Source organism: Dama dama, chromosome 23 (assembly GCF_033118175.1).
Source record: "Dama dama isolate Ldn47 chromosome 23, ASM3311817v1, whole genome shotgun sequence".
NCBI classification, from domain to species: Eukaryota; Metazoa; Chordata; class Mammalia; order Artiodactyla; family Cervidae; genus Dama; species Dama dama.
Genome location: NC_083703.1, coordinates 44,316,319 through 44,387,016, shown reverse-complemented (window position 1 = coordinate 44,387,016; position 70,698 = coordinate 44,316,319). Strand labels below are relative to the sequence as shown.

The following is a 70,698-nucleotide window of genomic DNA, read 5'->3' as shown; positions in this document are numbered from 1 at the left end:
TCACACCCAGGAGTGGGATTGCTGGGTCATATGGTAGTTCTCTTTTCAGTCTGTTAAAGAACCGTCACATTGTTCTCCAAAGTCATCGTATATCAATTGACATTCCCACCAGTAGTGCAAGAGGGTTCCCTTTTTTCCACATCCTCTCAAACATTTATTGTTTGGAGATTTTTTGAGATGCCTGGATTGAATTTGTTGATATAAATAAGTGGACCATTTGAACTCTACTTACCTAGGGTTCCAAATGAAGTCCCATCCTCATTTCTGAACTCTCTTCAGGAAGCTAAAGGCTATAAAATAAAGTGGGTTCCGTGGCTACACAACATAACTTTTGCCACGGACAGAGTAAGAGGCCATTCCTAGAATGACACTATGAGTGTTACACATGTGTGTGCCTCCACTGGGCCAAGGAAACTGAGGGAACACGGACAGCTCTGCAAGAGGAGTGACTGGATTCCAAGTCATGATGGATAAAGATTTGTTAATGAACAAAGAACAAAGAAAATATCTTCTGGGGGGGAAATGCACTTTGGGTAGAATTAATCAAAGGAATAAATAAAGGAAACCTCTATTATTCACTACTTGAAAGCTCCTAAAATTGTGTCTCTTTCAGGATCTTTGAAGATGTTCTAATTAAGTTTCTAGAGAGGGCAGAATATTTGTCCCTTTTAATGTAAACAAAAAGGCAATTTCATGTCAGTGACATTTTTATGGTTCTTGTACTCACAAAATTAACTGTATTCTTCCATCACTCTTCATGGAAGGCAGGGTGAAGGAACCTTTTCTAGAAAAGTCCCCCATTTAGGTGAATTTATAGAAACCACACAAGGACCTGTCCATTACACACACCAAAGATGATATGATACACAAGAAGGCGTCTTTAAATCCTGAAGTCTCACTTTGAGTGGAGGACAGGATGGGTTCCAAATTTTATAAATGTTGTATAATCATATTGCAATGCTTGGAAGTGAGCAGGCAGCTAATTACTGGAACCACTGATAGATAAGATGGGACTAAAAGAGCATGACGTGCAAAACAAGACTGTTTTATTTTTTTTATTATTATTATTTTTTTAAGACTGTTTTAAAATGAAGTCCACATTTAGTTTAGTTCATAAGGAGCTGGTGCCATGACCGACATCCATGGCAGAGCTCTGCTGAAAGACTCAGGGGCTTCCACTGAACACCAGCCTCACTGCCCTGAACTCTCAGATCCATGACAGTCTGTGATTTAATCACAACACAGATGAGGTAGGACCTACTCAGGAAATGCAGGCTTATTGTTTCATATGCCTGTAAAACAGTGAGTATCTGTCGGGTTATGCAATTTGGATTGGCTGCACGATTGGGCCCTGTGATCCGCTTTATTTTTTCCTTCATTCTCCCACTAGCCCCCTGCCTGGGCACAGTGGGCACATTGCAGGAAGTCTATGTCAACCGAAAAAAAAAAAAAAAATACATGGCCTAAAAGTTGAGATACCTGTTTTATTTAGCAAGCAAAGCTGAGGACTTAAGCCCCAGAAGCAGCCTTTCAGATAGCTCTAAGGCAGGGGTCCTCAACATCTGGGATCTAATGCCTGATGATCTGAGATGGAGCTGATGTGATAACAGAAATTAAGTGCATGATACATGTAGGCTTTCCAGGTGGCGCTAGTGGTAAAGAATTGCCTACAGTGAAGGAGATGCGGGTTCAATCCCTGGGTCGGGAAAATCCCCTGGAGGAGGGCATGACAACCCACTCCAGGAGCCTTGCCTTAGAATCCCATGGACAGAGGAGCCTGGTGGGCTACAGTCCATGGGGTTGCAAAGAGTTGGACACAACTAAATCAACGTAGCACACTCGCACACATAATATAATGCACCTGAATCATCCTGAAACCACCCCCCCCAGCCCCCAGGCCATGGAAAAATTGTCTTCCACACAATCAGTCGCTGGGACCCAAAAGGCTGGGGACAACTACCCTAAGGAACAGCGCCAAAGAGGTAAGGGAGGAGCCAGGACACATAAGAGTTTTTGCAACAAATTTCAGGTAGTTAGAACATCAAGGGATTACTGTTAAGTAAAGAAAACCGGAAATCCCAAGATAAGGAATTTTGTGCTTTTCTGTGTACAGGAAGATGCAAGAGTCTGGGCTCACAGAAGTCACTCCTTTGATGTGCCCCTCAGCCATCTGGGGCAGGTGTCTGGAGCTTTCTCCTCCTGAGTCCCCTCAGGGTGCCCCGCTGGAGTGTGCAGTGGCTTGATGGCTGTAACATCCGTTGTTTACTGTTGTAGCAGGTGACAGTTTTCCGTTGACAGCTATAGAACCTAGATGAAGAGAAGAGAGAAATGCATCTAGGGGCCCCTTAGGATCAAGGTGGCTTCCTTGCTAGAACTGCCTTCCATGCTTCCTGAATGAATAAAAGACGCTTTTCTAACTGAACCATTTACAGATGAGTCAGTAGGTTTGAACATGTGCCTTTCTTAATTATTTGGGGGCTTTCACAAATTTTACGGGTAAGAGGGACTTCCCTGGTGGTCCAGTGGTTGGGACTTGGCCTTCCAGTGCAAGAGGTGCTGGTTCTATCCCCAGTCAGGAAGCTAAGCTCCCGCATGCCTCATAGCCAAAAACCCAAAACATTAAACAAAACAAAACAAAACAATATCATAGCAAATTCAATTAAGACTTTTAAAATGGCCCATATCAAGAAACCTTTTAAAAAAATTTTCTGGGAGAATACTTGGTTGACTTAGATATGGCCAAGGTGGTAGGATTGGTAGCAGGAGAGGGGGGAAGCAAACATTTAAATCTGATCAGCACTGATGCTTTCAAAGGGAAATAGTCCTGGCCCCAGACCTTGTCTTCCCTGACATATTAGGTCTGGGCAATCAAATGAATGAAAATGTCAGGAAGAGACATAATTGAATCCAACTAGTGACTGCACAAGCCAAACCTTATTAAATAAGGTAACAGGCAAGACGACCCTGGAAACCCATTACCCTAACTCAGTTATTACCCTTTGCTTACAGAGGGCCTTAAGCCAGGGGAGAACTGGAAACAACAGACTTGAACATGACCAACTGGAAAACACCTAACCTGTGAGAAAGTATATATTCAAATTATTCTTCTCTTTTTCCAGCTTTAAGGAGATATAATTGAGCTATAACACTGTACAAGTCTAAGGTGTACAATGTGATGACTTGATACACTTGAATGTTGTCGCAAAATGACCACCTTATCAACAAGGAACACCTCCATCACATCACATAGTTACCATTGTGTATGTGTGAGAGGAGAACATTTAAAATTTACTCTCTTAGCAACTTTCAAGTACACCACACAGTATAAGTAACTACAATCACCATGCTGTATACTGGATCCAGAACTCACCCATCTTTTAACTGGAATTTTTTTACCCTTTGACCAGTATCTCCCCATTTCTTCCACCACCCTCCACCCCTAGTTTCTGGCACCCATTTTAAAATGTAAATATACTATTGCTACCTATGCAAAGATAACATGTTCAATTATCTTTACAAATCTCTGTCAGTTGGCATGCTTTCAATGTTTCAGAATCTAGTATAATGTTTACCTGTGAAGAATCTTTCCATAAACTTTATGGCACATAAAATCAACTTAAATTTCTTTATCCTATGGAATTCAGTTCCACAGTGGGTTGACAGTGTTCTCACAGGGAAAAATAGAACTAGAGTTGCTGGCAGTTTGTTTTCTTTTTAATCTAGAAAGCAATAATACAACTCAAAGTTAACATCTTTTTTAATTAGTAAATTATATACTAACTCATACACAAGCCTGAGTCAACAGACAAGCCTTTATTTTCTGCACCATACAATTCTCTCTCACCATTACAGAAACTGCTTATTCCTGGATGTCTCAAAAGCTTCCTAAACACAGGGAATTTGGACAATTACAAAAGGTTTTTGTAATGGAGTCCCTTCTGCAAATCAATATTAAACCAGTATCTGACTTGGAAAGTGGCACAGACCGGAAAGCCATTTGTTTTAATGGAGTCTTAAGAAAACTGCATAAAAAAGAAAATGCCTTTAATATCCTCCTAATAAATCAAAACAAGAGATAGCTTGTATAATAGTAAATGTAACTTTGAGAAAAGTTATATCATTTTTTAAAGAAATAAACCTGGATATTGTTTTGAGAACCACTAATTTTGAAATTCACCTCTTTAGTATCATTTCTTCTCTGTAATCCTCTAAACCCTGAAAACTATAGTAAATGATACTTCTGAATGCTAACAAATATATGAAATTGAGTAAGCCAGTATTTTGAGAATTATTTGAGACATAAATTTTAAACTCAGATAATTAGTGAAATTAACCCAACCTGCAAATTCACATATTAATCTCCTAAAGAAAATATGTTTGATTATTGAAAATGTCCTAGCTTCAGAGAATTAAAAGGTACACAAGAGTGGTAAAGTCTTTAACAGGTAGCTTTAAAATGTGGAGCATGAAATTTACCTTGCTACATGTTAAAAACCTTACCATTCTTGTGTAGCTTTTAATTTTCTGTCAGCATTTTCCTGAAATTCAAAATAATTACAATGTCTTAAGTTCAAGATAGCATTTTAGGTTACAATTAAAAGCATTGGTTCATTTTTTATTCTGCCTCTGACTTAGCCTAGCTACAAATCTGGGCACTAAAAGGAAAAAAGTACTAAAACATCTCTCAAACTTTTCGAAGGGTTCTTTTTTCTTATTTCAAGAAATAAACTGTACTCAATGACCTGTTGGGTAAATTAAAAAACATCCAAGACATGGGAAAATGCATTTAATCACAAAGTTTTCTATCTTAATAATGATATTTAAAATCCTTTAAATATTATGCAGGTTTTTCTTTTCCTTTTAAGGTATAAAGTTTCTCTTCCTGGTTTTGGAATCAATGAACAAATACAGGGCTGTGAACTTGGTATGGACACAATCAGATCCTTTAAAACATTTTTTTCTGTTTCCTTTTTAAAGTTTCCTGTTGGTCTGACACATTGTATTCTCACATCCTTTTGAAACCATGTGAGAAAGTAATCAAGTACATCTCTCTGTCCCCAGATATGCAATGTTTATTAACTGATTGAAATACTAAGAGGTCACCATAACTTGTTATATATGGTCATTCAACCACACAGAGCAAGTGAGGCGACCAGGACACAGGAAACACCCGTAGGAAAGGACAATGCATAATGGGCAGTTTAATTTTTCACAAAACACAGAAATATAAAACAGTAGCAACAAGCTACTATAATGATGGGGGAAAAAATGAAAACTGTGACAGATTTTATTTTGGGAGGCTCCAAAATCACTGCCGACGGTGACTGCAGCCATAAAATTAAAAGACACTTGCTCCTTGGAGGGAAAGGTCTGGCCATTGCTATTTAAGACAGGCTCCCTGCAAAGAGGAAGGAGGCACAGGGCTTGTGTTTCAAAAATGCGTTTTTTTTTTTGTTTGTTTGTTTTTTGGTTTTTTTTAGCACTGAATTTGCACATTGTAGCACTACTTCCAGTAAAAGCGATGAAGAATCTTCAGACAACATTGTCTTCCAAAGACTTCCTTCCCAGGAATTTAGATGTGCAAACACAGAACACATACTTGAGGATTTAGCTCCATCTACAGGAAGCGGGAAGTAAAACAAATTCTTTGTAAACAAAGTTCTCGCGGCCCGCTCCCAAATGTTAAGATTTTTGCTTTTGATAAAGGATGTTTTTCCACTGAGAACGTTCAAGAGCACAAAAGAAAGTGAGAAGAGGAGCTACGTGCGTTACAGGGGCATTGGATGCACTTTCAGTTCAGTTCAGTAGCTCAGTCGTGTCCGACTCCTCGCGACCCCAGGGACTGAATCACGCCAGGCCTCTCTGTCCATCACCAACTCCTGGAGCTTACTCAAACTCATGTCCATCGAGTCGGTGACGCCTGAGTGGACTTTAATTTTGTTTTGTCTTTCCTTAGTACATTAAAAAAAGAAAAGTAGGTTCATCCTTGGTTTTAAAAGAAGTAAAATGAAAAGGACGATTACAGCAGCAGCGATGTTGATGGTGGGGTCTATGCATTTGTGGGGCTGAGGGTATATGGGAAATCTCTATCTTCTTCTCAATTTAGTTGCAAAACTGAAACTACTCTTAAATATATTATCTTTTAAAACAAAAAGAACCTCAGGTAGAGTCCATTTGAAGCAAGAAGTATCCATCCTTACACCAGGCTTAGGAAAATATGGTTCTTTTTGATGTTCTCTGTCTTCAATTATGGAAGGACGTATTGACCATATGGATCAAATTCTGTATCATCAGGTGGCAAGTAAATTACCATTTAGTCAAACATTAACGTGTTTTTCAGGACTACAAATAGTTTATCTTCAGTTGGCTTTGACATTAGTAGGGAGTCTCTGGGCAGTTTAATTTTTAGTACCAAAGAAAGTTTTAAAATAACAGCAAATAAAAATAAACTAAAATAAAATAACAGCAAATACTCATTAACCACTTATTTAGTCACTTTGGGAGTGACTTGTGTGTAGTAATGCCTTTACTCACATGAGACCTAAACAAGGGAGGTATTTTAATCTCAATTTTGCATATTTAAATACTGAGGAATATAGTGGCTGTTATATCCCCAAAGTCACAGAGCCTCTACGACATAGAGACAGGATGGATCTCAACCTAGGAAATTTATTCCAGAATTGATGACCGCAAACCCTACAGTATATTTTGCCCCTCAGCAAAGGCCATCTAGTATTTCAGTGTTTCAACTAAACCAAACATTATTTGATATAAAATGATAGTCACACATCTATTTTTTATAGATTTGTATTTATACCCTGATTGATTTAGGATCACCCAAATATCATCAACGCTAAGAAAGAGCTGCCAACTGTTCCATTTAGAAATTCAATAATTGTGGAACTGGATTCATGACTCTTCAAGTAAGCTTCGTCATCAAGTACCAAATGCAATTTCATCAGGAAGTATTATGGAAAAATATAAGGCATTAATTTATGTAAATCAAAACCTGAGCTTGAAAACTATCATATTTATTTTTAGAAACACAGGCAACTTTGAAAGCATTGTACACTTCCCATCTATAAAGTCCATAGTTGAATGAGGTTTTATCTAAAAATCTATAAAGACACTGTAATACTGAAATGTAGAAAAATGGGTCTGAGAACAATTTTCAGCCTGCTTTTAGTTGTGTCAGATGCACAGGCAGTAATGTGGTTGTTATAATTACTGGAGCACTGCTTGGCCATCTCGCATGCACGGATTCAAAGTTGGGATGCCAGTGCCAGGAAACAGAGAAGCCCAAGGAGTACTGCACCTCATGCTTGCTAGCACCTAATGTTCCCACCAAGGCCCGCAGGACAGGATTGAGACGGTGTGCAGGGAAGATGTGGCATTGGGAGAGCGCAATGTCTGATGGAAACTTCAGTTAAAATATGCCTCTTTGGAGATGCTGTATACCAAGGAGGCCAGCCCAGCATTCTGTGAAGACCTAGAGGGGTGGGATGGAGAGGAGGGAGGCCCGAGAGAGAGGATATATATATATATATATATATATATATATATATTTACGGCTGATTCACATCACTGTAAAGCAGAAACCAGCACAACTTTGTAAAGAAGTTATCCTCTAATTTAAAATCAATAAAAATATTTTTAAAAAACATTTTAAAAATGCCTCTCTGAGCTGGACTTAAATTACCCGGATCCTAGCTTCTGTGGTCCTTTTGTTGTAGCCACGCTTTCCAGGAAACGAACTCACTCAGAAGGACAATGCAGATAGTGGAGTGCAGTTTATTACACGGACAGGCCCTAGGCAGAGTTTCCTCTTACCCAAGGACACTGACCAGCTTTTTGTGAAATCCTTATAAACCCTAAGTGTACGTGCCCAAACCCACCTCCCCAAATTCCCTGAAACTAATCTAAACAAAGGAAAAAGAACGATACAATCAAAGTTAACCCTCGATTCATATGCCTTAAGCCTAGGTAGTTAGTGCACAGTTATCAATAGGCCTGTGGTCATACCCCAATAAGCATAATAGCATGTATGATTCTATTTGGTTCCACAGATAATTAGGGTATTCTTTTAGGGGATGGAGCCCTGGGGCTCTTCCTTCCAGGCCGGTTTTCCAGTAGGTAGGTCGTTTCCATAGATACTGGGCATATAGCTCAAAGTCCACAGTCCAGCCCAAGATGGAGTCCTGCTTTCAAGACAGAGCCTGTTTTGTTTCCTCCTTCACTTCCTCCTTCCCGCCCATCCTTATTTTTTTCTTTTTTCCTCTTTGCATTTTAATTCAGAACGTTTCAGCTGACATACCTTCAAGCTCAGTGATTCTTTCCCTGTCTGTGTCTAATCTAATCACGAGCCCATCAGATAGTTCCACCTCTCTGCTTGCATCATTCATTCCTTCTTGTGTGCTGTCTACCTTTTCCATTAGAGCTTAATCATAGTGATTTCAAAGCATTCCAGAATCTGTCCCATAGCTAAGTATATCTCTGATGCTCATTTTGTCTTTCCAGACTGTAATTTTCCTTCCTTTTAGCACACAGTGTTTGTTTTTTTTTTAATTGAAAGCCAGACATGATGTGCTGTGTAATAGGAATCAAGCTAAAGAGATCTTCCCCACGGGGTGCGGGTCATTTGTTGTAGTGAAGAAGGAATTCATAGGGCCTGGACTCCACCTTAGGCCTTGTTCATGCTGATCATGCTCGACCACCTCTCCAATGGACTCTGAACTCTGTGTTTAGTGTCTATGGAAACGACAACAGAAGGATAAGACCCCCTCTGGACAGGGGAACCTTGAAGATCATTGAAAGGTCGGGGCATGCCCCGGAAAAGTGCCGCAAGGCAAATTCCAGAGGCTGGCTAAACTTCCGGGGACCGACCCCCTGCAGCCTGGTCCAATCAGGTACCAACCCGGAGCCCTCGGACACTGACCGCGCTGTAGCCCGCGCTTTCTTCCTTATATGAAAAGACCTGGCTCGGACGCTGGCCCTGGCTATAATACCCCTCCCCACCCCTCATACCTCGCAGACTCCCTTTGTTTCCTCACTCACCCGCCCCCGGGAGTTCTGCCTGGGAGCGACCGCTCAATAAAGGCCTTTACCACCGGTCCTTAGAGGCGGCTTTTTTCCTCCCGCGGCGTTTTTCTAACAATCATATCCAGGTTACTCCTCGCCTAAAAGAATACATACACTAATCACCCCTTCCTCCAGGCAGGCCATAAATTTTTCTGTACCTGTCGGAGTGTAACCTCATGCTTATTGATTATTGGCTAATTGTTTAACTGTTTGAGCACCTGGCACATGAGTGATTGGGGTTATTGGGATTGTATTTACCCTTCCTTAGTTTATGTAAGTCTCAGGGAATTTGGGGTGGTGGGTTCAGACACGTACACATGGGGTATAAAAGATTTTCACAAATGCCGGTTGGGGTCCTTGGCTAAGAGGAGACTCTGCCTTGGGCCCGCCGATTTAATAAGCTGCACTCCACTATCTGCATTGTCCTTCTGAGTGAGTTTGTTTCCCGGAACGCGTGGCTACAACAGCAGCTGTACATGCCGGGGACTTCAAAGTCCTCTACTTCTGTCGGTTTCGTTTCCCCTGCTGTCTTTGTGGCTCCCCTAGAATTCTTCCTTAGATAGAGTCTGAGCTCCCTACAATCTACTGCTACCATTTGGGAACCCCCTTATGGGAGTGTGGGGGCAGGGATGTGCTCTGTTACATTCTGGTTAAACCCTAGTCTCTTGCTGGGCTTGTGTCCATGGGCTGTGACCTTTACACGTGCTGCTCAGCTTCTGGAAGTCTAGAGGGGGCTGGAGTCAGGGCAGCTGGCTTCCCCCAAGGGGGAAAAGGCCCTGGAACAATCTGCTCCCCACAGAACAGGATTCTGTTTTTGAGAACACTTGAGTGTCTTTCTCAAACATCCTTCCCCCCACCAGAGCCACAAGGGGTTCTTCCTTGGCTCTTCACAGAGCTCCTGGAGGAAAAGCCCTTTTCCGTGGTCTCTGTCAACTTCTCATTCTCAAGCTAGTCCACCCTCTGCTTCCAGAAATTCAACAAAAATAAAATTTAAGTACTGCTACCAGTTTACGGTTCCAGAGAATTCTATTCCAGATAAGCAGGTCTGGGCTCTCGTTCTTCAAGTTCACCTTTTTCTCCAGAGTTTGGAGTGGTACCTACACCTGAGACTTCATCATTTTTTTTTTTTTTTTTTCAGTTAGTTCATTTTTTTTCCTGATCTGGGAATGCTAATGACAACTTTCAAGCTCTTCACATATCAGAGTTGAAGCTATATGTCTCTGCTTGTTTCCCAGTGTCTTTCTACCAACGTCTCCCCATCTTGACAACTGCATCTCCAGATTTGGACAGCTAGCGGGAATCTGCCCCTGTAATTGGTCTCTGATTTCTTCATGTCTGTCAACTACAAATTGGCACTTGCCAAGAGCATCTGTCACTGAGTGAATAACAACAAGGGCGTTTTTTATCCATCTCTGGAGATTGAACCCTGTGTTGCTGCAGCTGCCAACTTTCAACACCCCCAGAAGGGATTTCAGGGTGGAGAGTGAGGTACTTTGTGCTCGAGGGAAACTGGTGGAACAGGTCTTCAGTTAGATATTTTGAGGGACTGCTTTCATGATCCCAATCTTTGTATCTATTCATATCTAGAAAATCACTAAATCCCTTAATGGTGACATCAGCTCCTTGTGACTAGCAGAAAACCTCTTGTAAAGTAAGGGCTTGCTTGCATTGAGCTCCCTCTTCACCAAAATCTTACATATCGATGTCCCTCCACTGCTTCTTCGGATCAGTCTCTCTGAGCTACCTGAGGTACTGTCTCCCAGACTGTAGTCCTCATTTTGCCCCAAATAAAACGTCTCACAACTTTCAAGTTGTGCATTTTTTTTTCAGTTGATATGTGAAATCACAGCCCTGAGAGAATACTGCTGTTGAGGAAAGCTAAGAGGTAGAAAGACTCATATCATTGATATTTTTATCATTTAACTAAATAGTTAATAAATAATTTTATGTGATTAAAAAGATCATTATCCAGCAGCTCTGGTAAAATTTCCAAAACATTTATTTTGTAGGCAAGTTAAAAGCATTCAAGGGTATATATACATTGAAACCACCAGACAAAGAGATCTGGAAGATGTTCTTTAAAACTCACCATTTGAAAAGGGGAAAAAAAAACAAACAAAGAAAAACACTCTGTATTCCGACACTGCCCTCCAATAAAAGAGATTAGTCATGTATATATGCATGTGCATTTCAGAAACCCTTATTAAGATTTTAATTTGCTATCAAGGACAACTTGTCATATGAAGAGGAGACTATTTTATGATTCATTTGCCAAGTGTGACTGTGACAGCCAAGATTAATTTAATTGGGGCTTTTATACATTAGTATTCAAAAGGAACCTAAAGCAGAGAGAAGTGCCTGGTTTTTATTTTAATAATGAAGGAAATGTGTGCTGTTCTCTGTTTTGATGATTACAATGAGCTGGTGGAGTAAATAGTTTTGTAGTTAAACACAAATTTGTGTGTGTGGATTGTGTTTAGGAATGAAAGCTACTTCAAGCTGTATTTCAACCCTTTTAGACAAGTGCTCAAATGACACGGGGTCATAAAAAGCAGGGGCTGTAACATTTACTCTGGAAAATAAATGTTTACTTCGAGCAGCAATTGACATTTCTAGCTCATTATGTGAATGTCAAGCACAGTTTCAAGTCCCTCTCCCAGCACCAGTGAGGGTACCTTGGCTTCGGGCCTTGGGCCAATGTCAGACTGGTTCACCTTGACTTTAAAGTGGCTTACCTTTACTTCCAAGAATTCACATTCATGTCAGGAACGTGATCTCCACATTCATAACGAGCGAGGCGTGTTCAGAGAGGAAATAAACCCGCAGGAACCATGGAAACAGGAAGAGCTGCACATGTGGGGCCCCGTTGCACAGCACCCCATCAAGACGGGTGTGCTATGAGGTTTAACCCACCCGGCTGAAACCAGGAGGCCTCTGGGACCACAAGGTGCTGCTCAAAGCCTCCATCCTCAACCTGACCTCTGACCCACACTGCGGCACTATGGTTACTGTTGCTAGTGGTGACGCAGCCACAGAGACCTCAGCTAACACAGGAGCCCCGTCCTTTCCATATCCTCCTTCCTCTTCTCGTGTTCCTTTTTTTTTTTTTTTGCCAAATACACATAATCCACAGCCATTGTAAACAAAATCCTTGAATCCTCTGCCTTTGTTTCCATTTTACTAATGGGAAGTTTTCCTATTCTCTTGTCTTAATTGCAGCAACAATAGCACCAGAAAAATCTTCTTTCTGATGTTTCTACCTATTGTTTCTTTCTCGCAGTGTAAGTCTACCGAGAAAATTACACACACTTCATAATCTTTTTTTACTTGTTCAGTCACTGAGTCATATATGACTCTCTGTGACCCCATGAATGGCAGCACACCAGGCCCCCCGTCCTTCATTATCTTCTGGAGTTTGCTCAAACTTATGTCTATTGAGCCAGTGATGCTATCTAACCATCTCATCCTCTGTCGCCCCTTTCTCCTCTTGCCCTCAGTCTTTCCCAGCATCAGGGTCTTTTCCAGTGAGTCAGCTCTTCACATCAGGTGGCCAAAGTATTGGAGCTTCAGCTTCGGCATCAGTCCTTTCAATAAATATTTTAGGGTTGGTTTCCTTTAGGATTAACTGGTTTGTTTTCCTTGCTGTCCAAGGAACTCTCAAGAGTCTTCTCCAATACAATTTGAAAGCATCAATTCTTTGGCGCTCAGCCTTCTTTATGGTCCAACTCTCACATCCATACATGATTACTGCAAAAACCATAGCTTTAACTATATTAGTAACTTTAATGATTACTACTGAGAGTTTATCATATGCCAAGAATTCCACAAGCTTCCTGAATTTTTAATTATAGACAGCCCCAGTTACTCTCGGTTAACATCTGTGCCATGCATTTAGCATTTTCATAACATTTCAGTATTATTATTGGATGTAAGTACATACAGTCTGACTTCTTAACTACATGTAAGCCTCTTATAGTTAACTATTATGTCTTACTATCTATAACAAAGGTCTATATGGTCAAAGCTATGGTTTTCCCAATAGTCATGTATGGATGCGAGAGTTGGACCATAAAGAAGGCTGAGCACTGAAGAATTGATGCTTTTGAACTGCAGTGTTGGAGAAGATTCTTGAGAGTCCCTTGGACTGCAAGGAGATCAAACCAGGAAATTCTAAAGGAAATCAACCCTGAATTTTCAATGGAAGGACTGATGCTGAAGCTGAAGCTCCAATTCTTTGGCCACCTGATGTGAAGAGGCAACACACTGGAAAAGACCGTGATGCTGAGAAAGATTGAGGGCAGGAGAAAGAGGTGACAGGATGAGATAGTTGGATGGCATCATCAACTCAATGGACATGAGTTTGAGCAAGCTCTGGGAGATAGTGTAAGACAGGGAAGCCTGGCTTGCTGCAGTCCGTGGGGTTGCAAAGAATCAGAAATGACTTAATGACTGAACAATAACAACAACGTTGTGTATGATTATACTAACAAAAGTGACAGAAGAATAAGTTTTAAACTCAAAGAAACAGATCCAGCATGGAGTCAAAATAGACTCTCCTCTGTTCCAATATTATTACCTTGCTTGAAATATTTGTTTTAAATGAAAAGACATGATGTGTGTAGCGTGGTGGAAGACTGGAGGAGTGGGGAAGGGTCCTTTCCTGTGTAAACTCTCTGGACAAGAAATATCCAGTATGCAGCCCTTAATTAAAACAGCATTTTATAATGTTAAAAATAGCTAACTCTTAGAGTTCAGGCTGTAGGTCTAAAAGGAAGGACTATATATTTTTTTAAGTTACGAGAAATATCAAGGTTTTCTCCATTATTACTGATAATTGGATTGTGTATTAAAATTGAGGAATGAGTTTCATAAAAGTGTTTTTTTGTCAATAGTTTATTATTACATTATAATATTCTAATAGAATAAACTATTCTAAAGTTTATATAAACTTCATAAAGTTTATTTATACTAAAGACCCATTTTACTATAAGTTCACACTTTAGATTTTTTGCATATTGTATATCACATATTTCTTAACTTTTAGGTATTCAAACTAATACCTAAACTTTTAGGTATACATGAACATATATAATCTATCCCTGAACTACAGGTTGAAGAGAAAAATCCTACACCTCACATTTTATTCTTTTTTGGTGTTTCTTTTTCTTTTCTTTTTTTGTTGGGGGGTGGGTTTCTTTTAAAGCTAAATTTCTGCACTAATTTTATCTTATCTGAATTACAATACCCATTTTCGGGGGGCCACACCACACAACATATGGAATCTTAGTTCCCCAACCAGGGTTTGAACCCATGCCCTCTGCAATGGAAGTGCAGAGTCTTAACCACTGGACTACCAGGGAAGTCTCTATAATAAAGTGTTTTTTAAGATGTTTCCCTAAGATGTTATGGAAAATTCGGATAAACTTTGGGGCCAACCCAATAATTTCACTGTAAAAAACCCTGTTTTATGCAGCTTTGTCATCCTAACACGCACAGCATTGTGTTTTTGCTAGTAGATGACAACCGATAAAGCTCTTATTTGATTCCCTGCGGTCTTAGTGATAAAATGGCAAAATGAAATGTACAGACATGATGTTCTCTTAAGATTTCAGAAGATACGGCTTTAGGTGAAGAGAAGAATAAAAGAGAATCTAATAGAGGAAATGCAGAGCCTTCATTAAATTCTGAAGAAAAGTGATAATGTAATTAAGCCAACAGGGAAGAGAAAACTCAAGATAAGGGAATAATTCGAACCTAAGCTAGACTCCAAAATGTCCACAAAAAGTGTGAGAGAGAGTGAGAAAACCAGGTTGGCTGGACTGCAGAGGTGGGCTGGTCAGCTTTTGGAGACAAAAATTGAGACCCCGTGACTTTTTTTTTCTCAGTAAGGGGAAACTAACAGAAGTTCTTGCATGTCCCCGGGGGTGAGGTAACAAGTGAAAAGGCAGGTCAGATCTGGTGGGGTAATACTGTCGTGTCATCTACAGACGAGTGCCCAGATTCTGGAGTCAGATATTTCAAACCCACCCCAGCTCCATCATTCATGGGCTCTGTGACTTTGGGTAATTAGCCTGGCCTCTCTGTGCCTCAAGTTGTCAGCTTGAGGGAGGTTATAATCCTATCTCAGTTGGTCTCGTAAATTATGGATATGTTAAAGGTTATATGGAGAGAGGGGGAGGTTGGAGAGGAAGGGCTGTGAAGGTTTGGGAAAAGGGGAACTGAAACCAAGCAAGACTCCATGGACCATCCCGGAACAGGCCTTCCCCATATCCTCTGCTTTAGCTCCTCTCTGAAAAGTACCTAATGAATAGATAACGGTATCTGATGCACATTTCCTGAGCTGTTTTACAGATGTGAATACCTTCCACCAAATGAAAAATGTTAACTGCTTGCTGACAAAGGTCTGTCTAGTCAAAGCTATGGTTTTTGCTGTAGTCATGTACAGATGTGAGAGTTGGACCGTAAAGAAAGTTGAGCACTGAAGAACTGATGCTTTCAAATCGTGGTGCTGGAGAAGACGCTTCAGAGTTCCTTGGATTGCAAGGAGATCAAACTAGTCAATCCTAAAGGAAATCAACCCTGAATTTTCAATGGAAGGACTGATGCTGAAGCTGATGTTCCAATACTTTGGCCACCTGATGTGAAGAGCTGACTCACTGGAAAAGACCCTGAAGCTGGGAAAGATTGAGGGCAGGAGGAGAAGGGGGTGACAGAGGATGAGATGATTGGATGGCATCACTGACTCAATGGACATGAGTTTGAGCAAGCTCTGGGAGAAAGTGATGGACAGGGAAACCGGCAGTCCATGGGGTCGCAAAGAGTTGGACACGACTGAGCGACTGAACAACTGCTTGATGACCATGAGCACACAGCCCCAGGCCTCCTGGAGCCTAAGGACTGACAATATTAACCCTGGTGACACCACCCTGCTCTCTCACCATCAGTCAATCAGAGAACTGTGCACAGAGCTGATCTCAAACCCTGAGGCACCCTCTCCCTCATTGGGCTTTTAAAAGTGCTTTGTGGAAACCCTTCAGGGAGCACAGGGCTTTTTAGGGCAGGAGCCACTCATCTCCTCGCAAGGCCCTGCAGTAACCCCTTTTTTGTTCCAGACTGTGATGTTTCCATGTATTTGGCCTCACTGTGCCTTGGGGACACGGATTTGTGCTAATAGCACCAGGAAAAGATGGATGGAATAAAAGTTATTAGCAGCTACGGAGAGTTTGTCCCCACCTGATCCTGTGGGGAAGTACCCACAGCTCAGGGAATTTCTCTGCGTCCATCTACAAATAGCTAGTCTAAAACAGCATCCTTTAATTGCGAGTAAGAGTACATTAACTGAATTGTTACCAAAGCGATAAACCAAAGCCTCTTTGGTGCATCACCAGAATGATGGCATCACTTGGTTAAGGGCTCATTTTCAAACCACATTCCTGAAGTGGTGCCTGACCTGTAATTAACAGTGATACTGAAAACCTTCCTGCAGCTTCTCAAAAGTGTCCTATGTGGAACGAAAATATCTCCTGACATATCAATAAACAAAAAATGTCACAGCCAACAGGGATTTCTGGCCTTCAAATGTGAATGAGGGCTCACCAAAGTGGGATCCAGCAGATGCCTCCATCCCGCACAGTGACTGCTGAGAAGCTGGGGAATGCACGAATCAGCCATCTGCCACAGCTGCCACTTCTTAAGGTGAACAAGGAAACAGAATTTGGCCCCAGACAGCCGAAGTGCAATGAAAGGAATGGATTCAGTGAGTCCAAAGGCTGGCATTTTCCCATACCTAGAACACTAAGTTCCTTAACTTGATATCTGATCTTTGATGTTCAGAATGACTGCTCCCTTTGTTGCAAACTTGTATACAGCCTGACTCCCCCTCCTGCCTCCTTGAAGCAGTTTTCTCAGAGCTACTGAGATGCTGTCTCCCCGGCTTGGGGTCCTAAATATTCCCACCAAATAAAATAACTCTCTACTTTGAGGTTGTGACTAATATTTCGTTGACACCTAATACAACTTGGAAGGTTCATCCGAAAGGAAAAAAAAAAAGACAGCATAATTGATAATCACAGCAAACAGATCACAGTTCTTTTTGGCCTGAGAATCTGCAACAGTTTTAAGGCTGTGTCTCACTTAGCATAATGCTCTTGACCGTCACTCATGTTGTTATTCTTTTTTCATCATCATAGACTTTTTACTGAGATGTACAGATAAATACAAATTTAAAAGGATCGACTGTCATTTGACCTCAAAAGAATAGAGACATAATTACCAATAGTCGGTTTGTCTGTGGAGGATCTGCTTACTTCATGGTTCTAAAAGCCTTGGTCATCGTCAGCACAAATCTTCAACACACCAGAAATGCAGGGCTTCCTTTAAAAAGCATTATTTTGCCCGAGGAAAGCCATTTAATGTCACATCTAGTTTCCATGTTTGTTTGGCTGAGCCTCTGACGTGACTATGACTTGTTTGCCTCCCTTCTTACATCATTTGGACTGAAGGAGAAAAGTCTTTCAACAGAGATAACCCCAAAACATGTGATTGAAATTGTGATGCTTTGCAGAGTCAGAAAGATTTTTCCTGCTTAGAAAATGTTTCCTCTGTAACACAGATGTGCTTTTTAAAGCCTTGGAATTTCCTCCTTTGAAAATATGTTGAGTCAACTGAATTTTCAAAGAAAATAATTATACCCTGAATTTGGCTCTGCTGAAAGAGCACACAAAAACTGCAATCATGCTTTTTATAAGTGTTTTAAGTTTTCCTGGAGTTTATCATGTGAGGATATCATGAGCTGAAGAACTGTGGTCCCGGAATTAACGCAGACTCGATCTTCAAAAGAATGAGACAGTGCACAGAGGTGAAAAGATGTGCCAACATGCTTATTATCATTAGTCTTTAGGATCTGAAAGGTACTATTCAAAATCTGTATTGATCACTATTTGTAATGTTTGTTGTTAAAAAAAAATTCCTAGTCAAATGAAGATTGAGAATGGGTAGTGTATGACGATGGTAAGAACGTTCCTTTATGTGTTTCAAGTTTTGGGGGGATTACAACTACAGACACTGTTAACGTATCTTTCCATGGCTGGCTGCACCACTTGTGCTCCCAGCAGCAATGGATGAGTTTCGTTTGCTCAGTATTTCTGTCAACACTTACACAGCCAGCCTTTTCTGTTGTTGTTGTTCAAATGTAGTGGATCTCACTGTGGTTTAAGTTGAATTTCTCTAATGATTAAAGATGGTGAGCATCTTTTCACGTGCTTATTTGCTATTCATATATCTAATTTGGTGAAGTGTATGTTCGAACCTTTTTGCCTGGTTTTTTATTGCTTGTGTTTTTTCAGCACTGAATACTGAATGCTCACAGCTTATCAAATATATGCTTTGATAAGAAACACATACATAGAATATGATTTGCCTTTTCCTTAACAGTGTCTTTACAAACTCAGTTCTTAATTTTGGTTAATTCTATTTCTTCATTTAGGTGAAGTATTTTTGGTTTTATATCTAAGAAATCTTTGCTAAACTTGAGGTCACAAGGGCTTCCCTGGTGGCTCAGACGGTAAAGAAACTGCCTGCAATTTCCTGGCAGTTTCCTGCAAAGAAACTCCTGCAACCCAGGAGACCTGGGTTGAATCTGAGTCTGGAAGATCCCTTGACCAAGGGAATGGCTACCCACTCCAGTATCTTTGCCTGGAATATTCTATGGACAGAGGAGCCTTGCAGGATTATAGCCCATGCAAAGGGTCGGACAGGACTGAGCAACTTTCACAAGGTCACAAAGGTTTTCTCCTCTGTTTATTTCCAGAAATTTGATATGCTTTAACATTTAGGTCTACAATGCATTTTCAGTTAACTTTTGTTTACATTGCAAAGTAAGAGCCAAAGTTCAGTATTTTTGCATATGCATGACCCTAGCAGCATTTGTTGAGAAGACTATTCTTCCTCAATGGATTTACTTCTGAAACTTTGTAGAAAATCAACTAACAATATTTAGCAGGTGCATTTCTGGACGCTTCTCAGCTCCCCTGATTCATGAGCCTATCCTCTTGCTAAGACCGCACCATCTACAGCAGCTTCATAGGAAGCCTTAACATCTGGACATGTGAGCTCTCCAACTTTTTTCTCCTTTTTTAAAATGGTTTGGACTAACAGTCCTGTCCCTTTGAGTTGCCATTAAAATTTTAGAAATCGTTTGCCAATTCTTATGAAAAACCTGTGTGATTTTGACTCAAATTGTATTAAATCTCTTTATTAACTTGGGGAAAATTGAGTTATCACCTTATTCAGTCTTCCTGTTCCTGAAAAGATCAAACCACTGTGTTTACGAAAGCTCCCTTTCAGCGTTTCATTCATGTTTTGTGGTTTGGGCATACAGATCAAGCACATACTGTTAGATTGATACTTAAGGATCTCAAGTTATTTTGTGTTAGTGAAAATGGCTTATTTTTAAACTTCAACAATTGTTCGTTGCTAGCCTGTAGACATGCAACTGATTTTAAAATACTGATTTGCTAACCTCATGAATCTGTTCTAGCAGCTTATTTTGTTCATTCCTTTGGATTTTCTACTCAATTGTTTGTGACTAGACATATATATATATACACACATATATATATCTAATATCTACACAGGATATAAGCCTTTTATTTCTTTGTCTTCCTTTATTTCATATCTAAGATGACTGATACAGATTTCTGTCCTGTTCCTGATTTTAGGAAAAGAGCATTCAGTCTTTCACCAATAAATACATGTGAGCTACAGGTATTTTATCGATCCACTTCATCAGGTTAAGGAAGATTTCTTTTAGTGAATGAATGAATAGTGAACTATGTCAAATTTTTTTTTCTGCATCTAGTGGAAAGACCTTGTTTTCTTCTTTAATCTATTAATTTGATACATTACATTGATTTCAAATATTTAACCAGCCTTCCATTTCCTGAATAAATGCCATGTTTTGAAATTTTTACATATTTCTGGGCACAGTTTGCTCATTTTGTAGACAGTATTTGCATTTATATACAGAAGGATGTTGGTCCATAGTTTCACGGGAAGGTTTGCTGTCTGGATTTTTCAGTACTGCTGACCTCATAAAATGAGTTGGAAGTTGTCTCCCAAACCTTTTTATTGTAGAAGAAGTTATGTAAATTTTAATTATTCCTTCCTGAAATGTTTGGTAGAACTCACTAGTGAAACTTTCTGGATCTGGAAGAATTTTTTTTTTTTTTTTTGGCCATGCTGTGGGGCATGGGGGATCTTCCCTCCCTACCAAGGATGGAACCAAGCATCCTCTGCAGAGGAAGCCTAGAGTCTTAACCACTGGACCACCAGTGAAGATCCTATTTGAAAAAACTTAACTGCAAACAATTATGTACTTTAAGAGATATAACACTATTATCCATTTCTTCTCAAGTGATTGGCCTTTAATGTCCTAGGAAACTTTCCTCTGCAAATATTTTAATAGCTCAAATCCTTTTCACCAGTGCCAAATCATTTTTTGCCTGAAGTATCTGCCACACTGCATTATTAGTTTTTCTAGTCTCAGTCCCCATGGAACTATTTTCACCTTTATCATCTACCCAAAATGTAGTATTGTTCACGTCTCACTCTTTCTTAGCAGTCTTTTAAAGACCCATTCAAATTGCTAAGTATATAAATTCTTCCCAGCACATTAAAAATGGGTCTCTACCAAAAGCCTCCAGCATCATCTCCTCTCACCTTTTCCTAAGGTGAAAATCATGGCCTACAGAAGCCAGACTGCTTGTGCTTCTGTGACTCAACTGCATTGCTCACACTATAGCTTTTACTGTAACTTTTCACCATACTCACTATGAAGACAGTCTTAAGCATTTGCTCTATCCCCACTCACACATATCCTCTCATTCAGAAACCTTCTTTGATTCTCTAGGGAGAGACTATTTTCCCTCATTCACTCATGCTGTTCGTCATGGGTAATTCAGGTATTTACCATGTTAGTTTAGATGGTGGTGGTGGTGATGGTTTAGTCTCTAAGTCATGTCTGACTCTTGCGACCCTGTGGACTCTTAGCCTGCCAGGCTCTTCAGCCCATGGGATTTCTTAGGCAAGAATACTGAAGTGGGTTGCCATTTCCTTTTCCAGGGGATCTTCCCAACCCAGGGACTGAACCCGTGTCTCCTGCTTTGCAGGCAGATTCTTTACCTCTAGCCACCAGGGAAGGTTAAATACACATACAAACAAAGGAAAGTGAAATTATCTATTTGCCTCCGTAACAAGGCCAAGCTTCTGGAGAACAGTTAAAGTAATACTATATTTCTATTTCAGTCCCTTACTCCTAGCCCAGTGTCTGACCCTAAAGTAATACCCAGTAATGTTTGTTGAACTATTCTGGGTTAGAGCACTGGGGTGGGTAGATTCTGGTGTTAAGATGTGATTATAATTTATATATCATTATCTAGCATCCCTATCATTAAGGAAGCCCTGGCAGTAGCGGAAAGGAAGTAGAGGGGATCCTCTTCTAATCACTCACAATACCCTTTAGGCTCACAGATCACCTTAAACACATGACCAATGTAGACAATAATTTCCCAAGCACAGTTATCTATGCACACATACACACCAATTTTTCATGAAATTGCATGAAGTTCATAGAATTCTTGACCTCCATCTGATTTCCAATGTGTACACAGGCTTTCCATCCTGAGTTGTTCAAAAGGATATCAACAGCATCCAATAGGATCAGATGAGCCAGGAGGGAACGGAAGAAAATGACTTGAAGAGACCTGAAAGAAGGCAGCTTAGAGCAGATTCAGAAAGTCCGTGTTCAGCATTTGGTGGAGATCGTCAGACTGTGTTAAAAAAAAAAAACCGTGCGGTTGCTGGCTTGACTGTCTTCATCGGTGTGCATCGGAGGCATGAGTGCTCCAGAGGATCATGAGTTTACAGACCCTCCACAGTGGTCCATCAGTGACCAGAGTTAATGTTGCTGACAGAGGTGGAGAATTAGCAGGGGCAAAAGCCCTACTCCTTTGAGGAGATAAACAGTGTTTTGAAGAAGAGTGTTTAAGAGTTGTTCCATGACAAGCCTGTGGTGAAAGGAGACAACCCAAATGTGCCGATCTCTGAGGACAGAGGCCATCCTCCACCCCTGCTTCTGGGGCCACTCCTTCCTGCTCTCCTATTCCACCGACTACATCCCCACAAAGCATTCCACTCTTAGTGAATCTCTCCCCTCAGCATACAAATATACTCAGATAGCCCACTAACAAACATGCCACAAGAAAGAAAAAGAAAAAACCACACAATTAAAATAACAACAGCAAATAAGCTCCAAAACAGAGTATCTTGACTACAACCTTCTTTCACCCACCTTTCAATTCCCCAAATTCTCTAAGTGATGACGGTAAGTGTGGACTCCCACATCCTTCTCTTCCCCTTTCACCCCTAAATCTACTGCAATTTATCTAGCATTCATGTGAATTTCACTGAAACTGCTCATATGAAGGACACCAATGAATTTGTCAGCTGACTTATTTTATCCCCACTTAAAATATTTTTCAGTTGGGGGGGGTCTATGATGCCTCTCTACAAAAATTAAGCTCACTTTTAGGTTTAAATTTCAGAAAACTTAAGTAAGAATGAAGCAATCTACAAGAAAAATTTTTTCATTTCACAGAATTTAGTCACATTCCTTAAGAAGTCTCAACATAAGGAGTCTGCATAGTTGATTTATCATCAGTTCATAAATCAACAAGGGCACTATTATTTTCTATTTTCAACATTACCACCTTCAGACTATTATCAAGGGGTGTGTGTGTGTGTGTGTGTGTGTGTGTGTGTGTTTAGCAAGAACAAAATCATTCCCCATCCAAGGTCCGGAGAGTTTCTCCCAAAGCATTTTTTTTTTTAGTCGCTCCTCCCAAAGCAGGTCACACACCCAGCTATAAATGACTCAAAACCAGGGGAGGAAGGACCCTCATTTTCCTAAACATAAGGTCCCGCTTGGCCTTAGGCCCATTGCCCACCCACAAATGAGTCCATCTCATAAGGAAATAGACTACCCACCATGATAAGGCTGGACTAATGACCATTTTCCAGACTCCTGTAGCCAAGGGATGGACCCACATTTCCAGCACCAAGAAGGAAAAAGCAGGAATAATGTTTGTTGGGTGGACAATCAACAAAGTCTGAAGTTTACTTAGTACCGGATTTTGTTTATAGTACTCACCCCTTAAGCAGTCATATGAATAGAGTTGTTTCGGGCCTCTCTCCAGTCAGTTTTGGCCTCAGGGCATGTTCTTAGCTTCCCCCACCAGAGATGGAATCTGAGCCCTCTGAGGTGGAAGCGGCAGTCTTAACCCCTGGACCACCAAGGAAGTCCCTCGCCATTTTCTTCCCCTACCTTTTCACTCACTAGGGTCTGTCTACCAAGTGCACGCTCTTGACTTTGAAATCTACTTTTCTGAGAGAGATAATAAGCCTGTTCCAACGGATACCTGCTTAGACCAACAAGACAGGAAATCTAAACTGACCACCCCCGGGGACACAAAAACACTCACAGGCACACACACAAATGACACACACACAGACAGAGGGGTTCGTTCCAAAACTTTTACTTGGTCTTTCTCCTTTTCTAGTGTCCGCTAAATGTCTTAAGCACTGAGGAGCCATCTCCCTGGAGTCACTGGGACACAGGCTGGGCACGAGGTCCGCGGGGCGCCAGGCGCGCGTCCTCCCAGGCTCACTTGTACGTCTTCATGTGCCACAGCCCGTCATTGAGGTAATGGATGTTCTCGATGCCGATTCCTTTGTTGACTTTCTCGATCTCGTCCGCGGACATCTTCATGACGCCCACGCACAGGGCGTGCTGCTTTCCCTCCGCCATGATCGCCACCACCGTGTCCACTGCGGCGGGGAAGAGGCGGGCCCCCGGCGAGGTCAGGCCTGGGCACATAATGTTGGCTCCGCTGAGCACGAACTTGATGGCTCCCTTGTCCACCTGCTGGCGGGGCAGGATGAACGGATACTTGTGCAGCAGCCTCAGCGTTGGGTAGAAGGGCCCTTCCCTTTGCCTGAAGAAAAGCAGCTCCCCGTTCACCGTGAGGATTTCTATGTGCTCGTGGCATCGCACTATTTTGACCGGATCCTTCTTTGGCATGATTTGGTTCAGCCACGGTTCGATGCCGGGAAACTGCTCCATCAACTGGTTCTTAATGCCCTTAATAACGGAAGTTTTCAACTGGATACAGTTCGACACGTTTTCTTTTTCATCAAATTTCTTGAACATGATGCGGGGGTAAAGAGGGCGACCACAGAAAACCCTGGCCGGGAACCGGGGAGAAAACTGAACTACCAAGAGTCCGGCGGAGACGCTTACCGGGGGGCGGCCGCCGGAGGGGACGCTCGGCACGGCTGTCGTTAACCGGAAGAGGCGCGCGCTTTACGACCTTCCGGCACACAGCTTTCCGGCACGTTTACTTCCGCTGCCCGGTAGACGGCGGCGCGCTCGGCGGCGCGCTCGGGGCCGGCATTCTGGGGTTCTTCTCCGGAGCCGGGCGGGTGAAAGGGCGGGACTTGAGGAGGGAGCGGAGGAATAGCGGTTATTCTTGCTGCGACAAAAGAAGAATGGGGGAGTGGGCGGCGGAGGGTGGCGTGGGCTGTGTTCTTTTCCTGAAACTATTTCCGTCCAGTTACCGCAGCCGGAAACCGGAGGAACCCGGAGCGGTAAGCCCTCCCCCTCTTCCCCGTCGGGCGAGGAGTCGCGCCCTGGTGGTTACTCCCCTTCGCGGTCTCTCACGCTCTCCGATGTCGTCTAGCGCAGGCCCGAATACTTGTATACAGTTGCTTGCTGTTCGTCACCTTCCCCGTTCTTTCCACCTGCACTTGGAGAAAGGGGCTCTGCGCCCAGAAGGAATGTGAATGTTACAGTTAGGATTTCGATCCTTTTTCAGTTCACTTCAGTCCAGTCCCTGGGTCGTGTCCGACTCTTTGCGACCCCGTGGACTGCAGCACGCCAGGCCTCCCTGTCCGTCACCAACTCCCAGAGTTTACTCAAACTCATGTCCATTGATTTGGTGATGCTATACAGCCATCTCATCCTCTGGCGTCCCCTTCTCCTGCTTTCAATCTTTCCCAACATCAGAGCCTTTTCAAATGAGTCAGTTCTTCACATCGGGTGGCTAAAGTATTGGAGTTTCAGCTTCAACATCAGTCCTTCCAATGAACACTCAGAACTGATTTCCTTTAGGATGGACTGGTTGGATCTCCTTGCAGTCCAAGAGACTCACAAGAGTCTTTCGAACATCACAGTTCAAAAGCATCAGTTTTTCGGCGCTCAGCTTTCTTTGTAGTCTAGCTCTCACATCCGTACATGACTACTGGAAAAACCATAGCTTATTTTAAACAAATCTAAACTCGTCTTCCGGCTCGGAATACTGTCTCTTTGGTGAATGTAATGGTGCTTCTGAAAAGAATAGGCCTTCTCCTTTATTTGGGTCCAGTGAGTCTCTATTCTTACTGATTTTCTGTCTACTTCTTTTGTCGATTTCTGAGCAGAATGTTGAAATCTGCATTTGTGGATCGCTTTCCCTTTTCAGTTCTATCGGATTTGGATTCATAGATCCTGAGGCTCTACTAATAGGTCTGTACCCCATTTCAGATTAAAGTGGAAGTAACCCTGTTAATTAGGATTTTATCCACTTAGGTTCTGCTTATCCTAGGAAGTATAAAGCCCATGAGGGCAGGAATTATATATTTTATCTCTGTATGTTTTCATCCAGCACAAGATCTGATTCATGCTACAGGCTACATATGCAGTAATTGGCGGATGAATAAATGAAAGAATCTCTCTCCGCCCCTAAGATTTGGTCCCTTTGTTTCCCAGACAGAGCTTTGTGAAGAGACTAAGAGCAAATCCTGGCTCTGTGGGCACTTCTCTCTGGTAAACACATGCTTTATTTGGGAAGCCTGCACTGTGGCAGAATTGTAACAGGTACTACGTATATAGTGGAAATAACGTTTCCTCATTCTTGAGAGCTTATATCACATGAGGTTTTATGTCTCTTTCTGTGTGTGTGTGTGTGTGTGTGTGTGTGTGTGTGTGTGTGTGTAATTATTATAAGAAATTGTCTCACACAGTTATGGAGGCTGAGGAGTTCTTAGAGGATCTAATTCTTCTAAGAGGACAGTTGTCTTTTTTTAGTTCTTGATTGTCCCATGTTACCAGGTGTGAAGTCCTGTGTCTGAGCAGCAGAAACCAGATATTGAAATTCAGAGGAGGGAAAGTCATTACTGGCCAGAACGACCAGGGTGACTGTCTGTAGATGCAAAATAGCTTAATCAGAAATGATTGGACCTGGACCCAGCTATCAGAGGAACTCCCAATGGATTTTATAGTGAAGCTGTTTTAGGCAAAGGACTCTAAAAATAATGTCTAGTTTGGAGTTTCATAGCAATGAAAAGTCTTTTTGAAGTTAATTTTTCATTCTTATCTGAAATTGTACTCTTAAATCCATACTGTTTAATTCTTCCCCAGGGTGCACTTTTTCTTAGCCTGCAAGCATCTATTTGCTGTCTGCCACATAAGGTCCACAAAGGGCTAGATTTTGCTTCTAAATTCAGTTAAAATGAAAAACTGCTTTTTAGACTTTCAAAAAACTCACCTCTGAAATCACAGGGCCTGGTTCTTTATAGAATAATCTCAGTCTTTGAGGCTGGCATACATGATCATATTATAAAATATGATACACAAATTTGCTTTAAACTTACTAATATGTTAAAACATGACTTTTATGCTGCAGTTCAGTTCAGTTGCTCAGTCGTGTCCAACTCTGCGGCCCCGTGGACCTCAGCACGCCAGTCCCACTGTCCATCACCAGCTCCCGGAGTTTACCCAAACTCAGGTCCATTGAGTCAGTAATGCCATCCAAACATCTCATCCTCTGTTGTCCCTTCTCCTCCTGCCTTCAATCTTTCCCAGCATCAGGGTCTTTTCAAATGAGTCAGCTCTTCGCATCAGGTGGCCAAAGTATTGTAGTTTCAGCTTCAACATCAGTCCTTCCAATGAACATTCAGGACTGATCTCTTTTAGGATGGACTGGTTGGATCTCCTTGTAGTCCAAGGGACTCTCAAGAGTCTTCTCCAACACCACAGTTCAAAAGCATCAATAATTCAGTGCTCAGCTTTCTTTATAGTCCAACGCTCACATACATACATGACTACTGGAAAAACCATAGCTTTGACAAGATGGACCTTTGTTGGCAAAATAATGCCTCTGCTTTTTTTTTAATGCCTCTGCTTTTTAATATGCTGTCTAGGTCGGTCATAACTTTCCTTCCAAGGAGTAAGCATCTTTTAATTTCATGGCTATAGTCACCATCTGCACTGATACTGGAGCCCCAAAAATAAAGTCAGCCACTGTTTCCCCATCCATTTGCCGTGAAGTGATGGGACCAGGTGCCATGATCTTAGTTTTCTGAATGTTGAGCTTTAAGCCAACTTTTTCACCCTCCTCTTTCACTTTCATCAAGGGGCTGTTTAGTTCTTCAGTTTCTGCCATAAGAATGGTGTCATCTGCATTTCTAAGGTTATTGATATTCCTCCCTGCAATCTTTATTCCAGCATGTGCTTCATCCAGTCCATTATTTCTCATGATGTATTCTGCACATAAGTTAAATAAGCAGGGCGACAATATACAGCCTTGATGTACTCCTTTTCCTATTTGGAACCAGTCTGTTGTTCCATGTCCAGTTCTAACTGTTGCTTCCTGCCTGCATACAGATTTCTCTAGAGGCAGGTCAGGTGGTCTGGTTGTAGGGTAAGGGAGTTAGAGAAGGCGAGGTTGGGAAAAAGAATGAGATCAGCACTTTACGGGAACAGATCACCTTTAATGAGGCGAGAAGGGGAAGCAATCAAGATTAGTGAGCTGCTGCAAGAAAAGAGTAAGTATATATAGGCATATATGTGGAAAGCTACTGTCTTAAGGAGACCTGTTCTTCTCTAAGGTTGTTCGGAGTAGTTATCTCTTGAATGGCTGGGGCAAGAAATTCTGGAGATTGACCAGAGGCTGTGAGCTGGGCATAATCAACCTTAATGTCCATTTTTTTTTCTTCAAGTGAGAGAGTTCTTTGTTTTGCATAGAATGGTGGGGAAGACCTGGAGGGGAGTTTTAACTCCAGGCCATTTTGAGCTCTGTAACCTTCCTTCATTCCAGACCCTAAGGAATATATATAAAAAGAGAGAGGTGGGCATCGCTAATGTTCAGGGTTTCTTCGTGGTGATAAATGAGGGTCAGGGGTTTGTGGTCTGGAGGAAGGAAGTCTAAGGCCCATAGTGTTGATTTTCTATTCTAGCCGTCAGGGTCTCAAGCAAAAGAACAGTCTTGACTTGGTCTCGGGAAATGGCTTGGATTTGGTCTTGGAGGAATCCCTGGAAAAGATTAAACAAACAAGGTTCAAAGGTGAGTAGGAGGATGATAAAAATGAATGGTCCGAGAAGGCGTAAAACCTAAAGCTTCCAGTTCCAATATGTTAACCATGACTGCCAGAAGTTGTTTAATCTCTGGTGGATTCTTGAGGCTCTATCTGTGAGGTTTTTTGCAGCTCCTTGGACAATACCCAACTGGTTGGCATAGAAACAGCAGGATTCGTCTAGAAAAAGGCACAGACCTCCCTTCTCTGCGTTGAGTAGGTCTCATCTCCTTCTGTTCTGTAAAATACAACGGCCGCTAAGGAATCTAGTTGACTTTGGATAGTTACTAGGCCTTGAGCTATTTCCTGGAGGCTGTCTGATAGGTCTCTAGAGAGTGTCTGGTAGTTTTGGATGGAGGTGGTTAAGCCAGCAGTTCCTTTTCCAGTTCCAGCCGGTATTCCTAGCCCTACTACGAGGGGAATGAAATGAATGGCTCGTTTTAGTCACTCGTGGATGAGAGGAATAGGCAAGGGTTGATCATTGGGGGCTGTTAAAATGTTTGGACTGGAGTATACCAGAGTGCAGGTCCTGGTCCAATTAGTAGGTAGACAGAGGTATGTAGATGTCCCACACAGGAAAAATAGGGCACGTGTCGTAATATAACAGCTGAAGTTGATGGCGAAGAGGAGTCAAGGGGGGGTTTTGGTCGTTCGTTCAAGGACGCTCACAGACCCCACTAAGGTGGCCCCAACAATGGGAAAAGTGGAGGGATATGCTGAGGGAAACGGCCCTGAAAAGGTTAAAGAGTGTCCTGTAGGACCAGAAACATTATATATAACCTTTCCAGTGGCAAAGAGTTAAGTGGAGGTATGGTTGCACATGGAGTTAGGGATTGTGCCCACGGTTTGGTCATATGAACTGTTCCTGGAATTTCTGGATATGCAAAAAGGAGCTGGTTGTAACAGTGTTACTCTCTAGGCAATAGGGCCTCCTGTTGGAGGTTTTGCATTGAAGGAGGGAAGTTCAGTGAGTAAAGATTCTAAGAGGATGTCTGAATTTCAGATTTGGTCACTTGGATGAAGCTATTTAAGATATGAGACGAATAAATGCTCCCCACAGTATGAGTGGTGTAGGGACTTGTTACCTGTGGTCCAGTCGAGGATGGATATAGGGAGGGCTGAATCTCCCAGAGGAGTTACAGATAAACATATCCAGCAGTCTTTAGCCAGTTGTGGGTTAGAAGCATTGAGAAGTGTATAGGTTAAATTAAGGATCCAGAATAGACAGTTGAGGTTAGGATTTTGGAGTTCATGGGACAGAGGAAGAAGGGAGGATAACAAGAAGATGTTAAACAACATTTGGGGAAGTGAGTATAAGATAGATTACTATGGAAAAGAACTGGATTTCAAAGGGGTAAAAGTTATAAAAGGTTCCCAGTAACCACAGGGTGGAGATGTAATCTTCAATGTGTTTGAGCATGGATCCTTGAGGACTCGAGACCCAGATATCTGCCAGAATTTGTTCCAGGAATAATTGAAGCTGTGAAACCGACAGGCTCATCCATCACCAATTAGGGCCGGTGGAAGCCATTGAGAACTTTATAGAGTTGAGGGCCTGTGTGAGAAACTTGATAAGTATTAGTCTGGCAAACATTTTCATCATCGGGCTGTATAACCTATTTTAACCGCGTGATGTGTACCCAAGGGGTGATTTCTTTTAATTTTGTAGCACTAAGGGTCAGCAGAATTACCCTGTAGGGACCTTGCCATTTTGGGGTTATATCTGAGTGGGACTGAGTTGTCATACAAACTTTGTCTCCTATTTGAAGGGATGGGTATAGAAGATTGGGATGTGGTCAGGGGAGTAAGTCATCCATATGTTGCCAAAGGGCATCTCGTATCTGGCCATGTAAAGGAAAAGGAAGGTGGGATGGCAGTTTGGGACCATCCTGGGAGGGGGGGGAAGACCCAAAGGTATTATGGGCCTCCCATACATGGCCTCAAATAGACTGATATTTAAGGGTTTTTTTTTTTTTGGTAAGGCCTGGACCTTTAAGAGGGCTAAAGGGAGGAGTTTAGTCCAGTCTTGAAGTTTAATAGTTAATTTGGTCAGAGTGTTTTTTTTAGGACTCGGTTGGCTCTCTCAACCTTACTGGAAGACCAGGGATGATAAGGAATGTGAAACCTCCAAAGAACTTGAAGGGCTTGTGCAATACTTCGGGTGATTTGGGATGTGAACTCAGGCCTGTAGTCAGACTGGAGGGAGGAAGGCTTTCCAGACCTGGGGAGGATTTCAGTAAGAATAAGCTGAGGCACAGTAGGGGCTCGTTTGTTAGTAGACGGGAAAGGTCCCATCCATCCAGAAAGTGCATATACGAAGACTAGGAGAAATTTAACCCTTTTTACGGGTGGGATGTGGGTGAAATCTACCTGCCAGTCTTGTGCAGGAAGATGTCTGCGATTTGGTGGGTGGGGAAAGGAGTGGGGCGAATGTTAGAATTAGGATTTGTCCACTGACAAATGGCACAAGTTTGGGTCAGATTATTTAAATAGTAATGTCGTCCTTAGTCAGTTCAATAAAGTTCTGAAGGAAAGCCTTAAGTACTTTTGCAGAGGGGTGGAAAAGGGAATGTAAATATGAAAGTAATGGGCGGATGTTAGATTCATCAATTTGGGCTGTAGTAAAGACAGAACTAGGGCTTCCCTGGTGGCTCAGAGGTTAAAGTGTCGGCCTGCAATGCAGGAGACCTGGGTTCAATCCCTGGGTCGGGAAGATCCCCTGGAGAAGGAAATGGCAACCCACTCCAGTATTCTTGCCTGGAGAATCCCATGGATGGAGGAGCCTGGTAGGCTACAGTCCACGGGGTCACAAAGAGTTGGACATGACTGAGCGATTTCACTTTCAAAGACAGAACTAACAGGCAGCCTGCTGCATTGCTTCGTGATCTGCTATGTTGTTATAAAAGGAGAGAGGGCCATGTCGCTGATGTCCCCGGCAATGTATTACAGCAGCTTGTTTTAGGAGCTGAGCTGCATGGAGGAGTTCAGAGAAGCATTGAGAATAGGTGTGCCCTTCTGAGTCAGGAATCCCCTCTCCCTCCAGATTATAATGTTAGAATGTAATATGTTATAGACATACTTGGAGTCACTGTAAATGTTTATCTTTTGGTCTTTGGCTAGGGTCAAAGCTTGTGTAAGAGCTATCAGTTCAGCCTGTTGTAAAGATGTGTGAGCTGGGAGTGTAACTGACTGGATGAGGCGAGGAAAGATAACTTTGTCGGGCTGTACCTGGATTATAGTGTATCCAGCCCCAAATGAGTCTTGTTTCTGGGCACTGCCATCTATGAAACAGGATGGGACTGTGGGGTTAGTAAGGGGCTGATCAGTTATATGTTCAAAGGGATTAAGTGTCATATCTAATGTCTGAACACAGTCATGAGATAGGTGTTCTGCTTCTGGATCTGGTGTAGGGAGTAAGCTAGCAGGATTAAGAGGTTTACAAGGCATAAAAGAAAGGGATGGGTCAAGGAGGTGTGTGTGGAGGATCTGTAGTCAAACGGGTCAGAGAAAGGAAAGCCTGATGAGAGAATAAATGTTTGAGGGAATGAGGTGAGCATACATTTAGAGGAGCATTTCAGGTTAGCTTTTGGCTTCAGGTATTAAGAGGGTGGTTGTAGCTAAGGCCTGGAGACAAGGTGGCCATCTCAGCATGATGAGATCGAGTTGTTTAGATAAGTAAGCTAGAGGCCCCCATATGTCCCGTTTTTGGCACAGAATCCTTAAGGCATGTCCTTGTCAAGAATGTACAAAAAGGAAAAAAGGCTTGGTGTAATCAGGTAAGTAAAGAGAAGGGACCTGTTGTAAATTTTTGGTAAGAGACTCATTTTGGGTGTGGAGAGAGGTGGGGACCAATAAGGATTCATCTAAGTTTCCTCAAGTAGCTTGGTAGAGAGGTTTTGGGTGGAGGGCAAAATTTGGGACCCATATTCGGAAGAAGTTTAATAGAACTAATAGAGAAAGAAGTTCCCTCTTGGTTTGAGGCCTGGGGATCTGTGTCAAGGCTTGAAGTCTCTGAGCTGGAATTATTTTGGATGTGGGAGTGAGAAGCAATCCCATGTAATTGACAGTGGTGCAAGCAATTTGTGCTTTGGAGAGTGAGACTCCGTAGCCCCAGTTGCCTAGGGCGTTTAATACCTTTGCAGTGTGGACTAGGCAGTTGTGGTGAGAGGAACTATGTAACAATAAATCATCTACATATTAGAGTAAGGTAGTAGAGCCTACATCTAAAGTTTGTAGGTCTCTTTGGAGGACTTGCCAAAAAAATGAGGGCTGTCTCTAAACCCTTGTGGTAAGACGGTCTAATTTAATTGTTGAGATTGATATGTGTCTGGATCCGTCCAGGTGAAGGCAAATAGGGGCTATGAAGAGTGGTGTAGACATATAGTAAAGAAAACATCTTTGAGGTCCAAGTACGAGTGTGTCGGGGGAATATGTGAGGGAAGGGTGTAGGAATTAGTGACCAAGGGGTGTAAGGGTATTATAGCCTCATTGATCTTGCTAAGAATTTGAACTAGACACCAGGAGTGGGTCTCTCTGACTGCCAGTATAGGAGTATTATGAGGAGAACGATAGGCCCCAAAAGGCTGGCTTTGAGCAGTCAGTAGATTATTGGTTTAAGTCCTTGTCAGGATTCTGTGGTCAGGGTGTACTGAGTTTGGGTTATTATCTGAGAGGGATTTTTTGAGAAAGACCTGTACAGGGCAGTGGTGTCGGGCTACCAATGGGGCTTTGGTGTCCCAGACCTGAGGATCTGTCGGGGGAAGGTTAGGGGGCAGGTTTTGGGAGTGAGGGCTGCCCAAGGGTTCGGGTGCCACTTGGATGCAAAGAATTGATACGGGATCTAAGAATGGAAGGTTTATAGAAGTTTGTGGCTTAGCCAGAAGATCACGTCCCATCAATGCTATTGGACATTGAGGAACTACTATAAAAGAATGTCTTAGTGTTGCCTTACCAAAGGAACAAAGGAGAGGAGAGGTTATTTGGGGATAAAAAAGGATGCCTGAGACCCCCTTTGATGGCCACTTCTGAAGGTTGGAGAGGGCCCTTAAAGGAGGTTAAAAGTGAAAAGGCCGCTCCAGTGTCTTATTAGGAATGAGACTTTGTGTCCGGCCACCGTGCCAATTACCTGAAGCCCCGAGTCCATCTGTATGGGACGGACTTGGGGTCTGGAGCTTGGGCTCCATCACTGGAATAACTCAGGCACAACTGGATCATCTCTCAACTTCATCCGAGGAACCATGGTCTGGGGTGCCAGGGTCCCCCTGAGTCTGGTTCCCAGCCCATTGTTGTTGGGCCTGGGGTGGACCCCGAGATATGGTGGGGAGTGTCTGAGGATGATCCTTTTTCCAGTGGCCCCTTTGTTTGCAGGTGGGGCAGGGTTTGGTGGGTGGCCGGGGATTTGGGCAGGACTTAGCCCAGTGTCCTGTTTGGTTATATCTAAAGTAGGGGCCTGGAGGGTTAGGTCCCATACAGATGGGCCGAGGTTGATGAGCCAAAGGGGTTGAGTTTTTTTCTTGGATAGCTGCAGAGAATAAAGCATATATGGCCTTTCTTTCCTTTTCTTTTTCTTTTTTCGCTTCTTCCTCCCCACTGTTGAAAACTTTAAAGGGTGTTTCTAGGAGATCTCGCTGAGGGGTTTCAGGGCCCTTCTGTAATGCACGTAGTTTTCGGTGAGTTTCGGGGGCTGACTGGCTTATGAACTGGACAAGTAGGTACAGAAGTCCGGTGGGGGTAGAAATATCTAGATTAGTGTAATTTTGGACTGCCTCAGTGAGCCGTGAAAGAAAAAAGGATAGGATTTTCATCTTTTTGAGTCACTTCCCTAATTTTACCTTAGTTAACATGAATGTGAGAGCTTTTTAGCATTCCTTCTAGTAAACAGGTGATCATATGATGTAGGTACCAGATGCCAGCATCACCTTGATATGTCCACCGTGGCTCAGTTAAAGGGACTGCATCATCAGCCACCGGATTAGTTCTGTCTTGTTTATGGAGCTGATGAGCATGCGTCCAGGCTGCCTGCCATATCCGTTCTTCATCAGGGGTTAATGTGGCATTTAGGATGTAATAAAGATCATTCCAGGTTAAATGATATGCTTGTGTAAGGCAGAGGAATTCTTTTCTATACTTAGTAGGATTTTCTGAAAAAGATCCCAATTTTTCTTCAGTTTGGCTCATGTCAGAAATTAAGAAAGGCACATGAACCCGGGTAGGGCCCTCTGGTCCCGCTACCTCTCTTAGAAGAAGCATGTGTTTGCTTCAGGTCCTGGCCGATGTGGGGGTGGGGGGTGGAAATCTCTTTTGGGGTTTCAGAGTCATCGCTTCCTGTTTTGAAGGAGGAAGGACTAGAGGATGGGGTCTTGTCTCTGGAAGCTTTCTTTCCAGGGCGGTAGGGAGGAGGCTCATTTGCCGGGTCAAAATCAGGGGCTGGGGGTTTAGGGGGCCTTTTTAGGGGCTTTAGATTTGGATTCTTTTGTAATGGAGGGGGAGAGAGCGCAGAGGAGGATTTGACAGGTAGAACAATACTTGCAGAGAGGACGGCTTCTAAGGTGCCAGAAGACTTGAATATAGGGAACCTCCGACCATTTGCCGTTCCATTTGAGAAGTTTGTGAGATCTGATAAAATATTGAAATCGAAAGTCCCAAACTAGGCCAGTGGTTTAGTTTATGAATCTTGAGATCGGTCAAGAGTAGAGGTTTGAGGTTTCGTTTTACACAGGCCAAGGGAGAGTCCTGTGGGACGGATTGCCTTGACCCCCATAGCAAATGGCCAGCGACTGTCTGGTCGAGAGAAAAGGTCGTCACCTCATCTTTTGACCAGGTAAAGAGAGAGAGACTCTGACAGAGGTAGGGCCATCCCTCACATACCTCCCCAGAGGGCCTTTTGGCTGGACAGTTCACCAGGAACCCGGAAAGGATGATAGTCTATGGCACCCTATAGAGGACCGTCCAAGCTTACCTGGGCTACTGGGCCAGGCGAGAATTTATGGTGGATGGAGGGAGGTTGAATGGCAAAAGGCCTCTGTCCTGGAGTTGGTCGGTCTTATGGAAAAGAAAGTGTAGAGAAAAGAGGGAGAGAGAAACCAATATTCCTCGGGTTACACGGAAAACCAATAAAGCCCTTTCATTGGGCTTCGTACCACTCACGAAGGCACAGGGCGCCCTCTCCAGGAGGTGTTGAAAGTCCAGGCAGGAAATTGAGCTCGGCAGGCTTCCACGATCTGAAGAACTGGCCATGGAGAACGAGAAGGAACCTCAACTGATCTCCCAGGTTTCACACCAAAAAATGTAGGGTAAGGGAGTTAGAGAAGGTGAGGTTCAGAAAAAGAACGAGACCAGCACTTTACAGGAACAGATCACCTTTATTGAGACAAGAAGGGGCAGAAGTCAGATTAGTGAGCTGCTGCAGTAACCCAGGAAAAAAGTATATATAGGCATATATGTGGAAATCTACTGTCTTAAGGGGGCCTGTTCTTCTCCAAGGTTGTTGGGAGTAGTTATCTCTTAAATGGCTGGGGCAAGGAATTCTGGAGGTTGGCCAGAGGCTGGGACCAGCTCAGAGTTGGGGTTAATCAACCTTAATGTACATTTTTTTTTCTTTGGGTGAGAGTTCTTTGTTTTGCATAGAATGATGGGGAGGACCTGCAGGGGGGGTTTTAACTCCAGGTTATTTTGAGCTGGGTAACTTTCCTTCACTGGTATTCCCATCTCTTTCAGAATTTTCCACAGTTCATCGTGATCCACACAGTCAGAGGCTTTGGCATTTCAATAAAGCAGAAATAAATGTTTTTCTGGGACTGTCTTACTTTTTCGATGATCCAACAGATATTGGCAATTTGATCTCTGGTTCCTCTGCCATTTCTAAAACCAGCTTGAACATCTGGAAGTTCACGGTTCACGGATTGTTAAAGCCTGGCTTGGAGAATTTTGAGCATTACTTTACTAGCGGGTGAAAGTGAAGTGAAGTTGCTCAGTCATGTCTGACTCTTTGCGACCCCATGGGCTGTAGCCCACCAGGCTCCTCCGTCCATGGGATTTTTCCAGGCAAGAGTACTGGAGTGGGTTGCCATTTCCTTCTCCAGGGAATCTTCCCAATCCTGGGATCGAACCTGGGTCTCCCGCATTGTAGGCAGACGCTTTTGCCGTCTATTGTGCGGTAGTTTGAACATTCTTTGGCATTGCCTTTCTTTGGGATTGGAATGAAAACACTTTTTCCAGTTCTGTGGCCACTGCTGATTTTTCCAAATTTTCTGGCATATTGAGTGCAGTATTTTCACAGCATCATCTTTTAGGATATGAAATAGCTCAACTGGAATTCCATCACCTCCACTACCTTTGTTTGTAGTGATGCATTCCAGGATGTCTGGATGTCTGGCTCCAGGTGAGTGATCATACCATTGTGATTATCTGGGTCGTGAAGATGTTTTTTGTATAGTTCTGTGTATTCTTGCCACCTCTTCTTAATATCTTCACGTGCTTCTGAAGCCTAGCTTGAAGGATTTTGAGTATTACTTTGCCAGCAGGTGAAATGAGGTGAATGAAAACTGACCTTTTCACATCCTGTGGCCATTGCTGAGTTTTCCAAATTTGCTGACATAGTGAGTGCAGCACTTCAACAGCATCATCTTTTAGGATTTTAAATAGCTCAGCTGGAGGGTAACACTTATGGTTAAATATTGACAATTTAAAAATTAACTCAAAATTAATTACGAATTGTTAGAAGAACGAAAATCATAGCACAAAATTCAGTCTTTCAGGCCCCGGGTGTGTCACTTCCCAAGTGTTATCAGCCCCCGCTGATAAGTATAAATAAAGTGATACTTATCACTTTATTTTCTCATGAAATTGGAATAATACAATGTGTACTTCACAAGGTGTATGGGGTAGTAATGAATACAGCATGTAATGGACTTACCTAATAATAGCAAACAGTGTAGGACATTTTAAAATATTTATCATTCAAAACAACCTTTATGCAATAGTGATAAGACTATATTAGATAGGTACCAGTTTTACAGAAAATTAAGTCAAATGGTCAAGAGATGCCCAAATTCAATTTTCTATCTGTAATCTCAAGGGGGTATGTAATAGAGACATTGCAATTATGTTGTGAAAGTGAGGAAACCAAGTTAGAAAACTTCTCCGCTTCCTCAAATGTCTTAAAATTTGGAACTTGATTCCTACACTTCAGTTCAGTTCAGTCGCTGAGTAGTGTCCGACTCTTTGAGGCCCCATGGTCTGCATGCAGCACGCCAGGCTTCCCTGTTCATCACCAACTCTCAGATCTTGCTCAAACTCAGGGGTTGTGTTCATTTCAGAGTTCACCGCATACAGGTTTGTCTGCAGTTTGAGAAATGACCGCTAGAGGGCAGGAGACTCAAACGAAGTTTACATACAGCTCAAGAATGAAGTTCTCTGTTGTTGGAGTATTTTCAACTAAATAGGTAACAATATTTTTTATCATGCAGTTGTTTTACCTCAGTTGTATTTCCTAAATAAACCCATCTCTGCAGATTCAGAAAATATTTCCCAAGCTCAGGTGAAGCACATTATAAATAGAATCTACTTGATTTACAATTTGTGGATTTTCTCTGCATCTACAGATAATAAACAGTAATTCCTTTTGAAATGCTGTCTATTAAAAAATTAACCCTCCGTTTTTGACCTGTTGAAATAAATATGAAAAATACCTTCTCTCACATTGCTTCAAAGTATAAACTTTTTGAAAATTTAAAACGTGTTATTGTAAAAATAATCTCACAACATCCAGTTTTTAATAGCGCCATCATCTATCTCATTGCTCCATTGCACAGGTAATACTGCCAAGTTTCTCACATACTGCAAAAATGGTCTCTGCACACCACGCATATAGATGCATAGGGAGGAGACCGGAAGTCACATGCACTCACCCACCACATGGGGATGCCCAGAGGAAAGGGCTGCACGTGGGAGGGGCGTGCAGGGGCTTAGGGGTTCTCATTCCCAAAGCACAGCCAAAGGCAGGGTTTGGCCTCCCAAAGGTTCAATACCCTCCTTTTTCTGGACTCCGCACACCTCTTCTGGCTCTGATCCTGGTCTCACTTCCCAGATTGCCCCAGGAAGGGATGATCACTCAACTGCGTGAGCCCCACTTGATGTGGGCACAGCTCAGGTTCCTGGCCCCCAGGTCCGGGGGTGGATGCAGCAGGATAAGCTCCAGGACAAAGGGCCTCGCTCCCACATGCAGACTCAGCGAGGGGTGGTGGGGCAGCCTAGTTTAGCTTGTCCAGTGCCCGTGCATGCATCTAGCAGCGCGCGAAAGAGACCCACCTGGGCGAACCCGTGTCCAGTGTACTAACGGCTCCCATCCCGGCGGTTACCACATGATGCCAACGGCCGCCGTGCTGCTACCCCACAACCCCAGGGACCCATGGACCACCCCACACCAGTCAGCCTGGCTGAAGACCTGGGGACATGAAGTTACAGAATAACCTCCCACACATCCTGCTGTCCTGGTCCCACTCTACCCCCACCCCCGCCACCAGCGGCCAGCTCCCTGCACCGCTAGGTCAGGAGGCCTGGAGGTGGAGTAGACATGGGCCTGGGCAGGGGAAGGTCAGGCTGCCCCTTCCCTCTCCATCTCTCCTCCAACCTCTCCCCGCACCAGGTCCAGCCTGTCCCTGGCTGGTGCAAGGGGCTGGAGGGAGCCCTGAGAGCAGGCAGTCCCACAATGAGGTCCGAGTGTTGGGAGTAATTACTGTTATTAGGGAGCGCTCCCTGGCACTTAGGTCACCCCAATTTATTGATGAGCCACAGCACGGATGCTCAGGGTCACTTAACTCTTAAGTGACCAAGTCCAGCCAAACTAAGACGTCACAACGAAGTTGGCCTGTGACTGACCCCAGAGGCCACGCCCAAGAGGTGGTCCCCGAGCCCAGCCTTGGAGAGGAGTCCGTCTTGGGTGCGGGAGCAAGGGGAGGGGCACCGCAGGCCGGGACTCCCGCAATGGCTCCGCCCACTCCCATCTGCGGATTGGACGCTCTGCAGGGAGGGTCTCATCCCTGATCCCCGGAGATGCGGCCCGGTGCCCACCGCGTCCCAGACTCCCCGGGTCTCCAGGCTGCGCTCTGCTCCCACAGACTCCGGGAGTTAGAAAACATTCCCAGGACTCGGAGCACTGGGTCACCAACGGGGAGCTAAGGCCACCAACTCTAGCCCAAGCACAGCAACTTGTAGAGGAGCAAAAAGAACTTCCCTCTGGCACCCTAAAGCCGCCCCCTCCCCTCCCCCACGCCAAGGGAGGAGTCTCGGGGGCCTATCCTCCTCCCAGGCGCTCAGAGAGGGTGACACGAAGCCTCTCCCCATTGCCTTGGGGGTGGCCTGGCCCAGCCGCCCCTGCGAACCTCGGGATCCCCGCCTAGATCCGGATGGTGAGAGCCGCCGGAATAGGGGGGAGGCGTTGCTAGGAGACCGAGGGCTGGGCCAGGCCCCTCCTGGGTTGTCTAGCCCTGAGCCGGCGCACGTCAGTTACCCGGAGAACCACCCTCGGCCCCAACAGCTGGGCGTGTCCACGGCCGAGGCCGCGTTGGCTTCTTCCGCCGCCTTCGCGCCGCCAGCAAACCCTGGTGGCCTCTGCTGCTGCCAGCAACCTGTCCGGCGTCCACTTGGGTAGCGGCCCTGGGGAGCCGCGCGGGCAGGCGGGGACGCGCTCCGAGCCATGGAGGAAATACCTATCCTGGGCCTGGGCACCTGGAAGGTGAGGCGGCCTCTTGGTCGAGGAGAGGCGGTGCCTTCCTTCGACACGCCCCTGCGTGGAGAGCCACCTACCGGGGGACATCTGCCACAGCCTCCGCAGTCCAGCTGGTCGCTGGCACCTGGAGGGGGCCCGCCTCCCGCTTTTGGTAGATGGAGTGTTTAGACATTAGGTTTTCTAGAATTGGGGATTGTCCTTCCCAATCACTGTTTATTTTTTTGTTTGTTTGTTTGTTTATTTTTGGCTACGATGGGTCTTCTTGCTCCCCGGGCTTTCTCTAGTTGCTCTAGCTGAGCTTCTCATTGTGGTGGCTTCTTTTGTTGGGGAGCCAGAGCTCTAGGGTGCATGATCTTCAGCAGTTGCAGCTCCCCGGGCTCTAGAGCACAGGCTCCCTAGTTGTGGCACACAGGCTTGGTTGCCTGGAGGCATATGGGATCTTTCCCGATCTGGGGTCAAGCCCGTGTCTCCTGCATTGGCAGGAGGATTTTTTGCCACTGAGCCACCACAGAAGCCACCCCGCCCCCCACCCCGCCTCATTATAATTGTTCAGAAAAAACAGAAAAAAAAAAAAAGTCTGAGAAAGCCCAGAAGAAAAGATTGTCAGGCTTGGATAAGAGCAGGAAACGGTCGCCTGACAGATCAGAGCAGCAGCCATCAGGAAGATGGGGAAGTGTCTGTACCAAAGAGACAGGAAAATGCTGTCATTGCCAATTTGGTTTTAAAAAGAAACTTTCAAACTTTTTCTTCCCAGTGTAAAAGTCTGATAGTGGACGTTCAGTTCAGTAGCTCAGTCATGTCCAACTCTTTGCGACCCCGTGGACTGCAGCCCTCCAGGCTTCCCTGTCCATCATCAAACTCCCGGAGCTTGCTCAAACTCGTGTCCATAGAGTTAGTGATGCCATCAAACCATCTCATCCTCTGTTGTCCCCTTCCCCTCCTGCCTTCAATCTTTAGTGGATGTACTTTGGACCTTCCTCTACTTGTTTTTTCTAATCCCTGTCAGTGGTTTAGACAGCACTAATTATAAAGCCTTTCAAATTTGCTTTCTTTTTAAAACAGTCTTTAACAAAGAGATATTTGTTTAAGAATTCACATAGAAAGTTATTGGTTGCTGGTGCTAGTGGTAAAGAATCTGCCTGCCAATGCAGGAGACATGAGACAGGGGTTCTATCCTCGGGTCAGGAAGATCACCTGGAATAGGAAATGGCAACCCACTCCAGTATTCTTGCTTGGAGTATACCATGGACAGTGGAGACTGGCAGGTTATGGTCCATGGGGTCGCAAAAGAGTCAGACGCCAATGGGCACACACAGGAATTAGAATGATCACCCTTACTCATCAAAATATTATTTAAATTATTTCTTCTATCCACTTACCAACCGGTAGAGGTCAGGGATGTATTAATAGCTTAATTTATTGTGGTCGAGTAAAATAAGTTGAAAGTGTTTCCTCTTGTCAGAACTTTGTTTTTAATTGGTATGAATTCTAACTGGAAAATTTTGTAAAACTCTGTGTATTGTGTTTAATTGCTTTATGTAAAAAAATAGTTATAGAACACTTGAGCTTTATTTCTTCTTAAGTTTTTTTAGGAATTTTTCCATTTCATTTCACTTTTCCAAATTGTTGGCTTCTAGTCATTGATAATAGTTCCTTAGGTTTTTAAATATGTATTTTTTATCTGTATGTACTGCTTTTCTTTCATGTCATTTAAAAAAAAAAAAAACTTGGTCTCCCCAGTCTTGTCCAAAGTTTGTCTACCTTAGGGAATCCCCTTGAGGTCCAGTGGTTAGGTCTCCACACTCCTACTGCTGGGAGCCCTGGCTCAGTCCCTGGTTGGAGCACTGAGATCCCATATGCTGTGCTGTGTGGCCAAAAAAAAGAAAAAGAACCAACAGCAGAAAAAAAATAGTCTATTAGGATTTTTCAAAAAACCAACCCAGGCATTGTTGGTCTTCTCTATCAATTAGTATTTGATGTTCATTATTATATTCATTTTCTCTTCTTTCTGATTTCTTGGTGGTCCTCCCAACTCTGAAGTGGATGCTTGGTTCATTAGCTCTCATCCGCCCTGTATGTGTTCTCATTCAATGAAGATCATTATGACAGATGCATCTCACAGGGTGATGTGATGTTCAAGGGAGAAAGCGCCCTGTGAGCCGAGACCTCTTGAGGATGTAGGGTTTAGTAGTCATGTGAGCCTCTTCCCCTGCCCCAGGCCCCTTGCCTGCTCGAGCAGCCCCCTTTAGAGAGAGCATTTCTTTTCTGAACTTGCACATTGCTGATAGCATCCATTGCGTTCCTTTGGCTTCTGGCAATGCTCTGTGTGGTGGATTGTCTTTGCGTGTACCTGTCTGCCTTTACACTTGCGTTGATGGCCTTTGTGCGTAGTGGGTGAGTCTGTACCTCCTTGCATCACACCTGTCACCATTATTCATCCTAAATTTATTTACGCGCACCTTCATTCCAGTAGCACAGCCTCTAGCTCAGTCATTTGCAGTCAATGCATACCTAAAGCATTTTCCCCAAATAAGTAAAGGAAATTAGATTATCTGTAAATCCTTTCTGACGCTGACGTTCCTCATTTTAGGATGGATGAATACAAGTACCAACTCAGTAAATTCACTTTTTATGGCTTGTTGACTCTGTGTTCTAGAGTGAACAGGGGTTGTTGGGGTCGGGCTGTCCTGAGTCCAGGTGGCTGACTTCTTGTCTTGCAGGCAGTTCCAGGGGAGGTAACAGAGGCTGTAAAAGTGGCGATAGACGTGGGCTACCGGCACGTGGACTGTGCGTACGTGTACCACAACGAGAATGAGGTCGGAGTGGGAGTCCAGTCCAAGATCAAGGAGGGCATGGTGAGACGGGAGAACCTGTTTATTGTCAGCAAGGTAGGACTTCCCGTGTAGAGAGAGAGGGCCACCGACAGTGGGAACAGCATGGGTAGGGTTTTCCAGTCTCCTTTGTAGGAGCTGATGACTCCATCTGTACTTGAACCCATGGGACAGGACTTGTGGAGCTCCGTGCACAGGCTGGGAACATTGCAGGTCAGGGGGGTCAGGGACAGTGTGACATGAGCAAAGGCACGGGGCATGGGACACCACAGGTGCAGGGACCCCCTAAGAATCTTGGCTGAGATTCCCAGATGGAAAACTGTTGGGCAGCAGAGAGCTGCCAGGTTGGGGAAGTGGACAGGCCGGACTGTGGAAGAAGTCAGGATTTCGTCTTAGAAGTTCACTCTTTTCCACTTAGAAAGGAGCACGGTCGAAAGTTGTCACATAGGGAACTGTGTTGTATAGAAGCGAGGCTGGTGTGGTGTCAAGGAGATTGTAGCCGCTTGTTATAGGAGATGGGAGACGTTGACAGCCTGAACAAGGGCAGCCATGGAGGATCCCGGGATGCCCGAAAGACGTGTCCCTGCCCCGTTGTATTTACTGCCAAGGGGTCCTAGACGTCGTGCATCTTGAAGATCCTGGGCCAGCGGGCAGGTGTGTGCTCACAGTTCCCGCGGGCTCTGTGGCCATCGTGTCTGTGCTTCCTCCCTCCCCCTGCAGCTCTGGTGCACCTGCCATAAGAAGCCCCTGGTGAAAGCAGCCTGCACCCGGAGTCTGAAGGCCTTGAAACTGGACTACTTGGACCTCTACCTCATGCACTGGCCCATGGGCTTCAAGGTACAAGACGGCGAGACCCCCGTAGGCCACACCTCCCTTCCCGGCGGTGCCCTGACATCATTCAGCAGGCAGTGGAGTGAGCACATGGTTCCCCCGGGGGAGAACCATGGTTCAGCTCTGGGGAGGCATGGGCTGGAGGACCTCAGAGCCCCTAGGCTCTAGTGCCCTACAAATCCACCTCTCAGCCCGTCATTTCGTTTTATACACAGGCCTCCCCTTTGACCTGCCTCGGGTGGCGAAACCCGGTTGGGTGGAGAGCTTGCAGACCAACCCCTGAGGCTGTGCTGGTGGCTGGCTTTAGGTTTTTAAAAATTTCCTGCCATCCTCTTGTCACTTCCCAGGTGACTCTAGTGGTAAAGAATCCACCTCCCAGTGCAGGAGACACAAGAGATGTCGGTTCCATCCCTGGCTCAGGAAGATCCCCTGGAGGAGGCGGTGGCAACCCACTTCAGTATTGTAGCCATCTTTCTCTGCCCTGCACCTCCCAGCACCCTTATACTAGTTCTTGATTCACTATCTCTCACCATGATGGGGATTCTAAGAAAAGAGGGACGATCCTACCAGTGGACTTGGGAGAGGGGGCCCTTAGGACATGAAAGACTCCACTTTTTTTGCCTGAAATTGCCAAACAGTTTTCTGGCTGCTGTCATGGATTCCAGGTCTTGCTTCCCCGTTGGGTGAGTGGTGGGCAGTGATGTTCAGAGTACTGGAGAAGGTTAGCTGTGTGTTGGAGCAGAGCCCAGGCTTCCTGCAATCTGGTCCAGTGTTCTTCCCTCCCTTCCTCCCTGTCCTCTCCGGGGGTCACCATGAGCCCCCAGTGAGCACCTTTCCTTCTGGCTCTCGCAGTCCGGAGAGGCAGACTTGCCCATGGACCACAACAGCATGATCATCCCTAGTAACACGGACTTCCTGGACACGTGGGAGGTAAGCCAGCCCCGCCGACTGTCTCTGGAGGGAACCGTGAGGCCTGCAGCTGACTGTTCAGAGGCCCCTGGTTCGCAACATGAACTGAGGACGAGCACCTGACTGAGGACCTCAGCGCGGGTCGGTCATCTTTCTGAAGCACTTACTTTAGGGATAACTAATTCAGACTAATTCAGAAGGTTTTGAGTAAAAAAAAAGATTGCATGGTCTTTACAGAAAATATAGAAAGTGTAAAACATACAGAAAGAAGGAAAATTTGAAAACCTGCTTCTCCATGTCCTGGCAGCGACCACACTGCCATCCTATAGTTCCCTTTAGTGCTTTGTCAGCATTTCGGAACCATAACTTCGGCGGCAGGGAACGTCTAGGGGCAGGCAGGAAGAAGTGGAGGAAGGGGTAGCTTATTTCAAACCAGAGTCCAGATGAAAAGTGCCGAGGCGGAAGCAAGGCGGGAGCGTGCCAGTCAGGGCAGTGGGTATGGGGCGCTGGGCAGTGGGCGGCTGGCCTGGGAGGAGGGCTCCTGCCTGCAGGAGGGCTCCTGCCTGCAGGGTGTCCAGCCAGGCCGGCAGGTGCCTGTGACCCCTACACGGGCGGGGGGGGCGGGTGGAGGCCAGAAGAGGAGGTTCACACCGTAACTTGCAGAGTTCAGGGAGACAAAGTGCGAGCTCTTCGTGTGGGGTGAGGGGTGCAGGCATGGGGTGTGGGGTCATCCGGGCAGAGCGGGGAGGGGGCACAGATGAGGAGGCATGCCAGGCCAGGCCAGCCTCTCCCTCCCCTTTCATCAAACAACCAAATCAGCGAAACCGAGCTCACCTGGCCTGTCTGTCCACTGTATGGCCTGTTCTCAAGGATCCGGGTCGAACCCTGGGCTGTTTGTGTGGCCCGAGTGAGGGTCTGGGCAGCTGTTGCTGCTTCAGGGAGTCACAGGGACACAGGGACCCTGGTCACCGGCTGTGGCCCCTCAGACTCATGGCCGCCCATGCCTGGCACCAGGCCGCCGCATTCCTTTGAAGCCAGGGGTGGCCCGGCTCCTGGTCAGTGAACAGCAGAGCTGTTCTGCCCTTGCCCCTGAGGACATTAACTGGCACTGGGGCAGGAGCTGAGCACAGGTTGCGGTGCCGAAGCAGCTTATGATCCAGGTGGAGGGGCGAGCAGGTGAGGCCGGCGTGGACGCCCTGCGGACACCAGGCAACAGGGACTCAGGGTAACAGCGGCCCGTCCTGCTGCATTTGCTCAACGCCAGCCCTCAGCGAAGAGCTCTGTATGCATCTGCCTACACGGCCCTTAACCAGCCCCGTGACCTGGACGGGGTGGTCCCCAGTGTGCGGGTGAGGAAATGGAGGCTCTCTGAGGTCCCATGGTGTGCCCACGGCCCCCAGCTCCTAGTGGTGCAACAGGGAGCAGACCTAGAGCACGGAAGCGCTGGAGAAGCCTTGAGGGAAATACTGTCGAACAGCAGGCGGGGCCATTATTCGGACCCTGTGCGGGTCACCCCTGGGGCCGGCCCAGCCCGGATGCCCCATGGTTCTTTCTATCCCCCTAGGCCATGGAGAACCTGGTGGCCGCAGGCCTGGTGAGAGCCATCGGGGTGTCAAACTTCAACCACGAGCAGCTCGAGAGAATTCTGAATAAACCCAACCTGAGGTTCAAGCCGGTGACCAACCAGGTGAGCGTGGGGTCAGCTCAGAGGCTGTGGATCATCTTTTCAACCATTACCTCCAGGAGGCTGCAGGGGCCATGGAAGAAAGGGTGGATCGAGAGGTGTAGGTGTCTTCCCCAGGGCTGTCAGCATCGCAAACTGGGAGCAGTCAGGCAGGCAGTGGGTGAGGGGGCAGAAGATCCCCGAAAGTCTGGTCTGGTGAGGTGGTGCCCCCAGAGCAAGGGCCTGAGCTGAGCTTGCCTCCTGTGCGCAGCTGTGGGTGCGTCACCAGGTGCGTTAAAAAATGGAGCGGTCCCAGCGGCCCCCACCCTTCGGTGGTGATGCTCCAAGGTGAGTGGGCTTCACGGAAAAGCACAGGAGCCCCCTCTGCTCTCCAGCCTGGCACGTTGCAGCCTGAAAGGCGTGGACGAATGGACGACCTTCAGCCCAGGTCACAGACTGCCAAGAGGTTAATGCAGAGAAATGACTAGTGCCAGCAGGAGTGTTGAGTTCTCTAGATGGGCTGGCACTGCAAGTAGAAAGTGCATTCTTGCAGTCCTTTATTTTAAACGTTTTGTTAAAGTGTTAAGTCCATACAAAAAAGTGCTCACGTAAGAACAGAGCTTGAGACCATCTCATAAGCTGAGCCTGGCTCTGGCCAACGTGCGGACCAGTAAACCAACATGACCAGCCCCATGGCCTGCCGGAAGCCCCCGGATGCTCCTTTCAGTGCCCTCTCCCTCAGGAAGGGAAGCCGCTCTTCTGGTTTCCAGCAGCACTGAGGAGTGTTAGCACTTGGTACGGACACCGTGCTGCTTCCTGCACGTGGTGTCTGTGTCCTGGTCCTTCACTCAGCCTTGTGCCTTGTGGGCTCCACACCCGCCTGTGACCATGGGCTGCCATTCTTCTCTGTGTGCATAGAGCAGATGGGAGGCCAAGGTTTTTACCTAAAGTGATGAGGATGGTCTGGGAGAGCAGGCAAGGTTTAAGTGCTCCTGATGTAGGTTTTCCCAGTGGGCTGATGTCTCGGGGACCACCGTCCAGGCTTTTCCACTTCCCAGTGGAGACACTAGAAGTGGGTCCTAGCTCAGCAGTGACAGGGTCCGGGAAGGAATGTGGGCCCCTTTTGGGGGACTGTTTTCCCAATGAGCTGTCATCTTGTAGATCGAGTGCCACCCGTATCTCACTCAGAAGAACTTGATCAGTTTCTGCCAATCAAGAAACGTGTCTGTGACGGCTTACCTGCCCCTCGGTGGCTGCAGGTAGGGATGCTCCAGGGGCTCTGAGTTGAGGCCCAAGCAGGGAATGGCTGTACCCAAGCTAAGAGGTCAGAGAGGCCGAAGCACGGAGACCCACTGCCCCGTGGCCTCCAGCACTGCCACCTGGTTCTTGAGAAAAAGCACCAAGTGTATGTGAAAAGCTGTGTGTCTAGTTGCCTCCCCTGAAACATTAGCAGTGGTTTGTCTGAGTGGGAGGATTTGAGTGGCAGCTTCTCTGCATCATTTAAGTTTCCTATGATGAGCAAGTATCATGACAAAAATATGTCTAGATTATGTGTTTGGAGGAAGCCTGAGGTTTTCCTAAAGAAGGAAGCATGTTCATTTGCCCTCGTGGCCTCTGCCCTGTGCTCTGCTCTCCAGTGGGGGAATGCACCTGATGGAGGACCCTACGATCCAGACGATCGCTCAGAAGCACAGGAAGTCTGCAGCCCAGGTAGGCGGGAGTCGCCACATCCTGGCTCCACTGTCTCATCATTTGGGGACGGGGCATGACAATGATTTCTCCTTAAGGTGCTTGCAGGTCCTCTGAGCTTCTCCCGCTAGAACTGCTCAGAGAATTCCAGTTGGTTTTCTGAATGACTCAGAATGAAAGCAAATGCTCCCACTGCAGGCTTCTGGACTTTCACTGCATGATAAAGCATGACCGTCGGGGAAAGTGCTGAGCTCTGACCCTGGTAATGCCCTGTGTCTGATGTTGGACTTTTCTTTCCCTGCAGATTTTGATCCGATTTCAGATCCAGAGGAACGTAAGAGTGATTCCCAAATCTGTCAACCCAAAGCAGATTCTCGAGAACTTCCAGGAAAGTGCTTCCTCCTTTTGAATCACATGGTATCGGAGGCTTTGGGGTCACCTCTTAGCTTGGGGAAGGGATGTACTGATGTTGAGAGCCAGCAGCCGCACCCCCTGTGGCTTTAACACCCAGGGGTGTCAGGGTGAGGCCTCTGGAGTAGAGACAGACCCTTCCCAGCCCGGAGCTATTGGAACTGGACTGGATGGAACAGGGGGTGGGGGTGGGCAGGCAGGGCTGCAGCCAGAGTTCTTTCGAGGCTGACCCTCACCCCAGTGCCAGCCACTGCACCCAGACTGCCCTGGCCCTGACGTGTTGGGGCTCCAGCTTTCTCTCCAGGCAGAACTTTGGTTGCCACTGAGTCTCTGATTTCTGCTTTGGTTGCCACTGAGTCTCTGATTTCTACGCAGGTAGAGGCTAGGCCAGTCTCTGCCCCTCCCCCGGCCCCAGCTTCTCAGCTGTGGGCTCAGGGTTGGCTGTCCCTGAGTGGAGCGGCTCTTAATGCAGGCAAGGGTCATAGTTCGCACGTGTGTTAGGGATAGGAAGAAGGGAGAGCTGCTTAGAATACTGCTTTCGCAGGACCAGAAAGAAAAACTACACAGTGAGCATCAATGCCTCCAGGGACCAGGTCTCCCTCACCAAGTGGGTGTATGGAAGAAATGTTTTTGGTCTGTGTTTGTTGGGGGAGTTTATTGGTTTTGTTATTGTGATGGTGTTTTGTTTTGTTTTGTTTTGTTTCATCTTGTGTTGTTGTTTTGGTTTGCATGTTGGGAAAATTTCTATTCTGGGACATTCCTTACCCTGTGGGCTGCACGCAGGGCATACCTGTCTTCCCAGGGATTCCTAAGCAGCAGAGGCTGAGCCCGCCTGGTTTTGGTCCAGTGTCACAGGAAGTCTGATCCCCACCCATGGATCCCCACCTGTGCTTTGCAGCTGAGGTAGCTCAGCTGAAGATCTACCAGACTAAGTTCCCAGTGACCGTTTCCTTCTGGTTTCCAGGTATTTGATTTTGAATTATCAGAAGAGGATATGACTGACCTCCTTGGCCTGGACAGGAATCTCCGTTTGGCCACGTTCCCCATGTAAATATGGCTCCTTTATCCTCCTTCCCAAGGAGGGGGAGAAAGGTCCAGATTGCGTGACTGCTCCCTGCACAGGGCTTTACCACCTTTGGGGTTAAGTTAACCTCATAATTCTCTCCTGTCTAAGGATAGGCCACTTTGGAGGTAAATTATAAGACTGTGTCCGTACACTCAGGAGTTTAAACAATATGTTAAGTGTATTTTTTCAACCTTTCTCTTAAAAATAATAACCGTTCTCTGCTTCTATCTTTGATCTGTTTTTCTCTTTTTCAGAACTGAAAATCACAAGGACTATCCCTTCAGAACAGAGTTCTGAGGACCCTGCTCAGCCCAGAGGAATCCTTGCTGACTCAGGGCAGCCCTGGACAGGGCAGGGGACTCAGCTTGATTTGGGTGGGTTCCCTGAGAAGTCCCAAGAACTGAATATGGTCTGTGCCTGAAGGTGGAGGCTTCATGAGAGCGGTGATCGCTCTCCACCAAGACCCATTCAGGTTTTAGAATCCTAGGAGCCCACAGTGTGCTGGGTTCTCACAAGAGTGCTGGGTGGTCTACACCTTCAAACAAGGATATTCAATGACTCATGAATAATTTGCCTTCCCATTAAAAAAAAATTATGTTATGGAAATGTTGGAATAGTCTACAGTATAAGGAACCTCCACCCTCTTCACTCAGCTTCAGCCATTGTCAGTCCCTGGCCCTTCTTGCTTTGTCTCTGATCCTCTGTTCCCTGCCAATACCCCCAGATGGTTTTAAAGCAAAATCCTTACACAACACACAACAAAATGGTGTGCTCAGCAGCCTGCCACTGTCCCATCCCTCACTGATGCTAACGTACTGCCATAGGGGACAGGTTTCCATAGCCTGGGAAAAATGATTTCCAACCTGTCTAAAACACAAGACAAAAGTAATAAAGCCATAATGCAGTTCTTATAAATAAGGAAATGATAAATTCCCAGTTTAAAAGGGTGATATTGGAGGAGCACAGTAACAGTTATTGATTACTTACCACGTTGTGCTGTGTGGTTGTGTCCGACTCTTTGTGACCCTATGGACAAGCTCGCCAGGCTCCTCTGTCCATGGGATTCTCCAGGCAAGAATACTGGAGTGGGTTGCATGCTCTCCTCCAGGAGATCTCAACTCAGGGATCGAACCAGGGTCTCCTGCCTCTCCTGCATTGTAGGCAGATTCTTTACCACTAGAACCACCTGGGAAGCCCACTAGGCATTTAATTTGCAGAACATGCTGAATCCTCTTAAGAAGACAGGTACAAGGTGGCTGAATAATTCCCAAAGATTACGTGGTGTGAAAGTTGAAGCTAGGATTTGAATGTCCAAAAACCAGGGAGCAAATTAATTATAATAGAAATAAAAACTGAATTGACAGTGATTTTCCAGTTTGTCCCCCCCCCCCCAAAATAAAAAAAAAAAATCAACCTCCAAAACACTTGAAGTATTTTGAAAAAATAGCACTTTCAGTAACTTTGGGTAGGATTATAAATGTATGTAGATGCTCCTGGAAGCAATTTGGTCTTATATTTTAAAATCATTAAAAATGTGCATATTAATTGGTAGCATTTGAGCCTTTAAGCATTGAACTTTAGGAAAAAAGAGGGGTTCCCCTCCAAATTCTCAAGTTAGAGTATGTTGCTATAGAAAAGTTATATTTATGCTTAATCATTTGCAGTTGTGGGAAAAAATTAAAATTTGAATTTAAACACACTTCCCAGAAAGGAAGGACTGTTTTTCTCCTGGTCTCATCCCCTCTTTTTTAATTCCGCCTCCCGCCCCCCTCAGTAATCTTGTTTTGGTAACAAAGTGAAAGTGAAAGTTGCTCAGTTATGTCTGACTCTTTGTGACCCCACGGACTATACTGTCCATGGAATTTCCCAGGCCAGAATAGTGGAGTGGTTAGCCTTTCCCTTCTCCAGGGGATCTTCCCAACCTGGTGATTGAACGCAGGTCTCCTCCATTGCAGGCGGATTCTTTACTGTTGGAGGCACCAGGGAAGCCCAAGAATACTGGAGTAGGTAGCTGATCCTTTTTCCAGCGATCTTCCTGACCCAGGAATCAAACCCAGGTCTCACGCATTGCAGGTGGATTCTTTACCAACTGAGCCACCAGGGAAGCCCCCTGTTTTGGTGTTCAGTTCAGTTCAGTTCAGTCGCTCAGTCGTGTCCGACTCTTTGCGACCCCATGAACCGCAGCACACCAGGCCTCCCTGTGCATCACCAACTCCCGGAGTCCACCCAAACCCATGTCCACTGAGTTGGTGATGGTTTTGGTGATAGCAGTGCCAAATCTCAGGACTGGCATCCAGTTTCCAAAGTTCATTTCCATAGAAGAGGGTGTGTATTCATTCACCTCCTGGTTTTCATGGCCCAGACTGTTTTTATTCCCATTTCCTCCAGCCTGTGCTCTGGGCAGAATTTTATTTTTGGATTCCACAGAAAGTAGGGAGGGCCCAAAGCTAGAGCCACATCAAAATTCTTCTGACTAGAAAGGATTGCAAAAGGGAGGAGAACATGTGGAGCTGATGCCAAGTTTTCAGTGGCTCTTTTTAAAGTAAACATTTTCTTTTTTTTTTTTTTCTTTTTTGTCATGTGAGATCTTGACTGGGGATCAAACCTCTGCCCCCTGCAGTAGGAGAACACAGTCTTAATCACTGGCCCACCGGTGCAGTTCTTAAAGTAAACTTTTAGTTTGAGATGATCATGGATTCACTTGCAGTTCAAAAAGAATACAGAGCAAGCTTGTGTCCCCTCTATTCCTCCAACATTACTGTCTTTCAAAACCAACAGCCGTGTGTTGCAACCAGAATATCAACATCCATGCAACCTACTGACCATGTTCATATTTTCCTAGATTTGTGCTGGGTGTGCATTTAGTTGGGCTTGACCTGTGACTCAGGGGTAAAGACTCCACCTGCAATGCAGGAGACCCAGATTCGATCCCTGGGTGAGGAAAATCCCCTGGAGGAGGGCATGGCAATCCACTCCAGTATTCTTGCTGGAGATTCCCCATGGACAGAGAAGCCTGACAGGCTACAGTCCATGGGGTCACAAAAAGTCAGATATGACTGAAGTGACTTAGCAACGCACGTGCATTTAGTTCTGTGCAATTTTTTCACACATTTGTTTCATGAGTCATGACCACAGTCAGGACACAGGACTTTGCCATCATCATGGGCATCCCTTTTATAACTGTCCTCCCCACTTCTGCCCCAGTCCCTCCTCTGGTTCTCCAGCTTTCTTGAGGTATAATCAACAAACAGCGTATTTTAAGTGCATGGCATGGTGATCTGCTATGAAGTGGAAGTGTTAGTCGTTCAGTTGTGTCCGATTCTTTGCAACCACATGGACTGTAGTCCGCCAGGCTACATGCCATGGAATTCTCCAGGCAAAAATACTGAAGCAATAACCATTCCCTTCTCCAGGGGATCTTCCTGACCCAAGGATGGAACCCTGGTCTCCTACATTGCAGGCGGATTCTGATCTGCTATCCAGGCACACTGTGAAATGATATGAGTTAACTCCCATCGCCTAACATAGTTCCCTTCTGAGTGCTGAGAAGGCTTGAGATTTACTCTAGTAGATAGTAGACACTAGCACAATAAATATAAAACTCAATTTTTAAAATTAGAAGAGTTATAAACTCAAAGTATTCTCCTCATTGTCAGTTCTAGTGTTTGATTCCATGAAAGGACATTTAATGAGATTCATCACTTTTTTTTTCAGATTTATTGATGTATAATTGACAATTGAAATTTTACATATAATGATGGTCTGCTATGCATATACATTGTGAAATGGTCCCCACATAGAATCAAGCTAATTAACATCCATCAACTCTGCATTACTTGTTTGTTTGTTTTTGTTTTGTTGGGAACCCTTAGGATCTATAAGCAAATTCAATTACGCATACAGTATTATTAACTACAGTCACCTTGGTGTACAGTAGATCCTCAGAACTTACTCATCTCACCACTAAAAGTTGATACCCTTTTGACGAACATCTCCCTATTTCCCCCACTCTAATCACATGTATGTTACATCTTTTGTCATTGCTCCTCTGGTCTCCAAGGCACTATTCCTTTTTTTTTTTTTAACCTACTTTTTCTGATTTCCTCTGAGTAATTCATATTGCTTTATCTTCCAGAACACTATTTATTCTGTTCCTTCAGGTCTATTGAGTTCATCCACAAGTTTTTAATTCTCACTACTATATTTTTCACTTCTAAAGGTTTCATTTGGTTTTGCTTTATGTCTTCTGTTTCTTTGCTAGGACACTCTGTTTCCTGGTTGAAACTTTCTACTTTTTCATTTGCCCTGAGGACATTTGTAATGGCTTATTGAAACATTTTCATGATGGGTACTCTAAAATCATTCTAATATCTCAGTTGTCTTGGTGTAGGCATCAGTAGCTTGTCTTTTTAAATTCAATTTGATGCCTTCCTTGTTTTGGGAATAATGAGTAATTTTTAATGGAAATCTAGACAATGGGGGTATTGTGTGTTCATTAAGCTTTAGATCCCTTTAAAAGGTCTCATAAAATTGCTTACTGTGGGAAATTCACTGAATGGAAGAGGAAAAAACACATAAGAACTATAGACAGGTGAAAAGACACACCTGGAAAATTTGGAAAATATACTATGGTTAGCTTTTCCTGAGAGCTCCATCCTCTATGATCACTTCCAGGGATATCAGCATTTCAGTCTCAGTTACACAGGGGGAAAAAGATGAAAAAGCTAAACAAGCGGTATGTTGGATTGTTTGGATTGTGTCTTTATTTACTTTTGGGGAAAAAGACTGGGTTTAGAGATTTTTATTTCCTACTCTAGTATCACGACTGACCAGGCTAAGTGATGTCTAATAAAGCAGGCACCTTCTCATCCTTGAGGTGTGGTTTGATCATCAACCCCAATGCAAGAACTCTGGAGCAACCACAGACACGGTTGTTAATATTCCTCATGAAATGGGTAATCTGGATGATGAGCAAACCTAAGCGATAAAGAGAAAGTTTTAGTCAAGTACCTGTTTCTGGGCTGGGTAGAGAGATTTCTTTTAAACTGGCTTAAGCAAGAGATCATGAACTCCTTATTGCCAAATTCAGACTTGAAGAAAGTAGGGAAAAACCACTAGACCATTCAGGTGTGACCTAAATCAAATCCCTTATGGTTATACAGTGGAAGTGACAAATACGTTCAAGAGGTTGGATCTGATAGAGTGCCTGAAGAACTATGGATGGAGGTTCATGACATTGTACAGGAGACACAAATCAAGGCCATCCCCAAGAAAAAGAAATGTGAAAAAGCAAAATGGCTGTCTGAGGAGGCCTTACAAATAGCTGTGAAAAGAAGAGAAGCAAAAGACAAAGGAGAAAAGGAAAGATATACCGATTTGAAGGCAGAGTTCCAAAGAATAGCAAGGAGAGAGAAGAAAGCCCTCTTCAATGATCAGTGCAAAGACAGAGGAAAGCAATAGAATGGGAAATACTAGAGATTTCTTCAAGAAAATTAGAGATACCAAGGGAATATTTAATGCAAAGATGGGCACAATAAAGGAAAGAAATGGTATGGACCTAAGAGAAGCAGAAGATATTAAGAAGAGGTGGCAAGAATTCACAGAAGAATATACAGAAAAGGTCTTCACGACCCAGATAATCACTATGGTGTGATCACTCACCTAGAGCCAGACATCCTGGAATGCGAAGTCAAGTGAAACTTAGGAAGCATCACTACAAACAAAGCTAGTGGAGGTGATGGGATGCCAGTTGAGCTGTTTCAAATCCTAAAAGATGATGCTGTGAAAGTGCTGCACTCAATAAGCCAGCAAATTTGGAAAACTCAGCAGTGGCCACAGGACTGGAAAAGGTCAGTTTTCATTCTAATCCCAAAGAAAGGCAATGCCAAAGAATGTTCAAACTACTGCAAAATTGCACCTCATCTCACACACTGGCAAATTAGTGTTCAAAATTCTCCAAGCCAGGCTTCAGCAGTACGTGAATGGTGAAATTCCAGATGTTCAAGGTGGATTTAGAAAAGGCAGAAAAACCAGAGATCAAATTGCCAACATCCATTGGATCATTGAAAAAGCAAGAGAGTTCAGAAAAACATCTATTTCTCCTTTATTGACTATGCAGAAGCCTTTGACTGTGTGGATCACAATAAACTGTGGAAAATTCTGAAAGAGATGGGAATACCAGAAAACCTGACCTGCCTCTTGAGAAATCTGTATGCAGGTCAGGAAGCAACAGTTAGAACTGGACATGGAACAACAAACTGGGAAAGGAGTACATTAAGGCTGTATATTGTCACCCTGCTTATTTAACTTATATGAAGAATACGTCATGAGAAATGCTGGGCTGGATGAAGCACAAGCTGGAATCAAGATTGCTGGGAGAAATATCAATAACCTCAGATATGCAGATGACACCCCCCTTATGGCAAAAAGAGAAGAGGAACTAAAGAACCTCTTGATGAAAATGAAAGAGGAGAGTGAAAAAGTTGGCTTAAAGCTCAACATTCAGAAAACAGATCATGGCATCTGATCTCATCACTTAATGGCAAATAGATGGGGAAACAGTGGAAACAATGACAGACTTTATTTTTGGGGGCTCCAAAATCACTGCAGGTGGTGACTGCAGCCATGACATTAGAAGATGTTTACTCATTGGAAGGAAAGTTATGACCAACCTAGATAGCACATTAAAAAGCTGAGATATTACTTTGCCAACAAAGGTCTGTCTAGTCAAAACTATGGTTTTTCCAGTAGTCATGTATGGATGTGTGAGTTGGACTATAAAGAAAGCTGAATGCTGAAGAATTGATGCTTTTGAACGGTGGCATTGGAGAAGACTCTTGAGAGTCCCTTGGACTGCAAGGAGATCCAAACAGTCAATCCTAAAGGAAATCAGTCCTGAATATTCATTGGAAGGATGATGCTGAAGCTGAAACTCAAATACTTTGGCCACCTGATGCGAAGAACTGACATTTGGAAAGACCCTGATGCTGGGAAAGATTGAAGGCAGGAGAAGAAGGGGCCGACAGAGGATGATATGGTTGGATGGCATCACTGACTCAATGGACATGAATTTGAGTAAACTCTGGGAGTTGGTGATGGACAGGGAGGCCTGACATGCTACAGTCCATGGGATCGCAAAGAGTCAGACATGACTGAGCAAATGAACTGAACTAAACTGAAGCAAGAGAATTGATGTAATTTTCCTTTTGGACAAGTACAAGCCCAACCAGTTTTATAACCACTGTGTGCAATTGCATTGCAGTGTAATCAACACATTGTAGAAAATAAATATGCTTACATGCACTTGGGCACATGCACAAAAGTAAACTAATACATTACATTTTTGTAGGCTTGTTATTCTACAGCATAAGGAGATAAACAATTTATGTCGATATTATAAACTCCCAAGAGGGCAGACATGAGCTCTTCTTCTTTCAAACCAGTGCCATTATGGCTTAATACCTGAAGTTAACAAATATTTCAAGGTGATGGTGAGGAAGGTGACAAGAACAGTACTGTTGTTCAATTTCTTCCAAGCACTAAGAAATATTTTACCTGTGACTTCACTGGGTGAAAAATTATATATTAGATCTAGAAATAGATAGGGTGATTATAATATAAGCCACTTCAACAAGGGTTTCCATTTTGGCAAAGAAGGTTAACTCTCTTTGTATATATAAAGTCATCATTTTTGAGATAGGTGGTGCTACTGTTTATAATAGCCAGGACATGGGAGCAACCTAGATGCCCATCAGCAGACAAATGGATAAGGAAACAGTGGTACATATACACCATGGAATATTACTCAGCCATTAAAAAGAATTCATTTGAATCAGTTCTAATGAGATGGATGAAACTGGAGCCCATTATACAGAGTGAAGTAAGCCAGAAAGATAAAGATCAATACAGTATACTAACACATATATATGGAATTTAGAAAGATGGTAACAATAACCCTATATGCAAAACAGAAAAAGAGACAGATGTACAGAACAGACTTTTGGATCCTGTGGGAGAAGGCGAGGGTGGGATGATCTGAGAGAACAGCATCAAAACATGTATATTATCAAGTGTGAAACAGATCATCAGCCCAGGTTGGCTGCATGAGACAAGTGCTCGGGGCTGGTGCACTGGGAAGACCCAGAGGGATGGGGGGAGAGGGAAACGGGAGGGGGGATGGGGATGGGGAATACATGTAAATCCATGGCTGATTCATGTCAATGTATGGCAAAAACCACTACAATATTGTAAAGTAATTAGCCTCCAACTAATAAAAATAAATGGGAAAAAAATAAATAAAAAATAAACTAAAAAAAAAATAGGTGGTGCTAAATCACTGGATAATTATTATTGATTAAAATGAGTGGTATTAATTGCTAAAAATTACTGCCTGCTTCTTCACTGTCTGTTACTCTACCCTACTATTTTGTTATTCATTCAACCAATATTCACTAATTACTCAGGGAGAGAATAGTTTCTTAAAATTCCTTCCCTAGGACTCTACTGTTCTATGAGAAGCAGAAAGCACACAGCATAGGTTAGCAAACCATGTTCTATGTTAACGAGGGAGATGTGCCAAGAGAGAGACAGAGCAGGACCCAGAGGGAGGAAGTGTTGTGCTGGGCTGGGCCGCCTTTTTAGATGAAATGACAGAGAAGGTGTCCCGGCGGTGCCATCTGAGTTAAGACTGACATTGGTGAGAGAGGGAACACCCGGCTATCCGGAGGAAGAGCATTCTGGGTAGAGAGAACAGCTCGGGCAGAGGCCCTGAGATGGGCCTGACACGTGGGGCAGCTCAGAGGCCGCTGGGCTGCATTGAGTCAGAGGGGCCGACGTGGAGGCAGAGACATGGGAGGCCGGTGCTGCTGCCTCTGTAGGCACTGTGAGGACTTTGGCCTTTGCTCCAAGTGAGAAGGCAGGCCACCAGATGCCAAGAAGAGGGCTTCCTGATCAGACCTTTGTTTTTTTCCTAGATAATAGCAGTATCTTTATTTTTTTCAATTTAAGTTTTATATTCTATTGGAGTATAGTTGATTAACAATGCTGTGTTAGTTTCAGGTGTATAGCAAAGTGAGTCAGTTATATATGTATATATATTCTCCCGGGGAGGAGGAAACTGATGGCGTAGGCAGACAGCAGGATGTAGCCAGGTTTTATTTTTTATTTTTATTTTTTTTGAAAATCTGCATGCTATTTTATTTCCACTAGAAAAATATTATCTATACAAAAGTTGGTCCAGTTTCTTCTCCTTTATCTCTGCCATTCAAATTTAAATGCTTTAATTTTATTCCAGTAAAAATCACATATCTGACATAATAAAATACTTCACAAAAGCCAGGTTTTAGACCAAGGAGTAAGACAAAGAAGAGCGAGGAGACCTGAAAGTACGTGCAAAGGATGTCAACGTGTTGATCGATTCTGGAATTCAGGAAGAATACGGACTGAGGGGCGTGGAGCAACAAGGGTATGAGGGCTTGAAGTAAAGAGAGGTTTTCCATCCGCTTCCCTAGAAGAAGAGGCAACAGAGGACTCTGCCCTTTGTGGACTAGAATAAATGGAATTCCCTCCTTACCCTGCTCCTGTAAGGTCTACAGCGTCTACAGTGGAACTAGCTACTTACTCGCCATGGTCAAAATAGCGTATGTTTCTATTTAGGCCATCCAGACATTCCATGTCCTCTGGGGTCAACTGGAATTCAAAAACCTATCAGAAATGTGAGATGACCAATTCAGTTTCCCAGAGGCAAATACTGCCACCCACCTCTACACGTCCTCTGCATGCAGATACAGACACACACATTTATGTAGGAATTTGTGTAGTTTTCATGAACCTGGGGTTCATCCCTGGCAAAAGTCACAGAAATTTGTCCATTCAGAGAGTTGAGGTTGGTGATTCAGGTCACCCTCAGAGACTTTGGGTGACTGTGGTGATAGCCAAGGAATTGTAGAGATTTCTGAGCCCAGATCTCATCTCCACAAACTCCTTCATTTTTTTCAGCTGAAGAAATCAAGAGATGATTTATTCACGGCCATACTGTGGAGTAAAAACGAGGGTTGAGACTTAAACTTGACTCAAACCCTCTGTAGATTGTTCTTTCCAAACACTGTGCTTCCTGTCTTGTAGGTTTGAAGGACAGGAGAGTTAAATACAGCAAATATACCCATAGAGAACTTAGGGAGATAAACTCTACCCAAATACACATTGGGAACCTCCCAAACAACCCATCCCAGGGGACAGACAATGTGTCTCTGTCAGCCTCTTGCTGCCCACAATCCTACTGGTACCTGGAAGTTCTCCTTGATCCTCTTCTCACTGAAGCTCTTGGCCAGAGCCACCACACCCCGCTGCAGCTGGTAGCGCAGGGCTACCTGGGCTGGAGTTCGCCGGTGTTTTCAGCAATGGCATTGAGTACCGGATCCTGCAAGAGAACCAGATTTTCTTTTTTCACCCTGGGAAGGAGACAGACATGCTCTGTTTCTGAAGTTGCACATCCTTTCTACCTGGGTTAGTTTAATCAGGCTAGGGGTGGTTAATCCGCTGGAATCTTCCTCATGACACTCTGGCTATCTCAATAGCTTCTTTGCCTTTTTTGGTAAAGTCAAAGAAGAAAGACAAGAGAAAGTGAGGTGAGAAGGGAAAATCAGGTTTGTTTCTTTTTCTTCATCTTTTAAACATTTTTTGGAAACTTAGCAAAATATGGAATAAGTCAAGAAGGCAAAACTGTTGTTCCACATCAGACCCAATGACCATCATTGTAACAAATAGTCAAGAATTTTATAAGAATTTGTTATTTCAAAAGATGCACTTGACTGTCTCCGTTTTGTACTAAAGTGCTAAAAGGTACACATCTATATTCTTCTTCAAGAGATTAAGAAATTAAAACTTACAGAATTTGTTATTTGTCTCATATCACTCAACTACTAAGTGTCAGAATCATGACTTGGAAACTTTGTTAGTCTTTAAAGCCAAAACTTTTGAATTGGATGAACATTTTAATTAGTAATAATAATTTGTGCTTCCCAGGTGGCATTAGTGGTAAAGAATCCACCTGCCAATGCAGGAGACATAAGAGATGCAGGTTCAACCCCTGGGTCAGCAAGATCCCCTGGAAGAGGAAATAGCAACCCACTCCAGTATTTTTGCCTGGAGAATCCCACGGAGAGATGAACCTGCTGGGCTATAGTCTATAGAGTCGCAAAGAATCAGACACAACTGAAGTGACTTAGCACTCATGCAATAATTGCTTTTTATTCAATAATACTTTATTGAGTCCTCAAAATGTAGGCTAGGTAAAGGGTTTGTAAAGATGGATCATTCCTGCTAACTATCTTTAATTTCCCCCAGACAGTTGAGAGATGGCTCCAGAAGACACAGCATCTAGAATCAGAATACCTTTATAGAAATCATTACCATTTCTTCCTTAAGTCAGACCCCAAGGGAGAGTAGGCAGCGAGGAGAATGTCCTTGGACTTGCAGAACTCTAGCAGTTTGCTCTGGTTGAGGTAAGGGTGACATTCCACCTGCAAATTGCCAAGCAGAAGTACTAGCGTGTGGGGTCAGCAGGATCATCATCCCCAAATGTACAAGGAACACACAGAGCTATATTCACAGTGTCGGAATTATTTAGAAATACCAGCAACAAGGGCCAGCACATGACCGTCATCCACAGCTGTGACCATGGTGCATAAGACCCAACAGTTTCCTGCCTAAAAATGCCTTGTGCTTTATCTATTCATCCTTCCTTCCCTCCCCAAGAAAGAACCCTTAGCAGCCAATTTTCTTTCCTTTCTCAAATCGGTAATCTCCAAAGTGGAGGTAAATCTCCCAAAGGACAAAAAATAAACATCTTTAGAACTTCTGTTTTTATTTTTATCTACAAGGAAGAAAACACTAAGCCTTACTAATATCTAATATATGGATTGCCTTTAGACATGAGATGTCTAGGAGATGAGATCATGTAGAAATGTAGGTCCTCTGCCAGGAAGAAGTGATGCCAGTTATTAATATTTTTACACTCATGGTTTCCTTCCCTATTCTCCAAGATAAGGAAGTATATGTGTTGCTCATTAATGTGAGTTTATCTTAACAAATAGACTACTAACTTTTTTTAACTTTTAATTTTTTATGGGAGTAAAAGCTTCATTACATACTTTTACCATTTTACCCATTTTTAAGTCTACAGTTCAAAGGCATTAAGTACATTCATATCATTTGGGAGTGATTTCATACCATGCACCCACTATATTTAAAATGAATAACCAACAAGTAATTATTCTGTGGCACAGGGAAATCTGTTCGACATTATGTAGCAACTTAATTGGGAAAATCATCAGCAAGGACTGATGCTGAAGCTGAAGCTCCAATACTTTGGCCACCTGATGTGAAGAACTGACTCGTTGGAAAAGACCCTGATGCTGGGAAAGATTGAGAGCAGGAGGAAAAGGGGGTGACAGAGGATGAGATGGTTGGATGGCATCACAGACTCAATGAGCATGATTTTGAGGAAACTCCAGGAGATAGCGAAGGACAAGGAAGTTGGGTGTGTTGCAGTCCATGGGGTCACAAAGAGTCAGGCATGACTGAGCCACTAAAAAACAACAACAGTTGATAAAATAATCCTAAATGGACTAGATACATGTATATGTGTAACTGAATCACTTTGCTGTACTCCTGAAACAAACACAGCATTTTTCATTGACTGTTCTCCAAGATAAAATAAAAACTTCAAAAAAGAATCCCAGTGGTTATCTCATGACAAAGAGCTCAAAAGAGCCATTAAAAGATGAATTACCCATTCTCTCTGATGCATGAGTGTCCCAATATTTCTGACCTTTTATGAGAAGGGTCAATCATTTGCTAGCTCTGAATTTCTAGGGCCAACTACTGTAACACCTAGTAGATTATACTTCAACCTGACTCCTGGATGTTTCTTGTAAAATGACGTGGGAACAGAAACAAATAAAAGAAATAAAAATAAATGGACATCATCTTTAGCAATATCTTCAGTAACTTAAAATACACTCTGTTCTCTTGGAGCAGCTGATGTCCCAAGGTCAGTGGAAAAGAGGGAAGTGCCATTTGGTGACTTTGTTCAAATGAGGGAAGAGTAAGCTGGTGAGGAGGGAGAAGAGATCGGGGGCAGATTGATGAGGGGATTACCTGGTTGCAGACGGGCTTATACTTGAGCCCCAGCTTGTTCAGGATCTTCTCCAGCTGCTTGTGGTTAAAGTTGGACACCCTGATGGACTTGGTCAGCCCTGCATCCTTACACGTCTCTGGGGCCTGGGGTGGGGGGATGATGAGGGGTAACTGGCTAGAGAAGCATACTAAATGATAGCATGAGTGGAGCTGGGTGAGGGAGAATACAAGATGCAGATTGCAATAAATAAGACAGGAGTTGGCCAATAGGAGGATGATGAGAAATAAGAGAATGAGAACTATTTTTAAAAATAGTTTTTTAATTGGCTAAGAAGATAGAAAAAGAAAAGGATGAAAGCAGCCCAGGCAGGGTTAAGAGAACCAGTATGATCTTTAGCTGATCACCTGAAAAATCTGACACTAGCAGAACAAGTGCTGGGAGAAAGGAGCTTGAGCCAGGCACAGCCTGGGAAAGAGGAAGCTGCCATGCTCGCCTCCCAGACCACTGGCTTCCTATTTTCTCTTTGACCTCCTTTCCTATGATTGACATCAAACTCATTGGGCTCTGGCCCCACCAGTTCCTTGATGTTTTTTGAGCATGGTGAGCTTTCTCCTGGGCTTCCCAGGTGGCGTTAGTAGTAAAGTAAAGTAGTAAACCTGCCAATGCAAGACATGCAAGAGAACTGGGTTCAATCCCTGGGTTAGGAAGATCCCCTGGAGAAGGGCACAGCAACCCACTTCAGGATTCTTGCCTGGAGAATCCCATGACAGAAGAGCTTGGCAGGCTACAGTCCATAGGGTCACAGAGTCGGATACGACTGAAGTGACTTAGCACGCACACACAGACTTTCTCCTACCTTAAAATCTTTGCTTTGATTTTCTTTATGCCTACATCAGTCTTCCTCCAGATGATTGCTTAATAAATTTCATCTCCTGAAAGTCTTTGGTAAAATGCCACCTTCTCAAAGAGGACTGCAATGTCCCTTCTGTTTTTCTTTTTCTAAACAAATTATTCAATTTATTTATTGGCTGTGCCAGTTCTTAGTTGTAGCATGTGGGATCTTTGGCAATGGCATGCAAACTCTTGGCTTCCCTGGTGGCTCAGATCATAAAGAATATGCCAGCTATGCAGAAGACCCAGGTTCAATTCCTGGGTCAGGAAGATTCCCCTGGAGAAAGGAATGGCAACCTACTCTGGTATTCTTGGGGCTTCCCTACTGCCTAAGATGGTAATGAATCAGCCTGAAATGTGGGAGACCCAGGTTCCATGCCTGGGTTGGATAAATCCCCTGGAGAAGGGAATGGCTATCCATTCCAGGGTTCTTGCCTGGAGAATTCCATGGACAGAGGAGCCTGGAGGGCTATAGTCCATGGAGTTGCAAAGAGTCAGACATGACTGAGAAACTAATACTTCCTGTGAATTCTTAATTGCAGCATGCAGGATCTAGTTCCCTGATGAGATTGAACCTAGGGTCCCTGCATTGGGAGCACTGTCCCATGTCCATTCTGTTTTTAATTGCCTATCTGTGCCCCCAAACCATCCTGGCATTCTTGGTTTCCTGAATCAGCTTCACCTTCCTATGTCACTGCATCCCTCCCCTGCCCAGTAGAATCTACCACACTATGGGGCCAGAGATCTTAGTCTTGTCCACAGGTATAGCCTGAGTACATGGAAGTACCCAGGGCTAAGTACATCACAGGCACTCAGTAACTACTTACTAAATCTACACAGATGGAATGTGAAACTGAGATACAGGGACATTCATGGCCTTGTCCACGTCTACACAAGGGGCAGAATTGGACCCTGTCCACCTCTCCCCAGTTCCTTGTGAGTCCTCTCTTCCTCAATGTGCAAAGACATGGCCTCTTTGGAGCTGCACTCACCTCCCACGTGGTACAGAGATCCACTGTGTCAAAGGCGATGTTTCCATGGGTGTCCTCTGGGATTGGGTCCTCCCCAGGCTGGAACACAGGAAAGAAGAAGAGGTTACATCAGGCTGTGTCTGGCTTCAGTCAAGCTGTTTGGAGCCTTTAGACCTTGAGACTAATGAAACAATCTAGTCTTATTCTTGAAAGGAAGAGGGAAATGTATTACCTTGAAAAGTACACTTCTAGAAATGTTTTTAACCCCTGAAGATTTAATAAATATTGCTTGTGTAAGGACAACTTGAGATACCCAAGACCCCATCATAGTGAGAGCTCAGAGTGGTGCCATGGCCAAATGGGCTCCTTGGTCCCGATCCTTATGGGATAAGACTCTTCCGTCCCTGCTCTCCACCTGGAGGTGGTCGTATGAGAAAGGGACTTGTCAGCATCTCAGGGCTGAGTCTCATCCTCATTACATGTTCTGTGCCTTCCCTGGCTTCCACATCAGGATGTTCCCCAGACACAGTGGGCACGAGGTCGAAATTCAAGAGCACAGGGCCTAGAAAATTTAGACATTTGTCCACAAGATCGAGGCAAAGACATTGAAAGCAATAAACCCATCCAATACTTTGGGCACCAGATGCAAAAAGCCGACTCATTGGAAAAGACCCTGATCCTGGGAAAGACTGAGGGCAAGAGGAGAAGGGGATGATGAAGGATGAGATAGTTGGGTGACATCACTGACTCAGTGGACATGAGCTTGAGCAAACTCCGGGAGACAGTGAAGGACAGGGAAGCCTGGCGTGCTACTGTCCATGGGGTCGCAAAGAGTTGGACGTGACTCAGCAACTGAACAATAACTAACCCTTCATTCTGGGACTGGAACAGTGAGCTGGAATAGGGGATAAGGACAGAAAAAAACAAAACAAAACAAAACAAAGAGAATGTCAAGTATTATGTATGATTCGTCCCACTTTCACAAACTATGTCTTTTTATTTCACTCCTAATGACATTAATAACCAAAGTAAAATAACTCTTACTAACCTTCAGAGCTGTTGGGGAATGAATAAGATAAAGATCCACATAGCTCAGTTGAAGTTTTCTCAGTGAGCTTTCCAGGCAGGTTTGGACCAATTCTGGCATAGTTAATAAAGCAGAAGTAGATGTTTTTCTGGAACTCTCTTGCTTTTTTAATGATCCAACAGATGTTGGCAATTTGATCTCTGGTTCCTCTGTCTTTTCTAAATCCAGCTTGAACATCTGGAAGTTTATGGTTCATGTACTGCTGAAGCCTGGCTTGGAGAATTTTGAGCATTACTTTGCTAGCATGTGAGATGAGTGCAATTGTATGGTACTGTGAACATTCTTTGGCATTGCCTTTCTTTGGGATTGGAATGAGAACTGACCTTTTCCAGTCCTGTGGCCACTTTGCTGTTTTTATAACAGCAAGATTTGAGTTTTCCAAGTTTGCTGGAATATTGAGTGCAGCACCTTCACAGCATCATGTTTCAGCATTTGAAATAGCTCAACTGGAATTCCATCACCTCCACTAGCTTTGTTCTCAGTGATGCTTCCTAAGGCCCACTTGACTTCACATTCCAGGATGTCTGGCTGTAGGTGTGTGATCACACCATCGTGGTTATCTGGGTCATGAAGATCTTTTTTGTATAGTTCTTCTGTGTATTCTTGCCACCTCTTCTTAATATCTCCTGTTTCTGTTAGGTCTATACCATTTCTGTCCTTTATTGAGCTCATCTTTGCGTGAAATGTTCCCTTGGTATCTCTAATTTTCTTGAAGAGATCACTAGATCACCTGAAACTAACACATTTTAAATCGACTATACCCCAATTCCATGAATAGAGGTGCCTTGTGAGCTAGAGTTTGTGGGGTCAAAAATAGTCAGACGTGACTGAGCGACTGAAGAGCAGATACACCAATAAAATTTTTTTAAAAGACTGAAAGTTATGCAAACTGTAGTCCACAAGTGAATTATTGGTGTTAGTTTCACACTGAGAAAGGGAGACTCCATGACATGAGAGAATTACTTTTTCCATCTAAAGATTTTGGTGTTTACCTATAAGTGGATGATATCTAGGATATATTCAAACTTGACCATGAACAATTTTGGTAAGGTAGAACCAAATCTTTTACTTTTGGGGGAAGTAAAAGCTAAGACAGTTGCCCAGTAGACCCTGGGAAGGCATTTATGTGCCCAGCTGCCCTTGACTTTTGTGTGCAAACTTACATGTCAGTGCTGATTGGCAGTACACTCTTTTTAAGACTCTAAGTACAATTAAAGTCACACAGCAAACTATGTATTATAATCAAAGAGGAAATAGTCAAGCACAGTTTTAAATATTAGAGAGAGTAAATAAAAGCATCTATGGTGTTGCACATGGCAAACACCAGCCCTTCTCAGACTGTGAGAACTGCTATGAGCCTGTCTTTCAGGAACAGGTCTGAGTCTGATCTGGAAAAGGAGAGTTTACCCAGACACTATATTCTCTTGGAAAGTACTGACTATTCTAATATGGATACAATCAGGCTATCATTTGCAGAGTTAAAACTAGGGATACTGGGCTTCCCTGGTGGCTCAGTGGTAAAGAATCTGCCTGCCAATGCAGGAGACATGAATTCAATCCCTGATCTGGGAAGATTCCACATGCCATGAAGCAACAAAGCCTGAGGACCACAACTACTGAGCCTGTGCTTTAGTGCCTGGGAGCCACAACTACTAAAGACCAAGTGTCCTAAAGCCCATGCTCTGCAGCAAGAGAAGTTACCACAATGAGAAGTCCAGGCGCCACAACTAGAGAGTAGCCCCCACTTGATGCAACTAGAGAAAAGCCCTAGCAGCAACAAAGACACAGCGAAGATAAAACTTAATTAAGAAAAGAAAGAAAACCTACAGGTATCATGCTATGAATAAAGGGAATAAACAATGAGAAAAATGTTACTTCATTGGTTAACTTTTCACTCCTGACTACTAAGGGAGCAAGTCCTCTGAAAAGCCTTCACACATTGATTTTTCTCTTTCCTCTGTATTTTCAACAATGTGCTGTGTGTGGTAGGTGGGGGTATAGGGCTGCTGGATTCACCAAGACTCAGAAAATAAATGGAAGAATTAGTAACTCGACCCACATTGTATTTGCAAAAAGACTTTCTCCAAAACACATTTTAAAAACACTTTCAAAAGTCAGTGACAAAGAAAGAATTTTAAAGGCTGCCAGGGAACAACGGATGACACCTTCCAAGGAACCTCCATTAGACTATCAGCAGATTTCTCAACAGAAACTTAATAGGCGGGGAGGAGGGTAGAAGGATGGAAATATCATTTTCAAGATACTAAAAGATAAAAGCTGTCAGTCAAGAATACCCTACCTAGAAAAATTATCATTCAGATATAAAGGCAAAATAAGGGTTTTTCTCAGACAAACAAAAGTTGAGGAAGTTCATCAAGTTTCATTAACTTTTCCTGCATTACATAAAATGTCAAAAGGACCTCTTCTATTAGAAACAAAAGGCAAAACTTTGAGTAGATAATGACAGACATAATCAGGAAGTTAAAGATTTATATCAAAGTAGGTTTTCGAAAAAAACATTTTGTTATAGAGACTTCCCTGGGAGTCCACTGGTTAAGACTCCAATGTAGGAGGTGCAAGTTTGATCCCTGGTCCGGAAACTAAGGTCTCACATGCTGCCATGGGATGCAGCCAAATAAATAAATAAATAGATAAAAACACTTTATTATAGCATAAATGTTAAAAGGAGAAGTATTAGATTTCCTCATTTGCCTCCGTTATTCTTAATTTTAGAAGCAACCCTGTGACTGCTTGTCATGGGGTTGATGGTAACTCTTGTGGCTCCAGATTTTAGGTTAAGGTTCAGGATTATTCAGTCTGAATGTCAGGTTTCTTAACATCAGTTCCAAACAGGCCAATATTACTATGACCTTTTAGTATTTTGCTGGGAGAATCTTAGCTGAATTTCTGAATGAATCCCATGGTTTTTCAAATCCATAGTATTTGGCACTGCAATTTCCATGGGTCCTTGTTGACAAAAACTATTTTTGGTGACTTTGATTCCAAAGAATAAAATATAGAAATTATTTTTGAACTAGGAATTTTGTCCTAGTTGGTTGAGTTCTACAACTATAAGGCTCTTCTTTCAGTCTGCCTCAGGCATGGGTGACATTCAGAGACTATACCATCTTAGATTTTACCTCTGAACGTTGCTACAGTCCAGTGAATATCTGTTCTTTATCTTTGTGGTACTATAGGTCAGCATGGATTAAAGTAGTTACTTCGCCGTGTGAGTTATGAAAGAATCTGGCACCTCCAACTGCTGTTCAGGCAGAAAATGACTAGATGAGGAAAGTGAAAGTTGCTCAATCATGTCCAACTCTTTGTGGCCCCGAATTCTCCAGGCCAGCATTCTGGAGTGGGTAGCCTTTCCCTTCTCCAGGGGATCTTCCCAACCCAGGGATCAAACCCAGGTCTTCCACACTGCAGGTGGATTCTTTACCAGCTGAGCCACAAGGGAAGCCCAAGAATACTGGAGTGGGTAGCCTATCCCTTCTCCAGCCTATCCCTTCTCTTCTAGATGAGGAGAACTGCCACAAATTTGTAGAGGTAGGCAAGTCAGTTTACAGACATGGAAGGTCCTTTGAAGTCAAATTCCACTTTCTTTAGGAGGGAAATACCCCTTTGAAAACCAGTTTATCCAAAACTATTCCACACAGTTTCATGTGGATCACCTGGAAGTCTGCTAACCTGCTTTGCTAAGACATAGGTGATGACCACAAAATAGCCTATTTGCCATTCTAGCTCACCTCCATAGATCTGAAAACTATTAGAAACACTGACAATTTGAGTGTCGAATTCTTTAACAGTGGTGTCATGAGATAATCACAAAATCTGATTCTTAGCAGACCCTCAAAAGAGTTCTTTAAAAAGCTAAAAGAAATAAACTGTTAGAGGGTTCAACAGAGTGGTATAACAAGGGTGTGCTGGGCCCATAACACAGAAGTTGATGGATCAAAACCACCCTCTGCTCTCTGTTGAGGGCTTCCCTGGCGGTTCAGACAGTAAAAAAATCTGTCTGCAATGCAGGAGACCTGGGTTTGATCCCTGGATCAGAAGATTCCCTGGAGAAGGGAATGGCAACCCACTCCAGTATTCTTACCTGGAGAATCCCATGGACAGAGGAGCTGGGAGGGTTACAGTCCTTGGGGTGGCAAAGAGTCAGACCCCTGAGCAACTAACACTTTCACTTTCAAACTGTTCGAAGGAATAAAAATTGGACCCTACATTGTTTATCTTAACACTAGACTATTTTTAGAGCAGTTGTTGGATTGACAGGAAAATCCTTCCTCTCCTCCCCTTCCCCCGCAGCACTTTGCCCTGTTATTAGCATTTTGCTTTGCTGTGCAACATTTGTTAAAACTGATGAGGTAAGATTGATACTTTACTATTAAGCAAGGACCATAGACTTCAAAACAATTCAAATTTTTAGTTGTACAGGAGCTCTGTGCATACTGAAAAATGCATATTGACATAAGAATCCACCGTTACTGTATACGTAATATAGAATAGTTTCACCACCCTGAACATTCTGTGTGCTCCAGTATCCATGTTTCCCTTTCTTTCCTCTTCTAAATCCCTGACAACATTGATCTTTTTACTGTCTTTATATGTTGCTTTTTCCAGAATGTCATACAGTTGGAATCATAGATATAGTATACGGCTTTTTAAGGTTGCTTTTTTCACATAGCAATATGCATTTAATTTTCCTCCATGGCTTTTCATATCCTGATAGTTTATTTCTTCTTCTCACTGAATAAGATTCTACTGATGGATAAAATTATGTCTCTGTATCCAATGAATCTCTATATTTATAACTTGGGTGGCTCAGTGGTAAAGAATTCGCCTGCCAAGCAGGAGACTCAGGTTCAGTCCCTGGGCCAGGAAGATTCCCTAGAGAAGGAAGTGGCAATCCATCCAATGTTCTTGCCTGGTAAATCCTGTGGACAGGGGAGCCTG

At 44.1% G+C, this 70,698-nt stretch overlaps 2 protein-coding genes, 1 long non-coding RNA gene, 1 other non-coding gene and 1 pseudogene across 21 annotated transcripts; 1 reads left to right on the top strand and 4 right to left on the bottom strand.

Moving 5' to 3' along the window:
* Positions 1–1,105: 1,105 nt before the first annotated feature.
* LOC133044817 (uncharacterized) lies at positions 1,106–17,211 on the bottom strand. 2 transcript variants are annotated; one of them, XR_009690067.1, is made up of 3 exons: positions 16,675–17,211; positions 3,573–3,719; positions 1,106–2,307 (listed from the first exon to the last, which is right to left on the bottom strand). It is a non-coding gene; the product is annotated as an uncharacterized LOC133044817 (long non-coding RNA). The 2 variants fall into 2 exon arrangements; XR_009690066.1 differs by lacking the exon at positions 16,675–17,211 and adding an exon at positions 11,814–12,214.
* TRNAG-UCC (transfer RNA glycine (anticodon UCC)) lies at positions 14,366–14,438 on the bottom strand. The gene has a single exon. It is a non-coding gene; the product is annotated as a tRNA-Gly (tRNA).
* Positions 17,212–23,653: 6,442 nt separating the features above from the next.
* Positions 23,654–24,482, bottom strand: LOC133044815 (malignant T-cell-amplified sequence 1-like). The gene has a single exon (XM_061126582.1). The coding sequence runs from the start codon at positions 24,341–24,343 to the stop codon at positions 23,798–23,800; it is 546 nt and encodes a 181-aa protein (XP_060982565.1). The 5' UTR covers positions 24,344–24,482; the 3' UTR covers positions 23,654–23,797.
* Positions 24,483–24,629: 147 nt separating this feature from the next.
* Positions 24,630–53,191, top strand: AKR1E2 (aldo-keto reductase family 1 member E2). Of its 17 annotated transcripts, XM_061126571.1 has the most exons (12): positions 24,630–24,780; positions 28,408–28,514; positions 36,241–39,932; positions 42,973–43,140; positions 43,804–43,920; positions 44,767–44,844; positions 46,388–46,510; positions 47,648–47,745; positions 48,124–48,196; positions 48,480–48,564; positions 49,552–49,633; positions 49,907–53,191. In XM_061126571.1, exons 3-12 carry the CDS (start codon positions 39,930–39,932, stop codon positions 49,947–49,949), a joined length of 870 nt encoding a protein of 289 aa, XP_060982554.1. In that variant the 5' UTR covers positions 24,630–24,780; positions 28,408–28,514; positions 36,241–39,929; the 3' UTR covers positions 49,950–53,191. The 17 variants fall into 17 exon arrangements, 12 of the variants coding, with proteins under 12 accessions (XP_060982554.1, XP_060982556.1, XP_060982551.1 ...); XM_061126573.1 differs by lacking the exon at positions 28,408–28,514; XM_061126572.1 differs by lacking the exons at positions 24,630–24,780; positions 28,408–28,514 and adding an exon at positions 24,787–27,996.
* A 1,378-nt stretch (positions 53,192–54,569) lies between these two features.
* LOC133044816 (prostaglandin F synthase 1-like) lies at positions 54,570–65,850 on the bottom strand (annotated as a pseudogene).
* Between the last annotated feature and the right edge of the window lie 4,848 nt (positions 65,851–70,698).

What these genes read in the sequence shown, in the direction of transcription:
- LOC133044815 (XM_061126582.1), bottom strand. Translation starts at nt 24,343, where the DNA reads ATGTTCAAGAAATTTGATGAAAAAGAAAACGTGTCGAACTGTATCCAG.
- AKR1E2 (XM_061126567.1), top strand. Translation starts at nt 24,682, where the DNA reads ATGGGGGAGTGGGCGGCGGAGGGTGGCGTGGGCTGTGTTCTTTTCCTG. An exon ending in AACCGGAGGAACCCGGAGCG is followed by an intron (nt 24,781 to 42,972) that starts GTAAGCCCTCCC and finishes CTTGTCTTGCAG; the next exon opens with GCAGTTCCAGGGGAGGTAAC. An exon ending in ACTGGCCCATGGGCTTCAAG is followed by an intron (nt 43,921 to 44,766) that starts GTACAAGACGGC and finishes TGGCTCTCGCAG; the next exon opens with TCCGGAGAGGCAGACTTGCC.